Source organism: Triticum urartu, chromosome 1A, assembly GCF_056163025.1.
Source record: "Triticum urartu cultivar PI428250 chromosome 1A, HENAU_Tu73, whole genome shotgun sequence".
In the NCBI taxonomy this organism is placed as follows: Eukaryota; Viridiplantae; Streptophyta; class Magnoliopsida; order Poales; family Poaceae; genus Triticum; species Triticum urartu.
The window spans coordinates 190,400,588-190,472,676 of record NC_141873.1 but is presented as its reverse complement, the minus strand read 5'-3'; positions in this window follow the sequence as shown (position 1 = coordinate 190,472,676).

The window sequence follows — 72,089 nt, the reverse complement described above, 5'->3', positions numbered from 1 at the left end:
AACGGTCCCAAATGGGGACAAAAAGGCGCCTAACAACTACGGGCACAAAAGGCTTATGCCTGCCTACCTGATCAGGGTAGCGCGCGCACATAACCTTCCCTCGTTGGAGGCACCGGCGAGAGACACGACAATAGACCCAGTTAGGACCCTCCCATAAAGGCAATTGTGGTTGCACTGGTCAGCTCGATATGGTGGCACCATGACTCACCCAATAGTTGTTCAAGTTCAATTAAGTCCGATTAAACTTGAATGCAATGAGGTGAGTCATAATAAAATAACATGATGCAACTATAATGCATGAGCCTGAATCAACATAAACATGGATGTGTAACATGATCATCGAGCATAACCACACTGAAACATTAACCAAATGAGCATGGCAAACTGATTAGCATAATATTACACATGAGCATAGCATGACCACTAGCATCATAAAGAAATACAATGTAAGAACTTAACCAGAATACTACCAAGTAAGCCTATAACCAACTAGATGCAAAGTAACATGCATAGCTATGGCACTAGATAACAGATCATAAAAATGCATCAGAAAGAACACACTGTTACTACTATCAAACCTGACATACGACAGAGATACTAGCAACTCATACATGATAACTAGGTGCATAAAAACATAGCATGAAAGTGAGCACGAATGCATAAGCATCACCGAAACAACGATAACCGTATCAAAACATGCAAGCATTTATTAAATATTCGAGTTGAAAACCATGGCTACTGCATGGCTATCATGTAAGTGGCTATTGTGGCTTGCCTGGGGGTGACGGAGACTCCGGGAAGAAGTGAGATGAAGCCGCGGAACGAAACGCCGGACGATTCTCTCTTGGAGGGGGATGATTTGACGCAAGGACAAAATGGTTATTTTCACTCTGGGACCACCTAGTAAAAATGTTACCAAAATATAGAGCTCGATGAGACGAAGAAGTGAGCGTTGGTTTCGCCTTGCTCGGAGTTACGGTTGCGGAGTTATGAGGTGATGAAGATCAGGGACCTATATGTGAGAAAATCAGTAAACAGGCCCATGGAGGAAAAACTAAAAGCATCTTCGGGCCAAATACATTTTCTGAAAAGGAAAATGCATTTAGAGCCATAGTAGACGAGAATATGTTTTCGGAGCAATGAGACCGTATTTATCCCCGACGCAAAACAAAATTACGCTTTTGTTAAAAGAAAATGTACTTACCCGAAATACGTTTCCACTTAAATCCACGCGGGCCCGGGGCCAAGTCAATGAACAGAGGCTGACGGGCGGGGCCCAGGGGTAGGAGGGGGCCTATCGGGGATGTCTTCTTCCTCGCTCGCTCGACCCCGAGCGAGACAGGGGCGAGACGAGGCAGGGCGACGGCCGGCGATGGGTTGGGCTGCTCCGACCACCCCTAGCCAGGGCGCGGCCACCGGCGGGTGCGGGACGGCATGGCACGCCCATCTAGGGAGGAGGCGGACACCGAGGAGGAGTGGAGGACGCGGGGGCGGGAGGCTATAGGGAGGAGCTCCGACGGGTGAGAGGTGGTTGTTGGCGGCGATGCGGGCCGTCCCGGGTGAGGGAGAGAGGGTGGGGCGGTCCGCGGAGACGAGAGGAAGAGGGTGGAGGTGGTGGAACAGCGAGAGGGGGCTCGTGGTGCTCGGGAGCGGGGGATCTCCGGCGATGACCGTGGTGGCCGAAGAGAAGAGGAGGGATTCGGCGAGCTCCGGTGGTCAAGGAAGGCAAGAGAGAAGCTGGTGAGGTGTGAAAGGACTCGGGCTCACCTTATATAGCCGCGGAAGAACGCTCTAGAGCTCACGGACGAGCTCCAAACCAAGCTTTAATGGCGGGCAGAGGCTGGACGCGGCACGAACGTGGAGCTAGTGACGCATTTAAGGTGAACGGCGATGAGCCAGGGGCACAGGGCGACGCAGAGGCCCACGGGGAAGCTCATGGAGAAAGTGTGAGGTCGAGAGGAGGAGGGAGGAGACGAGCATAGCGGCCAAACCGTGCCAGAGCTTGCAATCTACCTGATACCATCTTGATCACCACGAGCACTGGCGCAAGGGCGTGCTTTGGCATGGCTAACCATGTCCAACAACTTGAGTGAGCTACAGAGGGGACCGTGAAGCAAAGCAAAGGGCACAGGAAGACCAAATGAGTCCATAGTTAGCAAGAAACCAAGAGCTCATCAATGTTTTTATAAGTTGCTATGGTTCACATGAGAGGAGTTGGACTCCTATATTTGGCACATCGTGATCAATCACTAAGATGATTCTGGTTACCAAAAATCAGACTAAGAGAAGAGGCTTAGATGAGGGTTGCTGTAGAAAGTGCAAAACTGGCCAGATTAGGACATTATGAAGTTGCACTCACATACTTGATTATCATGAGCTGCAATTTGGCATAGAGGTGGTTATATGATGATATGAAGCCACTGTAAAAGTTTCATATCATTTGGAAATACCAAAGTGGCACTTGCTTCACAAAGCTTCAACTTGGACAGAGACTTGGAAAACTTGCAAAGGGAAATTGGATTAATTAATTGATCTAAAACTGGGTGGAGAGAGTTGATATGGATGGGAGCATGTCCTGGTAAATTTTTAGCTTAATTGGAGCAATATAAAATATAGTTGCTTCACAAAGTGAAAATCTGACTAGAAACCAAGATTTGGAGCTGGGCTCACATAGAATGGTTATCTGACCTAAAATTTGGTGGAGTGTCATGATTTGATCATATGAAAGTTCTCGCAAAATTTCAACTCATTTGGATGTTCCTAGCTAGTACTTCTTTCACAATCACTCCCCTTAGACAGGAACTTTGAAAAATTGCTCAGGAATATTTACTAGGCAAATTGAGTTGAATTTTGGCATGGGGCAATGATATGGACAGGAAAAGATGTCCGAAAAGTTTGGAATCAATCAAGCAAAGATAAATGATGCTTCCTTCTCAAACCACCACTTAGGGCAAAATCAGAAAAGGAATATTTGTGAATTATCTTTGATGATGCCAAGGACGGATTTTGACATATTTGAGGAAGATATGACCCAAACAATTTATGAGAATTATTTGGGAATTTTGGGACTGACAAAAATATAGGTTGCTTCACAACCTAGGGGTTTAAAGGGTTATTCCTTTATCAGAAAAGGAATATTCCCAGCAAAAGAATACTGGGATTAGGTCAGGATGAAAATGATATGATCTTGGGTTGATGATGAGGATGACAAGCCACTATAAAACCTACAAAGACATGATCTTCCCAAGTTTCAGAACCACATAGCCACAGAAAATCAAATCGAATCAAGAAATCGGAGAAAATCAAAGGAAAAAATCCAGGGTGTTACAAACCTCCCCCTTAAAGAAATCTCGTCCTCGAGATTTGGTTGCTCAGGGATAAATAATTTTTTTGACTTGAAAAAACCGTTTCCATCTCGGGTTTCTTTTATTAATTCTCATATAATATTTTCACAGAATTGGATCTCACTGACCGTCTTGATCTCGGGTGGTTTGCTTCACCGTATCTGACATTCTGACAGGACTTACCCCATATGTTCCTGTTCATACTGACTCAAATTTTCTTTCATATCTGTTGGCTGAGCTGGGGTCCGAAAGATCATCTGTCATATGTGTCCTTCTCGATATTGATCCTTGATGGAGATGTTATTCTTGTATCGAGTACCGAGAATATTCCACGGAGTTGGGGAACACATCTTCCCGTGGAACAAAGAATCTCTTCTATCCAAACATCGAGTTCCTTGAATATATGCATGCCTTCTGGGTTCAAAACAGTGATGTGGATCATACCTGTTCTGCTAACGGATTCTGACATCTTGTAGGAGTTTATGACTTATCTTGACCGGCTTCATAGTCTTGAGTATCCAAGTTGTACCAAAGGTTTGACTGTCGCTTGTCGTGACTGATAGAAAAATGCACCATCTCCTGATGATAACATTTGCAGACTTACTGGCGGTAACCTTGGCAAACAATCCCATTCACACAGGCTATTCTTAAGTTGCTTCCCATATGCGAGAGATAACAATCCTCAAAGTATGTGTTCTCACACCGATTCTTCATTTTTGCCGGTATCTCCATGGGAATAATAGTCCGTGCGATGCTCCAGCGTGGGTGCTGAGGTAAATATATTGACCTGTCCTGGGTTTGGACTTGACAGACTCGGGCATTCAATGCTGACGATTTTGAGCATACTATGGACCGAGTTGATTGCCTTGCCATGAGGTCCTTACTAGAATGGAGTAGACCTCTTAGGCGTATCTTGATGGGGTTCGATATGGAATAAGTCTGTCTTGGGCATACATACCACATTGCTCACACAATAACCGGCATACCTGTATTGTTGGTCTTGCTCTTTCATTATTACTTTCTTCATCTGGATCCTTAACTAAAAGAGCGGGGCCTTATATATCCTTGATTATTTACGCGGCCCTGAATACTATCATGTGCAATATCTTGCAATCATACCTTGGTCTGATTCATGTCTTGAGCCTCGGTATATTTATCCGGCTCACGTGTGCTTATACAGATCTTAATACTGTTGCTGATTATACCGGACAGTGACAGGGTTAATAACATCATCTTGTCGGATGTGTGGGGCTGATCTCGATAATCACTGCCAAGACTATTGCCTCAATGTTGTCTTTCCTTCAAGACTTGTCAATTATTGCATCACCCACTGGTTTTTATGTATTGAATAACCAATGAGGTTGTCGGATGCATATCGTGAATTCTTCCTTGTGCGAGAGAATTGCTTGGACTTGACAACATACTCATGGTATGAAGAAATGTCTGATTCTCGAGGCATACCTTTGTTCTGACTCATTCTTGTTTCAGACCCAACTGTTGCAGATCTGCCACTTGGAAAACACTGTCATATGCTGAAAATTCATAGTTTAATGTCTTGTACTCATGTCGTACTGAAGAAGATTGGGCAGCTTGCATTTGGAAACCACCGGGATACCGTGCTGAGGAAGACTGGATGTCTTGCGCTCGAAGCTTTCGACATATAGCTTGCTGAGGAAGACCGGGTACCGTACCCCATAAGCTCCCCCCTTAGAGACGTGCTAGGGAAGACTCAGTACCTTATGCCAAAAGCTTTTGCAGTGTCTTACTGAAGAAGACTGGATATCTTGCATGGGAAATCATTCATACCTTACTGATGCAGACTGAGATATCTTGCCTTGTACGCTTTGCTGATAAATTGTGGAGAAGGAATGGATTGTTTTTCTTTGTGAACCAAATAATATATATATATATATATATTCTTGTCATTTCGGCTGCAGATTACTTGTATGACAAGAATTATCTGACCATCCTTCTTGGTGAATTCATTTCACATCTAGACTGACTTCGGGATGTGGCATATTTCAAATCCGACTCGTGGCAGAATCAGTCATTGGGTACGGACCATACTTCTGACTTGAAATGTATGTTGGACTTGGATGTAATTATGTTTTCCTGTTGTTTTAGTCATTGCTGCAATAACAGTGGATCTCTGACGGGTACTTGTTACTAAAAGTCTGATTAGAATACAATTTATATCCAGACGAATGTCTGCAATACAATGCTGTCAGCTGAAAACCTCATTGCTTTTAACTGAATTCCTTGGTGTATGTCTTTACTTCTCACAGCTTCTTCTGATCCGGTGTCGGTTGATGAGCAATTTTCCATAAGGGAGTAACACCGAGGATTCAAAACAAAGAAGCACGAGAAAACGATTACAACAAAGCACACAGCATACAAGCTACAAAGTTGCTCCACAGAGGAACACACAAGCATGATACTATAGCAGATGCACAAGCACTACACGAAGGACTACACCCTATGCTTGAGAAAACGCTCGTGAACTGACGAGGAAGCTAAGGGAGTAGTGAGTGGAACTGCTGACTCTGAAACTCCGGATAGCTAAGGCAGAGGGGTTGGAGAAGCTGGCGGAGACTGAGGTAGGAAAGCACCAAGCGATCTCCTGGCTCGAATGGCGTCTCGGACCAACTTGGAAATAAGAAGACACCCGACCATCATGTAACGGGACATGGCGAGGATAGCGGGTCATCTTGAGGATCGACAGACGGAAACTGGAGCCGCTTGGGATTCTCGGCGATGGCGGGATAGAACTGATAAGGACAATACTATTGCACCATGCTCTCTTGAAGACGAAGACCGGTGATTCCTGCCATTGCGGCAAGTTGAACGGCACGCTCAGGAGTAGCGTCGTAACCACCATGGAAACTGTAGGTGCGCTTACTAACAGGAATCGGGGCTAACAGATGGACATGAGCAACATACTCCAAGATTCTCCCTCCGACAGAAGACTGGAATACTTGATATTGGGGTGGATCTCTGAGTGGTTAATGCTACGCCACATGTCGCCAAGGAGGGTGGCAAAGCTAAGAGGTGCAGGAGTGGGACTGAGTGCAATAGCAACGGCACCTGGAGCTCTGGGGAGGGCATTGAACTCATGGAAATTGACCGCCATCTACGCATGAATTAGGGGTTAGGGGTAACCAAAATAAGACTATATGCAGCAAACAAATGCAACAACCAAATGTAGCAAGCAAGGGCAACAACCAGACCCTATACTACCATTTACCAACGTTCCAGCGGACTAGGACGCTCTACAGCCAGACCTGCTCTGATACCAAGCCTGTGGCACCCCGGCTCAGGAAATCGGAATGCCCTGTATTCCAGCCTAGAGATCGAGGTGAAGTATTTTGGGATACGACACTACTTACCATAGAACAAACCAGCTCTCTATTATAACACGAATATGAATACAAGGTCTCCAATATTACAATGAATAACATCAGCACAATGACACTACGCCAACCACGGTTGCTCTATACAAGCAGCATAACCACTCAAGGCAGCGGAAAAACGAACGGTGATGATGGACTCCAATCCGCAGGGACTCTGGCTGGAACGTTTATCCTAGCTCGTGAACACAGGAACCACACCAGACAAGCAAACAATCCAGGCAAGACCTGCAAACTGGCATGACACGCCAGGTCAGTACATTGAATGTACTTGGAAGAACACAATAACCAAAAGCAGTCAGGACAAACAACAACATGGCATTAGCAAGTTAAAGCAATCATGAGCACGATACTAAGAGAACAACATGGCATGCACAACTAAACATGATACAACTTTATCATGGCAAGAACATATGAACATGATGATACTACATGCAATATGATGACATGATCGTGCACCAACTAACTCTGCTCGGGTTACCTCATAACCATCACATACATCATCTTACCATCACAGACATCACACGATCATCTCAGGATTCGATCAAGCTTGGTATCACCATACCATCATAATCATTACATGACCACAAGGAGCTTGACCTTTACCCGTGATTATGGCGTAACACCACAATTATCCAACAACTCGGTATCCTTGATACCATGGTGATCCTCTCACGATTACATAAAGATCAACCAATTTCTCTCATCATCGAACCAGGGTTGTTATTAAGCGCATTATTATTATTACTATTGACCCATAGTGTGACCAACCAGGAACTAGGCCCTTATCCGCAGGCGAGGCTATCGATAGGTTTAATACGCACTCTGCAGAGGTAGCGCACTTTAGCCACAGCACGGAACCCATGGCCTCACACTCCCATTCAGGTGGACCAACAGCGTTCCGGCAAAACTGTCCTACCGCCATGACACTCTCCCGGCCACTCCGACAAACACCCCCTTAGGGTTCAGTCCTGGGTGGCCCCGTGCCTACCAAAGGCATCAACGACCACCGTCGTGGCAAAAACATAAACGGACCCAGATGGGGACAAAAAGGCGCCTAACAACTACGGGCACAAAAGGCTTATGTCCGGCTACCTAATCAGGGTAGCGCGCGCCCATAACCTTCCCTCGTTGGAGGCAACAGCGAGAGACACGACAATAGACCCAGTTAGGACCCTCCCATGAAGGCAAGTGTGGTTGCACTGGTCAGCTCGATATGGTGGCACCATGACTCAGCCAACCGTTGTTCAAGTTCAATTAAGTACGGTTAAACTTGAATGCAATGAGTTGAGTCATAATAAAATAACATTATGCAACTACAATGCATGAGCATGAATCAACATAAACATGGATGTACAACATAGTCATCGAGCATAACCACACTGAAACATTAACCAAATGAGCATGGCAAACTGACGAGCATAACATTACACATGAGCATAGCATGACCACTAGCATCATAAAGAAATACCATGTAAGAACTTAACCAGAATACTACCAAGTAAGCCTATAACCAACTGGATGCAAAGTAACATGCATAGCTATGGCACTAGATAACAGATCATAAACATGCATCAGAAAGAACACACTATTACTACTATCAAACCTGACATACTACAGAGATATTAGCAACTCATAAATGATAACCAGGTGCATAAAAACATAGCATGAAAGTGAGCACGAATGCATAAGCATCACCGGAACAATGATAACCGTATCAAAACAAGCAGGCATTTATTAAATATTCAAGTTGAAAACCATGGCTACTGCATGGCTATCATGCAAGTGGCTATTGTGGCTTTCCTGGGGGTGACGGAGACTCCGGGAAGAAGTGCGGTGAAGCCGTGGAACAAAATGCCGGACGGTTCTCTCTCAGAGGGGGCTGATTTGACGCAAGGACAAAATGGTCATTTTCACTATGGGACCACCTAGTGAAAATGTTACCAAAAGATAGAGCTCGATGAGATGAAGAAGTGAGCGCTGGTTTCACCTTGGTCAGAGTTACGGTTGTGGAGTTATGAGGTGATGAAGGTAAGGGACCTATATGTGAAAACATTTCAGCAAACAGGCCCCTGGTGGAAAAACTGAAAGCGTCTTCGGGCCGTATATGTTTTCTGAAAAGGAAAACACATATAGAATCGTAGTAGACAAGAATACGTTTTCGGAGCAACGAACGCATTTCACCCCGAAATAGAACAAAAGTACGCTTTCGTTAAAAATACATACTTACAGAAAATACGTTCCCACTTGAATCCACGCGGGCCCGGGGCCAAGTAAAACACCCGGAGGTTGACGGGCGGGGTCCAGGGGCAGGAGGGGGCCAATCGGGGTTGTCTTCTTCCTCGCTCGCTCGGCCCCGAACGAGACATGGGCGAGACGAGGCAGGGCGACGGTCGGAGATGGGTCGGGCCGCTCCGGCCACCCCTGGCCTGGGTGCGGCCACCGGCGGGTGCGAGACGGCGTGGTGCGCCCGTCCAGGGAGGAGGCGGCTACCAAGGAGGAGTGGAGGACACAGGGGCGTGAGGCTATAGGGAGGTGCTCCGGCGGGCAAGAAATGGTGGTTGGCGGCGATGCGGGCCGTCCCCGGCAAGGGAGAGGGGGTGGGGTGGTCCGCGGGGACGGGAGGAAGAGGGTGGAGGTGGTGGAATGGCGAGAGGGGGCTCGAGGTGCTCAGGAGCAGGGGATCTCCGGCGATGATCGTGGCGGCCGAAGAGAAGAAGAGGGATTCGGCAAGCTCCGGTGGTCGAGGAAGGCAAGATAGAGGCTGGTGAGGTGCGGAAACACTCGGGCTCGCCTTATATAGCCGCGGAGGAATGCTCTAGAGCTCACGGATGAGCTCCAGACCAAGCTTTCATGGCGGGCAGAGGCTAGACACGGCACCGGCATGGAGCTAGCGACGCATTTAAGGCGAACGGCGACGTTTCAGGGGCATAGGGCGATGCAGAGGCCCATGGCGAAGCTCATGGAGAAAGTCTGAGGTCGAGACGAGGAGGGAGGAGACGAGCACAGTGGCCGAACCGTGCCAGAGCTTGCAATCTACCTGGCACGAGCGTGATCACCGTGGGCACTGGCGCAAGCGGCATGCTTTGGCGTGGCCAACCATGTCGAGCAACTTGAGTGAGCTACAGAGGGGACCGTGAAGCAAAGAAACGGGCACAGGAAGACCGGATGAGTCCATAGTTAGCAAGAAACCAAGAGCTCATCAATGTGTTTGTAAGTTGCTGTGGTTCACATGAGAGGAGTTGGACTCAGATATTTGGCATATCGTGATAAATCACTAAGATGATTCTGGTTACGAAAAATCAGAATAAGAGGAGAGGTTTAGATGAGGGTTGCTGTAGAAAGTGCAAAACTAGCCAGATTAGGACATTATGTAGTTGCACTCACATAATTGATTATCATGAGCTGAAATTTGGCATAGAGGGGTTATATGATGATATAAAGCTGCTGTAAAAGTCTCATTCCATTTGGAAACACCAAAGGGGCACTTGCTTCACAAAGCTTCATCCTGGACAGAAACTTGGAAAATTTGCACAGGGCAATTGGATTAATTAATTGAGCTAAATTTGGTGGAGAAAGTTTACATGGATGGGAGCATGTCGTGGTAAATTTTCATCTTAATTGGAGCAATATAAAATATAGTTGGTTCACAAAATGAAAATCTGACCAGAAACCAGGATTTGGAGCTGGGCTCACATAGGTGGAGAGTCGTGATTTGATCATATGAAGGATCTTGCAAAATTTCAACTCATTTGGATATGCCTAGCTTGTACTTCCTTCACAACCACTTCCCTTAGATAGGAACTTTGAAAAATTGCTTAGGAATATTTCCTAGGAAAATTGAGTTGAATTTTGGCATGGGGCAATGATATGGACAGAAAAAGATGTCCAAAAAGTTTGGGATCAATCAAGCAAAGATAAATGGCGCTTCCTTCTCAAGCCACCACTTAGGGCAGAATCAGGAAAGGAATATTTGTGAATTATCTTTGATGATGCCAAGGAAGGATTTTGACATATTTGAGGAATATATGACCCAAACAATTTATGAGAATTATTTGAGAATTTTGGGAGTGAAAGAAATATAGGATGCTTCACAACCTAGGATTTAAATGGTTATTCCTTTATCAGAAAGGAATATTCCCAACAAGGGACAATTACACTTCTCCCACTAACTTGAGCCACCACCTGGGATTTGCCCCTAGTTTTCAGGTATGCTCAAAAATACCCCTCTTCCGTCTGTGGCCCTTATAGAAATCCCCCTCCGGGCCGTTTCCGTCGGGTCAATGGTCTTTGACCGGTAACTGGGTGTCTGTTGGACATTTTGTCCCCTGGTTCTTACATGTGGGCCCGTATCAAAATGTTATCCACTCGCTCACTCTGTTTGTTCTCCCTCGCGACGCACCTCTTCTCTCGTTCCCCTCTTGGCGACCGAAACCCTAAACCTAGGTCACCCTAAATCCCTCACCGTCGGTCCAGTAGCTGCGGCGGATCTGCAGGACTGCGGGCGTCGGGATGCGGTGGGAGTGGAGGTGATTATCCACCGTCTATTTCCCTCTGCTACGGTGCCAAAGGAGGCCGTGTTGACGATGGCGGCTGCCGGTGATTGTGGTGGTGCTAAAGAAGCATCCAGGCAGACGACGCAGATGACAGGGATGCAAATTCCAGCAGGGTAAGTTTCTTGTCCCAAGTTTCTTTGAATCTTGACCTGGATCTGTGTTCTGTTACTGTACATAGATTTACCCCGATTGAATGCGCTCTTAGTGGTTACTACATGCTTGTAATGTCATTCATATTGCAATTATCGTAGGATGAAACCAGAGAGAGCATTTCGTCTCAACTGTAGAATGGAGAACACTATCATAGGCAATGGTGGCACAAAAGGAGCCGATACAGGCTTCACATTTCCTTTTGTGGTGTACAAAACATCAACATTTGTCCAATTTAGAGGTGCTATAAGTGATAAATATCCATGAGGTATTTTTGATGCTGTAGAATTTAGATATTGGGACATGCAAAATACTGTATGGGTGCCAGTTCAAAATGATGATGAGTTAGGGGTTATGTTTGCCACAAATGCTGAGAGCAATTCAGTGCAGCTGGAAATTAATGTCATACAAAGGAAAAGAGGGGAAACAGAGAGCAGAGTAGCAAGATCTGCACCCAATCCTTCACAACCTAGAAGCAATCAAACTAGTAGAAGGAAAGCAGCAGCTAGTAGAAGGAAAGCAGCAACTACTAGTTCACAGTCTCAAAGGTGTGAATCTAGAGGAAGGAAATTAGCAGCTGCAACTTTAGAGCCTGATAGTAGTCAGGCTAGAAGAGGAAATGGAACTCACGGCACAGTACAACAACCAGGAACCCCAAGTGCCAACTTGCCTAGTCAACCATGTCCTGAGTATAGCAAAGCAACAACAGATCCAATCATAGAAGAAGAATTTCCTGATGAAGTGCCCACAGACGATGAGGATGAAAGAATGCACCCAGAGTTTGTTGTTAGGAAACCACCGAATGATGATGATGGGGAAGATTGCATTTCACCCCCACAATTTGAGGAGACAGACTCTGATGAAAGAGACATGGGATATTCTGAGACAGAGGATGAGAGTAGGCCTGATGTGAAGTATAACAGAGATGATCCTTCTTTAGCTGAAGGAACTATATTTTCAGATGTCATAGATTGTAGGAATGCACTTGCCACCTTTTCAATCAAGACCCAAAGTGAATTTATAATTGACAAGAGTGAGCCCAGTAGACTAACTGTTCACTGTGCTTACAAAAGGTGTAAGTGGAGGATGCATGCCTCCAGAATGAGAAATAGCACACTTTTTCAGGTAATACACTGTAGGACTAACATAGTTAGTGTAAATAATAACTGTGCATTCATAATTGTATGGACTGTTGCTAACTATTACTTGCTGCAGGTCAAAGTGAACAAGACAGCTCACATATGCCCAAGTGTTACAAGGAGGCAAAGGCTCAGGTCTGCAAAGAGTAGGTGGGTGGCAGATGCTGTGAAGAACTGGGTGAGGGAGAACTCAAATATTTCAGTGCCAACTCTGCAGACAGACTTGAAAAAGAAGTATGGGGTGCAACTCCCTTACATGAGAGTTTTTTATGGTAAGCCAATGGCACTGGATAACATCTATGGTAAATGGACTGATTCATTCCAACTCTTGTATACTTTCAAAGCTGAAGTAGAAAAGGCATATCCTGGTAGTGTGGTTAATATTGATAGACACACTGTAGAGTTTAAACTCAATGGACAAAAAAGGTACAAAGAGTGCTTTAGGAGAGTTTTTGTATCATTTAAGGCCTCTTGGCAAGGTTTTCTAGCTGGCTGTAGACCATATCTAGCAGTAGATGCAACAACACTAAATGGAAGGTTTAGAGGACAGCTTGTTAGTGCTTGTGCTGTAGATGCATGCAACTGGATCTTTCCAGTTGCATATGGAGTGCTAGAGATAGAGAACATTGAGAGTTGGACTTGGTTTTTCTAGAACTTGAAAGACCTAATAGGCCATCCAGAGGGATTGGTTATTCACACTGATGCCTGCAAGGGACATGAGTCAGCTGTAGAAGATGTTTTCCCAGGTGTAGAGCACAGGGAATGCATGAGGCATCTTGTAGCTAATTTTAGTAAAAAGTTTAGAGGAAAATTCTTTGATGAAAACTTGTGGCCTGTTCTTTGACCTACAGCTTGAAAAAGGACTAGTACCATCTCACTCAGTTGTATAGCAAGCAAGGTGTGCAAGAGTACATAGAGGAACACCACACTAAGTTATGGGCAAGGGCTCTTTTCAATGAAACTTGCAAGCTAGATTATGTTAACAATAATCTTGCAGAGTCTTTTAATTCAAAGATTAGAAAGTGGAAAGGGCTACACATTGTTGATCTGCTTGACAGATAAGACAATACATAATGGAGAAATTTTACATTAGGCAAAGCATTGCTGCAGCAACATATGTTGGTCATGTAATAATTCCAAAAGTTATGAAAATGTTGCTTGCAAAATCAAAGGGGTTGGACATGACTGTAGTGAAAAGAAGTACACATGAGGCAGAGGTCACTGCAGTTGACAGAGAAAAGAGGGAGTGGAGATATCCTGTAGACATGAAAGCTAGGACTTGTAGCTGCAGAAAGTGGCAAATTACAGGCCAACCTTGCATACATGCACTATACTTCATTACATCAATGAGACGTCCAGCCAGTGAGATTGACCAATATGTGCACCCATATTACTCAGTACAAATGTTCAATGCAACATATGCTGACAACTTGCCTGCAATGGAGGGGAAGCAACAGTGGGATGTAATTGATCCTGGGTTCAAACTGTGTGCTCCAGTTCAAAATAGGCCACCTGGTAGACCTAGAAAGACTAGGATTAGGGCAAAGTCAGAAGGAAAAGGACTTGGGGGCAGGAGAAAGAAATGCCCTAGATGTGGCAGACTTGGTCACCATGGCAATAAGTGCAAAGAGTCAATTGACCCGCCTTTTGGAGAAGAGGATGAGCACTGGGGTGCTGACAATGCACCTGAACACAATGATGTATTGTCTGATACAGATAAACCTGCAGCAACAAATGAGGATGATGAAGTAGAAGAAACAGAAGCACAAGCAGATCTTGAAGATGATGCACCAGTTCCTGGAAGTGATGCACCAACTGTAGCAAGTGCTGGAGGAATTACTGTGAGGTAACCTGCTATTATAACTACAACTAATTTATTTATCTATCAAATTACTTCATTATTAACTAATAAAAGCCTGTGTTGTAACTTTTCAGCCCAAGGAAAAATTACAAAAGGCCAGCAGAAAGAGGTGACAACCCTCTTTCACCAAAGAAGAAGTTGAAAGGCGATACGCTCACGACTGGTGGTTCTGTAACTGGAAGCAACCAGCTTAGCAGGTCTGCCTCTCCTAAGAAGGTGCCAACGGATGCTAGGAGCACTAGGAGAACTAGGAGCAAGTCCAGGCTCTCTTCTAATCCTGCATGCAACACTAGCAGCAAGAGGGGAAACTTGCTGTGAACACTGCGTGATCGTGTCATTTGAGTCATGTTTGAACTATGTAGCAGAAGCTTTGAACCATCTGTTTGTTTGAACTATTTAGTTGATGTTGCTGTGTGAACTATGTAATGGATCATGTTGTCTCATGTTGCTGTGTGAACCTATGTAATGGATCATGTTGTCTCATGTTACTGTTGTCATACCTTGTTGTCGATGTTGGCATTTTGTTGGTATTATTTGGAATTTATCCTGGTCATAACTTGCTTTTGTTCATCATTGATCATTGATCTTGAGTGACCACAATGATGCATTATCATTGATCATTGATGTTGTCGATCACTTCCTCCGGCATGTATTACTTGTTGCTCAAATGGACGTCGATCATGTTTCATTGGGACCATTTGATCGACGAGTAATATGGATTGGAGAGGTACAAACACAAACAATAAGACAGATCCAACTGATGCTTTTCAATTGCTTTGTCTCACAAGATCCAACTGATACACAACTCAGAAACTACTCGCATCATGAAAAAGTTCACAACATCAAGCTAATTTCTACTTAGTGCCAAACTAGCTTATTCTCACTGACTAATATGCATTCTTTGAACCAAACAAATTGCATATGCCAACAATTATCATCAGAAATGCCCATGTTTCCATCTGATCATGCTTCTTCTACAACTGTAACTTTAACTTCTTCTTTTTCTCTCTGAGATGTGTCACCCTCTTCTCTAAACGATGAGCTTTGAGCCAACTTGCTTCTAGTCCATCATGTAGTGTCTCAAATGCACGCCCAACAAGATCTGGAAAAGGAGGGTCAACCCACACAGTCCATTCACATTCATCAGGAAGCTGCAACATAAAAAATATCGTCAAAATGTGATCTTGGCACCAATTTGTTGCAAAGCAGATACAATCTACCAAATTACATCAAGTGGGCATCCAAGAAAACGTCTCCCCGTTCTTGCTCCTCTCCAGGCGACACGGCGAGTGGGAACGAGCCCGTGCCTCGGGCACCGATGCTTTGAAAGCTTCTCAAGGCCGCAATAACTCGGATCCAGCATGTAGAACTCGGAGGAGAACTGCACTATGCCGACTCCATCGACCTATGGGAGAGAAAATCCCCAATTTTAGCTCAAACCCTAACGATAAATGCGCGGGCGCACACAAATCAGAGAAGAATAACCTACCTCCATGGCGACAGAAGAGCTTGTGGACGACATGCGTGAGGTGCACATCCACACGGCCTCACTGCCTGAGCTCCAGAACGATGTCTATCGTGCACCGCCGGTGAATCACCTTGCTCCAGTCTGTGTGTGGTCGCGAGGGAGAAGAAACATAGTGACTGAGTGGATAACGTTTTGATACGGGCCCACATGTAAGAACCAGGGGCCAAAATGTCGAACAGACGCCCAGTTACCGGTTAAAGACCATTGACCCGATGGAAATGACCCGGGGGGGATTTCTGTAAGGGCCACAGACGGAAGAGGGGTATTTTTGAGCATACATGAAAACTAGGGGCAAATCCCAGGTGGTGGCTCAAGTTAGGGGAGAAATGGAATTGACCCTCCCAACAATATAATATTGGGATTAGGTCAAGGATGAAAATGACATGATCTTGGGTTGATGATGAGGATGACAAGCCACTATAAAACCTAGGAAGACATGATCTTCCCAAGTTTCAGAACCACATAGCTATAGAAAATCAAATCAAATCAAGAAATCCGAGAAAATCAAAGGAAAAAAGAAAAGGGCAAAATTCAGGTGGTTACACGGTGCCGGCAGCGGCTGCGACGCGTCCTCGCTGTTGTGACCCGGCCGCTTGGATGGCTCGTTGATGCGGTGAAGGCGCTTGAGGGCCAGCGATTCCATTGGGCATAGCGGTGGGGTCGACCCGCTCTTGGGGAGGTGCGCGCCCTGCAGCCGTGCCCGTGACGGGGACAGCCGGTGGGTGGCGATTCACCCTAGACCGACTACCACCACTGTGGTTGTGCCCTTTGGCAAGGAGAAGAGGTATGGACAAAACAACCCCTTCGTTCGTGCCTCGTGGAGCATGGCCACCGAGATGTTGTTGACGTTTCTCTCCTCTGGTGCCTGCCGCTCCTGCTTCGGCCATGGGGGAGGTGGTTACAACGCTGCCTGCACCGACCATGTCTCCCGCAGCGCCAGCATCCTCCTGCGCCCCCGCGCTCTCCGCGGCACCGGCAGCCGCGGTCGGCGGAGCCTTTGAGGTGGACGGTTGAGTGGCGACACTGGGCTTCTTCTTGGGCGCCATAGTCGATAGAGCTGTTGATGACGAAAGATGGCGATGAAGGTGCCGCACTGCTCACGCCTTCGGGTTCGCGCAAGTGATCCCCCTACCTGGCGCACCAAAGATGTCGCAGGAAACCATGGCCACCTATGGGGCAAATAGCCCCTTTCTGGTTCGGCGGGGCGATGGCACATTGCACAATGAGCAGAAAAGTGTGGAACAGCATGGCAGAGATCACACAAGCGATTTTACCCATGTTCGGGCCTCCGTGAGGTGTAAAACCCTACTCTTGCTTTGGTGGATTGATGGTGGAAAAATGATGGTCGACGCAACTTGCTTGCCGGGCAGGGTTGTCTTAGGGCAAGAGCGGCTACGCGCGTATGACCGTGTGGAGGTCTAAATCATCCAACCCCTTCTACGGTTGCCTTGGGCCTCCTTTTATAGATAGAAGGGGTCACCACAGTAGCAAATCAATCATTATGCACTGATTAGATAGCAAATAGTGCTATCATACCTAACTCTGCAGGCTGACAGAGCACATTAAATGCGCCACTCGATGTCACATCACACGTTGTCCAGCAAGGTGCTGCCGGACTATTTTGCCAGCTTCGCACCTGCTTGCTTGACACGTCGTAGGACTGGTGTCACTTGTAGGAGTTTTCTGTAGGAAGTGGCTCCCAAGTGGTGGATACCGGTCACTTAGTCACCTTGGAGCTTGACATCGCACTGATCGACAACTTGGGTCGTGATGAGGTGGTGCAGTGGGTTCGTTCTGCCTCCGTAAGTCCTGGCAGGCCTGCCGGGGCACCTCTAAAGCTTGCTTCCGAGGGAAACCCCGTCCTTGGTGGGCTTTCCTGCCCGGCAAGGGAGGCTTTTCCTTCGCGCGTCTTGCTTCTCTAGCTCCTCTTAGTCTTCTTGGTCCACATGTTGGGTCCTCCAAACGGCTGGTCTCTTGTGCTTCAACCTGATCTTCGGATTTGTGGTCTTGTTCCCGTGCATGTGCACAATCTGGTCAACAGACCCAGCCTATTTTGCACCGATAGAGTGCAAAGATGTGCCTCCGTCAATACACATAGCTTGGATTGCTTTCTGGAATTCTTGCTCGCTAGTTTCTTCTTCATCTTCTTCTTCACTCATATCATCTCCTTCTTTCTTCTCACGCCCCTAGCAGGTCTTTCCTTCCGCTGGGGGGCATTCCTGCCAACACCCTCTTGGCTTCTCTCCCTGTAACGGTTCTCGTACTCAGCTTTCTACTTTTTGACAAGTTGCTCAACTTGGTGACACTCTTGGAGATCATGGCCCTTGGAGCGGTGGATCCTGGATTATGGCATGTCAGACTGTCCGGCTTTCTCTGCTGCTGCGGCTTCCTAGCAATCAGCACACATGGTAGATCCCATGCTAGGGGCCTTAGTCTTCGTTTTTTTGCTGGTACCAAGATCGCTAGAGCTCTCAATGGCCAACAATGCCTTCTCCTTGCGCTTCCAATTGCGCCTCCAACTCTTCCCCTTCGGGTTGGCGGCACCGTCGTTGTCATCCGAATCAACCTCGATGACATCCTCCTCCTCGAGGAGTCGCCTTCCTTTTTCAGGGTGTGTAACTTATTGACGGTCTTGGGCAGCTGGACGTTCATTTTCGACCGTATCATTCTATTGCGCACATTCAAATGGAATGTGGCAATTGCAGCTGCTGGATGTATCTCTAGAATGTTGCCGTGCAGTCGACTGAACCTCTACATATACTTGCGCAAGGTCTCCCCTTCCTTCTATGGAAGGACTTGCAAGTCACTAGGCCGCCTGGGCTCTTGATGGCCACCCATAAAGGCGCCAACAAATTCATTGCACAAGTCAGCCCATGATGAAATGGAGTTCTTTGGAAGGTGCATCAGCCATGACCTCATATTTGGCTTGAGTGCCAAAGGGAAGTAGTTGGCGATCTTTGCCTCCAGTGGCTTGAACAACAATTGTATAAATGCTCAAAAACTTTGACCAGTTTATCTTTCAATCATATTTTTCTGGTAGTCCAGGCTTGAAGATGCGGGCAGATGGCCAGCGGACCTGCCGCAGCTCATGAGTGAAGGCTAGGCACCCAACCTCGAAGGGTAGGTACCCGCCAGCATCGGGCGCGGGGTCGTCATCGTCTGAGCCATTGCGCCTGTTGGATTGACGGCGTGCCTCTCAGCGTCGCTATATGGTGACGCGTTCATGTTCCTTCTGACGGTCTTCCAAAACTCGTTGCTGATCACGACGGCTTTGTGGCTCAGATGAAGTCATCGACGCCTCATCGGGCTTGTCCACTCGCTGGGCTCGCCGAGGCTGCCACTGGGTCTATTGTCGCGGAGGGGACTGTACAATTGGTGTAGCCCACTCAACGCGGCCAACGACTCGGGCCGCCATCGCTGTTTACCAGCCTCACGACGGCTCCGCATGCTGTGACTTTCCAGACTTAGCAAAGACAATCAAACTCTGGATAGTGGCCCTCCACTCATCCATCTTATCATCTGTTGGTGGGAAGCTCAACAGGAGCTGAGCTCACATCATGGCTTCTACGGCTATGCTTAGCATGGCTAGTGAGGGAGACCGGGATGTTGCTCTACTTCTGGAAGAACCAGCAGGAGCATCGCCATGTTCTCGCCGTCGTGGTCAAGTTGCCAAAGCAGTCTTGTGATGAGTGGGCCATGCTTGGAGGTTGGCGGCTCCATTCGACGCTCCGCCCTGCCCGTCCTGTTCTGGGCAAGGTGTGCACCTCATGGCTGCGCCCGTGGTGGGTGGAACTTGAGGATCCCGGTTCGCACTGGCGCGGGCATCACTGTGGCGATTGTGCCTGCTAGTGCGGTGGGGAGGTGGAGACTGGTCGTTCCCTCCTCCTGCGGCTTCTGGATCCAACTCGCCAGGATGTTGCTGGTGATGCCCGTCTCTGGCGTTTCCTGTCCCAGCTTCGGCCGCGGGGGACACAACGACAGTGCCACATGCACCGGTCGTGTCGCCCGCAGCACCCGCTTCACCCAACGCTACCGTGGTGCCTACGGCATTCGTGGCTGCATGCGAGGGGGCTTTAGAAGTGGAAGGATGTGCTGTCGCACCAGATTTCTTCTTGGGCATCATGGTTGGAGAAGATGATGACGAAGAGGGCGCTGATGAGACTACAAAAAACCACTTTCGTGATGATACGTGTTTTTCACAGTAGGTCACGTTTTCTGTCATGCATGTAGATGCATGACGATTTTATGACAGAATCAAGATAGTCATACCTGTGCTGTCGTAGAAGTGTTCCATGACAATACCAAAAATATCATCATGGAAGTGTTCACTTCCATGATGATAAATGGCGTGTCATGGAAGTTCTTCCGTTAAGGGTAACCGACACATGGCATCCACCATAACGGGTTGGCTTTAAGCTATCGGGTTCCGGTTTGGATTCGATAACCCGTTAATAGCCCAAACCAATGGGGATTTTACATGTGTAAAATCATCATTGGCCAGAGGAAACATGTGTCGGCTCCTCGGTGGGCCAGATGTCGTCCATCCAATGGAGGAGACGTGCGTATGATACGTCGACACGTGTCAGGGCCCAACAGAGGCCCATATATGTTAAAATGGCCGGCCCAGTCAAAGGCCCGTAGTATTTACTCAGGTACTAGTGGGACGGCCCACTAACGGCCCGCTTAAACATGGCCCATTTACGGCCCAAAGCCAGATCTATCTCGTTAATTGTTCACCGAGTATTTGGGCCCAATTATGGCCTACTGACATTTCGTCATGTTAGAGGCCTGATGTAGACATGAGCCCATTTGAGCCCGGTGTGTCTTTCGGCCTAGGAATGGCATGTGCTGCCCATGGGCCATATATGGTACGACGCGACATTCGGCCCACTAACGGCCCGTGATCAAGGTGGTAATAGTTCAGCCCAATGTGACTTTGGGCCTGTTAAAGGCCTGCCATATAATTTGGCCCATTGATGCCTCTACTAAGCTTTGAGCCTCTTAAAGGCCCATGATATTAGTGGGCCAACTAAGGCCCGAGATATGTTTCGGCCTGGTAATGGCCCATCATATAACTGGGCCAATAATGGCTCGGTCTACATTTAAGCCGGCTAAAGGCCCATGGACGACTATTGAAAATTGAGGCCCAACATGCATTTCGGCATGCTAAAGGCCCATGGTATCTTTTGGGCCGTAACAGGCCACCAGAATATTCAACCTGTTAATGGCCCGAAGCTACAAGGGCCCAACTAAGCGCTGGGTCCACTAAAGGCCCAACTAAACTTTGAGCCGACTGTAGGCCCGTGTAAGTTGTGGGCCTGGCGGAAAGTGTGAAGGCCCCAATAGCCTTTCAGGCCGAAGAAAGTTGTGGGTCAGCCCAATTGTGGCCCGCTAAAATACATGCCCATTAGAGGTGAATGTTTCGGCCCGGTCGAATACATCAGATTTTTGCATTTTTCCAGATAGCCAATGATGGCGTATATGGTAACTAGTAGGAATTAAGAACAAACCTACTCTATACAATAAAGAAATTATGACCTAGTAACTTAGAATAAACCTACACTATACAATAAAGGATTTATGGTATATTACATCCACTGGGCATCGAAGTTCACCACCAGTGATCATAAAGCGCAACAAAGAAGCAGATTACAAAAATTGGGCGCCACTGCAGCATAACAAAATAATAATGAACCAAGACCACTTCCAAGACAATTCAAGAAGGTTAGCCTTGCCTGGGAGTTGTTGCGCAAGCTGTTGAGCAAAGCTGTGAGACCGGCCTAGCATGTCAGTCATAGCTTCGAGGTGTAGCTATTTAGCAATGAGATTCTCATTGGTGTTCTCATTGATCTTCCTTGAGATAGGACTTCAAGTCAAAGTTGAGTTGCAGAATGCCTTTCTTCTTGAACTTGGGATTGAAGAAGTCAAACTGATTCAAATAGTGGATTCTGTGAGCTTGTCTGACTGCTAGTCTCAAGTAACTTGAACACTGCATCAAGAGATGACTTTGGGGTTGTCTTGCTATCTTCAAGATGTTTTGCCTTCTTTGCCGCAATAATGTTGGGTTTGTCTCACAGACTTCAACAGACATGTGCATGCCATCAAGCATATCACCCTGAAATAAGTAGAGAGATGACATGTTTTGCATGTGTATAAACAAAGATGGTAATTGTGCTGTCAATTCTATCCAATTTCAAATTACAAAATAAAGAATCAGTTCAAAATATCAATAGCATAATTTGTCATTGTTTATAATGCGGGGATCTTCACCGCACTACTACATTAACATGTCAACAAAACAAGCATAGATGAATGGAAAAGACAATCATTGTATCTATTTTTGTTAATGTAAATGACACGTTGTTCATATCATCAGCCACATCAGTAAGATAAAACAGGAGATAACAAGGTGCAAACGTGGGCTGCTTCACCACACACTGGATTATAGATCCACAAAAATAAGCATACATATAGGGAGTATTGAGTAATGTGCATGGTATGAATAAGTAATTTGGTTTTCAACTAAAACTTGGAACTTACAGTTGTTGCGAACATGCAGTTTCATAGAAACAGCAAACTACACTAGATTACAGATCCACAAAAACAAGCATACATATAGGGAGTATTGAGTAATATGCATGGTATGAATAAGGAATTTGGTTTTACAACTAAAACTTGGAACTTACAGTTGTTGTGGACATGCATTTTGATAGAAACAAGAAACTAAACAACAGTTGGCGATAAGGAGTATGAGAAAATCAAGCAGTTGTTGAGGATAAAGGCTTTAGAAGGACTGACTTACATTAACAGTTAACACCGGCTTTATAATGCCCTTCTCCATGTCAAGGGAAGGATAACTCAAGAATTTCGTCACAAAATCTTCTTCATAAGCATTGCATGTACTCTTCATTTTGTAGAGAGTAATTATAGATATGGTAATACTGGAAGGGATAGAGGATAATGATGATAAGATGCAGATTGATGCTACATTATCAACCGCCAACCCCTGTAAGTACAAGCGTTATATGCCAAAATGTATTGACAAAAGCAATGGGCTACACTTCTACACTGGCAATGTCTGTGTATTCAACTTTTTGGTAAGATTAAATATAGATCTGATATTTTTTTAGTAAATGGTGGGGGATGGAGATAAGATGCAGAATGCTACACAATGAACCAATCCCTCCTTCCCATAATATAAGAGTGTTTTGTACACTGGTGTACTATACAAAATGCTCTTATGTTATGGGACGGAGGGAGTAGCTGTTAATGTAAGTACAGTGATAGATGACATTTAGTCCTTACCAGAGGATTGCAGAGCTAAACCTCTTCAAAAGCATTGGGTTGATTCTACCAAATGGAGGATAACGAGGCTAACATGTGCAGCGATGCTACATAATCAACCAGCTATGAAAAGTAAGTATGGTCATACAAGACAAGAGCTACTCACAAGAGCAATGAAGTGTGCAGTATAGTTGCGAGATTCTGTGGTCCCTTGAGAATGAATGTTCTTCTACAAACCGTTTTCATATAACTGAGACGTTAAGGCACATGCAGAAATGTAGTTAACATTGTGATGTGATATCATAGACAATACCTTACACTGCAGACGAGACCAATGTGTAACAAGATTATTCCAGTCACTGTCTGATAAATGTAGCACCGGAGACTTTACAAAAGTTTCATTTAGAGGCTTGCCATCGAAGTGCTCTTGCGTCAGGTAGGAAAAATACTTCATCAAAGAATGCATGAAAAGCGCAACCAACCCTTGCTCTTTTTGACTATCCAGTTTGGTCCTCGCCTATTTAAAAGAATGAAATCGTGTGTCTTCTGTGAGCAAAAACATATGCAGTAATTACCATGAATAACATTAGTACATTACTTATGCGTAAGTTGAGGAGGAAGATTGGAAATTGTTCTTTGTCTGTGGTATAGTCTTTCCATGAAGGAAAGATGCGCCCAAAGTTCCTGACAACAATATAAGCTTCGTCTTCTAAACTAGGAAGAAGTGGAACAAGGTCCTATTTAGCGCAATTGGGGCTCTCTCTCATTCGAAAAGGGATTTGGCAACTGGATTTGCTGTACTCTTTGCTGGAATGGTGCTATGTCAACTGGCATCATCATAATGTTTGCTGAAGTCGGGGTCTGCTGAGTTGGGGCATCAGAGATGGCCAGTGTAGTAGGGCTAGAGTCTGCTAGAGTTGTGGTCGTGTTTTCTGGGTCTGGTAATGTTGCAACTACACCTAATGGGCTATTTGATTTGTCAGGTGTCACTACCTTTTCCAAATACTTTGTTCATGATCCTCCATGATCAATAATCGCCCTCTTCCTTCCGAACGTTTGATAGACAAAAACAACATTTGAATGGATAAATATGGTATGATGACAGATGGAATATGTACTGAAAATGGATAGGCAGGGCATATTCACATACACGATGTGTAAACTAAGCTAATGGCAGTGAAACAAAGTAGAAGCAATGCAAAGCATCAGTTGCAAGATATGTGCGACCAATATAACCTTGGAAAGTTAGAGCAAGCACCTTGATTGATGAGGACATGACTACCTTGGATATGACCCAAAATATTGCATACATGTATATTTGTGAGGTGATTTATAATGCAAACTATGCAATAATTTATTTATGGCATCCAGGACAAAAATACTTCACAAACATTTGTGCCATGTCTAATTGCAGGTGTATGAGACATTTGTACAATCCACATATGAAGATAAGGGAAAAAGACAAGTTTAGGTGCTGTTCCAAAAGTCCTCTCACGTCACTTTTGGGCCAAGAGAAGATAGAGTCCAAGTCTCTCACGTTCTGGATTCTGATTCGGACTGCACAGACATACCTGACTCAAAACGCCAATAACTTTTTCATACGGACTCCGAATTGGGTGATTTTTTTTAAAGTAGATTTCATGCTCTTTCCAACACAATTGGATTCACTTTCAAATTAGTCCGGAACGTTCAGTTATGGATGAAACAATCTGACGTTGCAGCAGAATCCGAGTCAAACTTCAAGCCCAAAGGTGTTGCATCACCTCCACTTGGGCCCATGGGCCTTGTACGACCTAGGGTTAGTTTTAGGCTGCCTTGGGACATCCTCCCACCTCCTTGGCCACCACCCCTTGCTCCTATATAAGTAGATCCATGTAGTAGCTTTTTCCTGGGGATTTGTTTAGTTAAAAGTTAGCCATTGCAACTTCGTGTACTTCGTTTGTGTCCAACGACCATACCAAGACCGCTTACGGATCCCCACCATTATCAATAGTTCATATATAATTGCAATATTCAGATTGCTTTATCATATTCTTGCTCGTCCTTTGATTGCTTGCAGGAATAAACCTTCGTGGTCAGGCTGACCGTGCTGCCGGCATCATCAGTAACCTCAGGAAATTGGTTAGCGATTGCTAAGGCGCAACGTCGTGCACGTTTGTAGTCGGATCGTCAAAGTCATCTCCACCAAATTGATAGTTATTATCTCATCGAAATATCGGGACACCCTTGCCTCTTTCATTGATGGGTGAATAAGATAGGGCATCCCCCTCTGACCCCTCGTGAATTGCTTCGCAAATTTGAACAATTTAAACAAGGCAACAAGAATGTTCATGCTTACTACCAAGAGTTCAAATCTTATATGCATCATTGTGACATAGAAGAATCTGAGGATGATACAATGAATAGATTTTTGGGTGGTTTGAACCATGATATTCAGGAAAGATTTCAGTATATTCCTCGTTGAATTACTGGTATGTATGTTTGTGCTTGTACCTTTGAGAGACAGATACAAGAGGATGCATTGGGTGACTACAACAACTACTATTCTAGTTCATGCTCACCACCACCGGTTGTTTCCTCCACCGTTGCACCTACTAGAGCAGCCCCACCTCGAATTGTGAGCACGACATCATCTCAAGAGTATGGTACATTGTCAATGTCCGTACCTACATCAACTATGTCTTTGCGGCAAGGTAACAGTAAATGTATTAATGATATAACTTCACATAAGAATGATGCATGCCTAGTTAACTTGAATGCCTCATGTGTTGAGTTACCTCTTGATTTGAGCACACCACCTATTTTAAATAATCTTGTTACTGTCATGAATGCATCATGTGATCAAAGAACTGAAATAGCAACAATTTTGACTGCACCCATCGAATTAATTGTTGATGCAAAAGAACCAATGTTTAATCATTTTGATATGACCTCTAATCTTGGTGATGATTCTGTGTCAAATGACTTATTGCATGTTTGCTTATTTAAGCATGTTGTAGCATGTGAATTTGATGCAAGTAAGGTTTATTCACCAATGTTGGGATGGTTTAATGATAAACATTGTCAATCCTTTCATATGAATAAGAGCTTCACTTATATGTGCAAACTGAGTTGCAATATTTTCATGCCTTCTGCTTCTTGTGATAATATTTCAGCTTCAGATTTTATGAACTATGAAAATTACTCATGTATACATGTGTCATTCGTGCAAAAACCAAGGGAAGTAAAAATGGATGACATATACATATACAACATCTACACCTTGTCTCTTTTGTTAGCCACATTTCAGATTAAGCAACGCCGATGACGGCTTTGTTTTCAACAAGGGGAGGATGATGGGGACATGACTACCTTGAATACCACCAAAATTATTGCATACATGTAGAGGTGATTTCTAATGCAAACTATGCAATAATTTATTTATGTCATCCAGGACAAAAATACTTCACAAACATCTGTGCCATGTCTAATTGCAGGTGTATGGGACATTTGTACAATCCACATATGAAGATAAGGGAAAAAGACAAGTTTAGGTGCTGTTCAAAAAGTCCTCTCACGTCACTTTTGGGCCAAGAGAAGATAGAGTCCAAGTCTCTCACGTTCTACATTCAGATTTGGACTGCACAGACATACCTGACTCAAAACGCCAACAACTTTTTCATACGAACTCCAAATTGCGTGATTCTTTTTTTGTTTGAAAGTAAATTCCGTGCTCTTTCCATCACAATTGGTTGACCATCAAATTCGTCTGGAGCATTGAGTTATGGATGAAACAGTCTGACGTTGCAGCAGAATCCGAGTTTAACTACAAGCCCAAAGGTGTTGCATCACCTCCACTTGGGCCCATGAGCCTTGTACGACCTAGGGTTAGTTTTAGGCTGCCTTGGGACGTCCTCCCACCTCCTTTGCCGCCACCCCTTGCTCCTATATAAGTAGATCCATCTAGTAGCTTTTTCCTGGGGATTTGTTTAGTTAAAAGTTAGCCATTGCAACTTCGTGTACTTCGTTTGTGTCCAACGACCAGACCAAGACCGCTTACGGATCCCCACCATTATCAATACTTCATATATATTTGCAATATTCAGATTGCTTTATCATATTCTTGATTGTCCTTCGATTGCTTGCAGGAATAGACTTTCATGGTCAGGCTGACCGTGCTGACGGCATCGTCAGTAACATCAGGAAATTGGTTTAGCGATTGCTAAGGCGCAACGTCATGCACGTTTGTAGTCGGATCGTCAAAGTCATCTCCACCAAATCGATAGTTATCATCTCATGGAAAGATCGGGACACCCTCGCCTCTATCATTAATGGGTGAATAAGATAGGGCATCCCCCTCTGACTCCTCCACTAGGGAGCTACATTGACTTAGCTCTCCCTCTAGCTTAGAATCATTGTTAGGATCATATTCTGAGCATGATTCTGTAGGTGGAGAGGGTTTGCATTGCATTGCATCGAGACTTGATTTCAGTCCCTTAATGCCAACTTCGACGGCCATGGCATTGTTCAGCTTTATTATTTTCATGCGCGCAAGCTCATAATCATTATGATGTTGTTCAGTATCTGAGATTCATGAAAACATAAAAAGTAGTCATATTATCTATGGAATGCATTGCGGATTCAACTCGAAGTGTGTCTCCCTACAAACCCCTGCGTATACAAAGTTCACCCCCCAACCGTGCTAACCAAACCACACGCAGAAATACAAATCTCTTATGTCTCTATAATAGGCAGACACACATTTCAAAACTGAAGTAGGAACATTAGAATCATATCAAATTCATATTTGAACAAACATACTAAGGAATTATGAGTGGCATAATGTTTAGCTTCAAGGGTGGATTGCTGGTAGTGTGACACAAAGCAAGTAGGCAGATTGTATTCCATGTAAAAGATCGTAGTCTATGTAAAAGGTGGACATGACGCTTCCTTTCTATACAATGCAGTGTTCATTGCCCACACATGATGGAAGAGATTACATAGAGAAATACTATTTACTCATGTCTGCGGTTCCAGTATTTTGAAACAGGGTGGTCCACCCTAAAAGAATATTGACAACAAGTATGACTAGGCAAGCATAGAGGTAGTGAATCAATCATTACTTGTGAGCTTACTAGGACAAGTATGAAGAATTGTAACTGCAGTAAGAGACCGCCCAAAATCTGAATCAAGAAGTTGGTCTAGCACTTATTGTTTACAACTAATCGACGCGAATAATTGGATATCATATCAAATGAGTAAGAAAGACAAGTAAAATTGTCAACAACCCTGGCTTGTAGTAGTAATCTGGGTCAATGTCACTATGACCAACAATCCAACATGACTAGTGTTTGTTCCTAGGTCCGGAATTTTGAAACCTTGTGAACTTTACAGGTACTAAAGATTACTGAAATATCTGAACCATTAAGTGTAGGTAGCACTCAGTACACAACAAACCCCAATGACAGTCCTACCTAATGACTAATGAATCAATTAGAAAATGGGTGATGAGGAGTGGCTGCTGAGTGTTGAGGACGCATCTTAGGATAAATCGGGTTGGCTTAGTGGCTGCTGCATGCCTGAGCCTTGAACGGATTAGGAAGGTAGCCACAGCGGCGCGCCCGGGCAGCGGTGACGCTGTTGGGCTGTAGCGACCAGACCTCAAACAGTCTGATCTCTGTGCTCCGGTGTCATCCCTGGATCAGTAATGCTGACACCACACAATACTCGAAGGATTTATAGCAGAGTAGCAATCACACACTTATTACATCGAGTGTCTCAAAAGAGAACTTATTACAATAATATGGCTTAAGGCCATCTAATAACGATAAAAGCAGAAGGCTTGGAAGGTAAGTGAGTCCATCAACTCCAACGGCATCACTGAGTATAGAACCACGACCTAAAACTCCTTAATCGTCGTCTGAAAAGTCTGCAACATTAACGTTGCAGCCCGAAAACGGGTCAGCACATGGAATATGCTGGCAAGGTAACACATAGAGAGTAATGGAATGAAACAGCTATACTATATGCATATTTGGCTGGTGGAAAGCTCTATGGTTACAGTTTTTGCGTAAAGCCAATTTTTCCCTACTTCAAAGGAATAAAATTAATTACTATCATGGTGGTTGTTAAACATTGAGAATGGTTGACAACATTCTCAATCCCAATTAAGTATCATCATTAAAACCCAACAAAATTAACTTTAGAGTAACATGTTGAGATTCACTTGATAATCCAGGTACTAGATACTCAAAATGTCCATAACCGGGGACACGGCTAATCATGATTAGTTTATACACTCTGCAGAGGTTTGCGCACTTTTCCCCACAAGACTCGATCGCCTCCGTTGGATTTCTCGCAGTACATGGTGTTTGAGAAACGGATGACCGAGACACAGTCTTTCAGAAGCGCTAGCACCTTACGATGGATAGACCGGTACACCTACTTTCCCCTACATCTGCTAGTCTACCCTGTAAGAGTTCGCACGACTTACTCAACTATGCCAGAGCCCATAATGGCTTGTGGCTGCACACGGAAGTTTCTAGTATGAATAATCTCATGATCCCTTTGAGCCTGGGTGGCGGTCCAAAATAAAAACAGGCAAGTCCTGGAATACCCAGGTGCCTCAATCCACCCAGATGTGTGTTAGGTTGCCACCTTAGATAAACCATTAATTAACAATCTCACATGTGTCATGGATATCACTCACCCAATCCACGTCTACTAGCATAGCATGGCATAAAGCAAACGCAGATGTAACTCCCAAAGGTTTGATAATAAACAGGTAATAGGTACTACCTCATCTACTTCCCATCCCACAATTTAATTAGATCCTAATCATGCAATGTGTGAGGATGGATCTAATGCAATAAAACTGGGTTGTAGAAAAGGTATGATCAAAGTGTTACTTGCCTTGCTGATGATCCGCGAAACCTACAGATTCGAAGTAAGAGGCGGTGCACTCCGGGTATTCTATCGCAGAAAAAAAACAAGCATACAATAAGTACTCATCTAATGCACAGGTAAAACTCAAATAGAAGATCTAACCAGAAAGTTCAACTTAAGAACCCTGGTTTGCAAAAAGAATCAAATCGAACGAAGCAAAAGAAGTCAAACGGCGAAAGAAAACAACTTTGTTCTAGTAATCTGGATCTAGGGAAAATTTTACAGTAGCAAAAACATGTTTAAGTTGATTATTCGGAAAGAGGGTTTTGAGACGAAACTTCAGGCGCTTGAATCGCCTGATTCCGATAAACGAGCGAAAAGTTATACTAAAACGAAAATCGGATCAGAGATCGCGATCAGAAAATAATCGCGGAAAATCCGACGAAAAAGAAAAAAACGACGAACAGATTTTTTTTTAAACGGCACGGAAGTCGAGGCGGCGGCGAACCTTGGGCGGCGTGCAACTCCGGCGAGTCGGCGGCGGGTCCGGCGACGGCGGCGGCGGCGGCGGCGGCTATGGGCTAGGGTTTCGGCGCAGGCGCGGCTATGGGCCTGGGGCTCGGGCGCTTCGCTATATAAAGGCACCCCCAGGCGGAGTCCCGCTCGGGTACGGCCCATAGTCGGTTTCGTTTTTTTAAATAATTACGCTCGGAAGAAAAATAAAAAGAAATACTAAACGGACTCCAAAAATCACGAAATAAATTTTCCCGGGTTTCTAAAATCAAGCCCGGTAAAGTGAAAATTTATCTGGGCCCAAACTACAACTTTGAAAAACGCGCATTTTTCCTAAATTCAATTAAAAATACCGAAAAACTCCGAAATAAATCTTATTTGATTTTTTATTAAATCCTCAATATTTCTATATTTTGGGAAAGTCATTTTATTCCCTCTCTCATACTTTTGTAATAGAAATAATTGATGATGAAATAAATAAAATCAAATGATCCTGTTTACATAATTTGAGAAAACTCAAATATGTAAATAACGAAATCCCCAACTCTCTCCGTGGGTCCTTGAGTTTCTTAGGATTTTCTAGGATCAAAACCAAAAGCAAAAATAAAATATGATATGCATGATGACCTAATGTATAACATTCCAAATTGAAAATTTGGGATGTTACATGGGCGAGCGACTCCTGACCTCCTGTTATTCCGGCGTCTCCTCCTAGAGTCATGCCATCCATGGACGGCAAGTCACTGGTGAGCCAGGCGGTTGGGGGTGAGTAGAGAACAAAAGTGCAGCAGAACAGAGGGGAATCAGGGTTTGGGCTGACCCAAAATCCAGGGTGGGCAGGGGCCCACCATGGGCACCCTGTAGATCGACACCCGAGCGGTGTACATGCATTTTCGAAACTAAATTCGGAACATTTAGCTGACCAATTAAACGACTCTATTTTAATAATATCAGATTCGTACTTGAACGACTAAGCTTGTTTAGCTTGATGAGTGGAGCAGTGCTATTATGACATGAAGCATGTATGCTGATCGTACAGTAATCATAAAAGGGGGGAAACCCTAAGCATGATCAATTAAACCGTATTATGAATGTGCCATGGCAGATTTGAAGTTGCATACTGTAGAAATGCTATTTAGAAACCATTGTTTGCTTCGAACTAAGAACTAACTTCTAAGAGCTAAAAAAAGTATAGTAACCAAGTTACGATCTATTTTCTGGTTGAGATCAAAAAGTTTAGCAGATATGAAGTAGTACCACCTCTCTTGCGGCGATGTGTAGGCATCGGGGCTGCGATGGATGTTAGTGGTGTTGAAGCAGATCTGTGATGGTAGACGGGTGCATCGGGGGATAAGTCCCATTGCGGTGGACAAGAAGGTTGTGGGAGCGGCCCCGACAAGGAGGACGACGACGCCGATGAAGCGAGAGGACGCGACGCAAGGCTCCTGGTCTGTTGACATGGATGAGAAACGTCCATCTCTAGAAGTGGATGACGCGTTCTTGGTAGACGCTCTGGCATGGTGGAGGACGACAGTGATGGATGGGGTGGAGGATGGCGGTGATGGATGGTGTGGAGGACGGCGGCGATGGACGGGGTGGCAAATGGAGGAGGCTAGTGTGGGGATGGTGTTCTAGCACAGAGGGTGTATGAATGGGAAAATGGAGGGAGAGGTACGGGGAACCATATTTTTGGGACGCGTCTGTCCGAAATATGGGAAAGTTACAAACTTAGCCCCCGTTTAAAATTTGGATGCCTCATCGGTTGGGGATAGGACGGTAATCTCGCATCTCCCCAATTTTTCCCCAGAGCGATTTCGGGCGAGGAGAGGGTGTTTTGGCGCCCACGGTTGGCGCCCACGGTGTATGAATGGGGCTGAAAGGTAGGGTGGTTGTGTCACGTCTGAGTGAAGTACAAACCTGCCCCTATTCAAAATATTTGCATACATTGATTTCAGCCGAGTCGAGTTTGTTTTGCCGCCCACCATGTATGAATGGGGAAATGGAGGGAGAGACAGAGGTCTTTTGGACGAGCTTGAATGAAATGTGTTTTGCCTCCCACGTTTGGCGCCCACCATGTGTGAATGGGCTCAGAGGCGGTCGTGTCACGTCTAATTGAAGTTACTAACCTACCCCTATTGAGAGTAGTGGAAATCGGGCCGGTGGATTGTCTGTGTAAGGGGTAGACAGTAATTTCCATCTCACAATCACTGGCTTCGGGTAGCCAACGTGGGATTGGATATTTTGCCGCTTCTTCCAAATTTTGGGAGAATAAGCATCCATGTTTTCCCTGGCAACTAATTCAAATCCATTTTCTATTCTTATATGAATCTTTATAACTCATTCTATGTTTTTATATATCTTCAAATGCACAACAAAGATGTATTCCACTGTCATATATGAATATGATTTACAAATATTGATACTCGAATTCAGAAGCTAGAATCCAGTTTAAGGTGAATGCGAATATTTGAAACCAATTTATGTCCAACTCAAGTGTAACATGTATGACACACGCAACATATAATGTACTCCCATTTAGATATGTACACAAGCGATGTCTCAAGATTCAAAATACTGAGCCAATAAACCAATAATGTACAAAACTAACAGACATATAAACACTTATAGAGTATGTGGATCAACAATATCAACTAAAAATCATAAGCTAGGCCGTTGTACTTTTTTTGCTAGAAGAGCATCATTTTTTAGCAAAGCTAGTACTGATGGGGAACGTAGTAATTTCAAAAAATTTCCTACGCACACGCAAGATCATGATGATGCATAGCAATGAGGGGAGAGTGTGATCTACGTACCCTTGTAGATCGACAACGGAAGCGTTTGGTTGATGTAGTCGTACGTCTTCACGGCCCGACCGATCAAGCACCGAAACTACGGCACCTCCGAGTTTTAGCACACGTTCAGCTCGATGACGATCCCCGGACTCCGATCCAGCAAAGTGTCGGGGAAGAGTTCCGTCAGCACGACAGCGTGGTGACGATCTTGATATACTACTGCTGCAGGGCTTCGCCTAAGCACCGCTACAATATTATCGAGGACTATTGCGGCTGGGGGCGCCGCACACGGCTAAGAGTAAGATCACGTGGATCAACTTGTGTGTTTCTGGGGTGCCCCTGCCTCCGTATATAAAGGACTAGAGGGGGGTGCGGCCGGCCTAGGAGAGGCGCGCCAGGAGAGTCCTACTCCCTCTGGGAGTAGGATTCCCCCCCCCCCCCAATCCTAGTTGGAATAGGATTCGCGGAGGGGGGAAAAGAGAGAGGGTGGCCGGCCCCCTCTCCTTGTCCTATTCGGACCAAGGGAGGGGAGGGGGCGCGGCCCATCTTGGGCTGCCTCTTCTCTTTTCCACTAAGGCCCACTATGGCCCATATAGCTCCCGGGGGTTTCCGGTAACCTCCCGGTACTCCGGTAAAATCCCGAATTCATCCGGAACACTTCCGATATCCAAACATAGGCTTCCAATATATCAATCTTTACGTCTCGACCATTTCGAGACTCCTCGTCATGTCCGTGATCACATCCGGGACTCCGAACAAACTTCAGTACATCAAAATGCATAAACTCGTCATATAACTGTCATCGTAACCTTAAGCGTGCGGACCCTACGGGTTCGAGAACAATGTAGACATGACCGAGACATGTCTCCGGTCAATAACCAATAGCGGAACCTGGATGCTCATATTGGCTCCTACATATTCTACGAAGATCTTTATCGGTCAGACCGCATAACAACATACGTTGTTCCCTTTGTCATCGGTATGTTACTTGCCCGAGATTCTATCGTCGGTATTCCAATACCTAGTTCAATCTCGTTACCGGCAAGTCTCTTTACTCGTTCTGTAATACATCATCCACAACTAACTCATTAGTTGCAATGCTTGCAAGGCTTAAGTGATGTGCATTACCGAGAGGGCCCAGAGATACCTCTCCGACAATCGGAGTGACAAATCCTAATCTCGAAATACGCCAACCCAACATATACCTTTGGATACACCTGTAGAGCTCCTTTATAATCACCCAGTTACGTTGTGACGTTTGGTAGCACACAAAGTGTTCCTCTGGTAAACGGGAGTTGCATAATCTCATAGTCATAGGAACATGTATAAGTTATGAAGAAAGCAATAGCAACTTACTAAACGATCGGGTGCTAAGCTAATGGAATGGGTCATGTCAATCAGATCATTCACTTAATGATGTGATCCCGTTAATCAAATAACAACTCTTTGTTTATGGTTAGGAAACATAACCATCTTTGATTAACGAGCTAGTCAAGTAGAGGCATACTAGTGACACTTTGTTTGTCTATGTATTCACACATGTATTATGTTTCCGGTTAATACAATTATAGCACGAATAATAAACATTTATCATGATATAAGGAAATAAATAATAACTTTATTATTGCCTCTAGGGAATATTTCCTTCAGTCTCCCACTTGCACTAGAGTCAATAATCTAGATTACACAGTAATGATTCTAACACCCATGGAGCCTTGGTGCTGATCATGTTTTGCTCGTGGAAGAGGCTTAGTCAACGGGTCTGCAACATTCAGATCCGTATGTATCTTACAAATCTCTATGTCTCCCACCTGGACTAGATCCCGGATGGAATTGAAGCGTCTCTTGATGTGCTTGGTTCTCTTGTGAAATCTGGATTCCTTTGCCAAGGCAATTGCACCAGTATTGTCACAAAAGATTTTCATTGGACCCGATGCACTAGGTATGACACCTAGATCGGATATGAACTCCTTCATCGAGACTCCTTCATTTGCTGCTTCCGAAGCAGCTATGTACTCCGCTTCACATGTAGATCCCGCTACAACGCTTTGTTTAGAACTGCACCAACTGACAGCTCCACCGTTTAATGTAAACACGTATCCGGTTTGCGATTTAGAATCATCCGGATCAGTGTCAAAGCTTGCATCAACGTAACCTTTTATGATGAGCTCTTTGTCACCTCCATATATGAGAAACATATCCTTAGTCCTTTTCAGGTATTTCAGGATGTTCTTGACCGCTGTCCAGTGATCCACTCCTGGATTACTTTGGTACCTCCCTGCTAGACTTATAGCAAGGCACACATCAGGTCTGGTACACAGCATTGCATACATGATAGAGCCTATGGCTGAAGCATAGGGAACATCTTTCATTTTCTCTCTATCTTCTGTAGTGGTCGGGCATTGAGTCTTACTCAACTTCACACCTTGTAACACAGGCAAGAACCCTTTCTTTGCTTGATCCATTTTGAACTTCTTCAAAACTTAAGGTATGTGCTTTGTGAAAGTCCAATTAAGCGTCTTGATCTATCTCTATAGATCTTAATGCCTAATATGTAAGCAGCTTCACCGAGGTCTTTCATTGAAAAACTCTTATTCAAGTATCCCTTTATGCTATCCAGAAATTCTACATCATTTCCAATTAGTAATATGTCATCTACATATAATATCAGAAATGCTACAGAGCTCCCACTCACTTTCTTGTAAATACAGGCTTCTCCAAAAGTCTGTATAAAACCAAATGCTTTGATCACACTATAAAAACGTTTATTCCAACTCTAAGAGGCTTGCACCAGTCCATAAATGGATCGCTGGAGCTTGCACACTTTGTTAGCTCCCTTTGGATCGACAAAACCTTCTGGTTGCATCACATACAACTCTTCTTCCAGAAATCCATTCAGGAATGCAATTTTGACATCCATCTGCCAAATTTCATAATCATAAAACGCGGCAATTGCTAACATGATTCGGACAGACTTAAGCATCGCTACGGGTGAGAAGGTCTCATCGTAGTCAACCCCTTGAACTTGTCGAAAACCTTTTGCGACAAGTCGAGCTTTGTAGATAGTAATATTACCGTCAGCGTCAGTCTTCTTCTTGAAGATCCATTTATTCTCAATTGCTTGCCGATCATCGGGCAAGTCAACCAAAGTCCATACTTTGTTCTCATACATGGATCCCATCTCAGATTTCGTGGCTTCAAGTCACTTTGCGGAATCTGGGCTCACCATCGCTTCTTCATAGTTCGTAGGTTCATCATGATCTAGTAGCATGACTTCCAGAACGGGATTACCGTACCACTCTGGCGCGGATCTTACTCTGGTTGATCTACGAGGTTCAGTAGTATCTTGTTCTGAAGTTTCATGATCATCATCATTAGCTTCCTCACTAACTGGTGTAGGTGTCACAGAAACAGTTTTCTGTGATGTACTACTATCCAATAAGGGAGCAGGTATAGTTACCTCGTCAAGTTCTACTTTCCTCCCACTCACTTCTTTCGAGAGAAACTCCTTCTCCAGAAAGTTTCCAAATTTAGCAACAAAAGTTTTGCCTTCGGATCTGTGATAGAAGGTGTATCCAATAGTCTCCTTTGGATATCCTATGAAGACACATTTCTCCAATTTGGGTTCGAGCTTATCAGGTTGAAGTTTTTTCACATAAGCATCGCAGCCCCAAACTTTCAGAAACGACAACTTTGGTTTCTTGCCAAACCACAGTTCATAAGGCGTCATCTCAACGGATTTTGATGGTGCCCTATTTAACATGAATGCGGCCGTCTCTAGAGCGTATCCCCAAAACGATAGCGGTAAATCAGTAAGAGACATCATAGATCGCACCATATCTAGTAAAGTACGATTACGACGTTCGGACACACCATTACACTGTGGTGTTCCGGGTGGCGTGAGTTGCGAAACTATTCCACAATTTTTCAAATGTACACCAAACTCGTAACTCAAATATTCTCCTCCACGATCAGATCGTAGAAACTTTATTTTCTTGTTACGATGATTTTCAACTTCACTCTGAAATTCTTTGAACTTTTCAAACGTTTCAGACTTATGTTTCATTAAGTAGATATACCCATATCTGCTTAAGTCATCTGTGAAGGTGAGAAAATAATGATATCCGGCACGAGCCTCAATATTCATCGGACCACATACATCTGTATGTATGATTTCCAACAAATCTGTTGCTCTCTCCATAGTACCGGAGAATGGTGTTTTGGTCATCTTGCCCATGAGGCACGGTTCGCAAGTACCAAGTGATTCATAATCAAGTGGTTCCAAAAGTCCATCAGTATGGAGTTTCTTCATGCGCTTTACACCGATATGACCTAAACGGCAGTGCCACAAATATGTTGCACTATCATTATCAACTCTGCATCTTTTGGCTTCAACATTATGAATATGTGTGTTACTACTATCGAGATTCAACAAGAATAGACCACTCTTCAAGGGTGCATGACCATAAAAGATATTACTCATATAAATAGAACAACCATTATTCTCTGATTTAAATGAATAACCGTCTCGCATCAAACAAGATCCAGATATAATGTTCATGCTTAACGCTGGCACCAAATAACAATTATTTAGGTCTAATATTAATCCCGAAGGTAGATGTAGAGGTAGCGTGCCGACTGCGATCACATCGACTTTGGAACCGTTTCCCACGCGCATCGTCACCTCGTCCTTAGCAAATCTTCGCTTAATCCGTAGTCCCTGTTTTGAGTTGCAAATATTAGCAAAAGAACCAATATGAAATACCCAGGTGCTACTGCGAGCATTAGTAAGGTACACATCAATAACATGTATATCACATATACCTTTGTTCACCTTGCCATCCTTCTTATCCGCCAAATACTTGGGGCAGTTCCGCTTCCAGTGACTAGTCTGCTTGCAATAGAAGCACTCAGTTTCAGGCTTAGGTCCAGGTTTGGGTTTCTTCTCTTGAGTAGCAACTTGATTGCCGTTCTTTTTGAAGTTCCCCTTCTTCTTCCCTTTGCCCTTTTTCTTGAAACTAGTGGTCTTGTTGACCATCAACACTTGATGCTCCTTCTTGATTTCTACCTCCGCAGCTTTCAGCATTGCGAAGAGCTCGGGAATAGTCTTATTCATCCCTTGCATATTATAGTTCATCATGAAGCTCTTGTAGCTTGGTGGCAGTGATTGGAGAATTCTGTCAATGACGCAATCATTTGGAAGATTAACTCCCAATTGAATCAAGTGATTATTATACCCAGACATTTTGAGTAGATGCTCACTAACAGAACTATTCTCCTCCATCTTGCAGCTATAGAACTTATTGGAGACTTCATATCTCTCAATCCGGGCATTTGCTTGAAATATTAACTTCAACTCCTGGAACATCTCATATGTTCCATGACGTTCAAAACGTCGTTGAAGTCCCGATTCTAAGCCGTAAAGCATGGCACACTGAACTATTGAGTAGTCATCAGCTTTGCTCTGCCAGACGTTCATAACATCTGGCGTCGCTCCTGCAGCAGGCCTGGCACCCAGCGGTGCTTCCAGGACGTAATTCTTCTGTGCAGCAATGAGGATAATCCTCAAGTTACGGACCCAGTCCGTGTAATTGCTACCATCATCTTTCAACTTTGCTTTCTCAAGGAATGCATTAAAATTCAATGGAACAACAGCACGAGCCATCTATCTACAATCAAACATAAACAAGCAAGATACTTATCAGGTACTAAGTTTCATGATAAATTTAAGTTCAGTTAATTTGCTTAAAGAACTCCCACTTAGATAGACATCCCTCTAATCCTCTAAGTCATTACGTGATCCAAATCAACTAAACCATGTCCGATCATCACATGAGATGGAGTAGTTTCATTGGTGAACATCACTATGTTGATCATATCTACTATATGATTCACGCTCGACCTTTCGGTCTCCGTGTTCCGAGGCCATATCTGTATATGCTTGGCTCGTCAAGTATAACCTGAGTATTCCGCGTGTGCAACTGTTTTGCACCCGTTGTATTTGAACGTAGAGCCTATCACACCCGATCATCACGTGGTGTCTCAGCATGAAGAACTTTCGCAATGGTGCATACTTAGGGAGAACACTACTTGATAATTAGTGAGAGATCATCTTATAATGCTACCGTCAATCAAAGCAAGATAAGATGCATAAAGATAAACATCACATGCAATCAATATAAGTGATATGATATGGCCATCATCATCTTGTGCTTGTGATCTCCATCTTCGAAGCACCGTCGTGATCACCATCGTCACCGGCGCGACACCTTGATCTCCATCGTAGCATCGTTGTCGTCTCGCCAAGCTTGTGCTTCCACGACTATCGCTACCGTTTAGTGATAAAGTAAAGCATTACAGCGCGATTGCATTGCATACAATAAAGCGACAACCATATGGCTCCTGCCAGTTGCCGATAACTCGGTTACAAAACATGATCATCTCATACAATAAAATTTAGCATCATGTCTTGACCATATCACATCACAACATGCCCTGCAAAAACAAGTTAGACGTCCTCTACTTTGTTGTTGCAAGTTTTACGTGGCTGCTACGGGCTTAAGCAAGAACCAATCTTACCTATGCATCAAAACCACAACGATAGTTTGTCAAGTTGGTGCTGTTTTAACCTTCGCAAGGACCGGGCGTAGCCACACTCGATTCAACTAAAGTTGGAGAAACTGTCACCCGCAAGCCACCTATGTGCAAAGCACGTCGGGAGAACCGGTCTCGCGTAAGCATACGCGTAATGTCGGTCCGGGCCGCTTCGCCCAACAATACCGCCGAACCAAAGTATGACATGCTGGTAAGCAGTATGACTTATATCGACCACAACTCACTTGTGTTCTACTCGTGCATATAACATCAACATATAAAACCTAGGCTCGGATGCCATTGATGGCGAACGTAGTAATTTCAAAAAAATTCCAACGCACACGCAAGATCATGATGATGCATAGCAACGAGGGGAGAGTGTGATCTACGTACCCTTGTAGATCGACAATGGAAGCGTTTGGTTGATGTAGTCGTACGTCTTCATGGCCCGACCGATCAAGCACCGAAACTACGGCACCTCCGAGTTTTAGCACACGTTCAGCTTGATGACGATCCCCGGACTCCGATCCAGCAAAGTGTCGGGGAAGAGTTCCGTCAGCACAACGGCGTGGTGACGATCTTGATGTACTACTGCCGCAGGGCTTCGCCTAAGCACCGCTACAATATTATCAAGGACTATGGTGGCTGGGGGCGCCGCACACGGCTAAGAGTAAGATCACGTGGATCAACTTGTGTGTTTCTGGGGTGCCCCTGCCTCCGTATATAAAGGACTAGAGGGGGGGTGCGGCCGGCCTAGGAGAGGCGCGCCAGGAGAGTCCTACTCCCTCTAGGAGTAGGATTCCCCCCCCCAATCCTAGTTGGAATAGGATTCGCGGAGGGGGGAAAAGAGAGAGGGTGGCCGGCCCCCTCTCCTTGTCCTATTCAGACCAAGGGAGGGGAGGGGTGCGCGGCCCATCTTGGTCTGCCTCTTCTCTTTTCCACTAAGGCCCACTATGGCCCATACAGCTCCCGGGGGTTTCCGATAACCTCCCGGTACTCCGGTAAAATCCCGAATTCATCCGGAACACTTCTGATATCCAAACATAGGCTTCCAATATATCAATCTTTACGTCTCGACCATTTCGAGACTCCTCGTCATGTCCGTGATCACATCCGGGACTCCGAACAAACTTCGGTACATCAAAATGCATAAACTCATAATATAACTGTCATCGTAACCTTAAGCGTGCGGACCTACGGGTTCAAGAACAATGTAGACATGACCGAGACATGTCTCCGGTCAATAACCAATAGCGGAACCTGGATGCTCATATTGGCTCCTACATATTCTACGAAGATCTTTATCGGTCAGACCGCATAACAACATACGTTGTTCCCTTTGTCATCGGTATGTTACTTGCCCGAGATTCGATCGTCGGTATTCCAATACCTAGTTCAATCTCATTACCGGCAAGTTTCTTTACTCGTTCTGTAATACATCATCCTGCAACTAACTCATTAGTTGCAATGCTTGCAAGGCTTAAGTGATGTGCATTACCGAGAGGGCCCAGAGATACCTCTCCGACAATCGGAGTGACAAATCCTAATCTCGAAATACGCCAACCCAACATATACCTTTGGAGACACCTGTAGAGCTCCTTTATAATCACCCAGTTACGTTGTGACGTTTGGTAGCACACAAAGTGTTCCTCTGGTAAACGGGAGTTGCATAATCTCATAGTCATAGGAACATGTATAAGTTATGAAGAAAGCAATAGCAACTTACTAAACGATCGGGTGCTAAGCTAATGGAATGGGTCATGTCAATCAGATAATTCACTTAATGATGTGATCCCGTTAATCAAATAACAACTCTTTGTTTATGGTTAGGAAACATAACCATCTTTGATTAACGAGCTAGTCAAGTAGAGGCATACTAGTGACACTTTGTTTGTCCATGTATTCACACATGTATTATGTTTCCGGTTAATACAATTCTAGCATGAATAATAAACATTTATCATGATATAAGGAAATAAATAATAACTTTATTATTGCCTCTAGGGCATATTTCCTTCAAGTACAACAACTTGGCCCTTTCAGATGCATGCCACATAAGGACCATCTATACTACTATTATTGTTGAATGCACATTCAGCCCGATTGGCATATTTGTAGGTCTGGCACAACAATCAAAATGAAATGTCTCAGAGTCTTATCAATTAATACAGATTCATGCTCAAAAAATTACAAACCAAAAGACAAAAAATAATTATTACATTATCTCTCAAACAAATGGTTTGATCGATTAGATGAACAAACAACACAAAGGTTATTCAACGATGGAAAAAACATTTCACCTATGATTTACCAAGTGGGAATTTAATTTCCTTTTTCCCTTGAGGACCTTAACAATGCGGTCAGTCTTAGCTTGCTTCGTTTTGAAATACACCAAATATTTAATGGTTGTCTTGAATACTGCTTGTGATTGTGTTGTTTGCTTCCTCAACATGTCAACTTCATCTCTAAGTGTGGAAGCAGAATCTCTTTTGACCAATAGTTTAGCCTTTAGAGCATCAGTAGTTGACAATTCATGATGCATGATTGGGCCGGTGCCACTGTTGTGGGATGATACAATGTCCGTGGGGACCTCACTCTTTGATCTTGGGATAACCTGTTTTTCCATTAAAGTTCTGATTGGATTCCGAAAAGTTGAAGTTAGAAAAACGTCTCCACTGGGAGTTAGAATAATAAACCAGTTAAACAAACAAGGAATTAAAGAGTTTTGATTGATGCTGAAAAGTAGTTAATAACATCATTGTAACCGATTGCAGCAGCAAAGCAGTTAAACAAACACATTTTGCAAAAGGTACCAGTTGTGGCATTGGAATTTCTCTTAGATCCTAAAAAGTTGAGTAGCTAGTAACATGATTAGAGCAAGCGGTTGCAGCATCAAAGTAGTTAAACACTGCATCTAGAAATGACTTTGGGGTTGTCTTGCTATCTTCAAGATGTTTTGCCTTGTTTGCCGCAATGATGTTGGGTTTGTCTCACAGCCTTCAACAGACTTGTGCATGCCATCAGGCATATCACCCTGAAATAAGTAGAGATATGACAGGTTTTGCACGTGTATAAACCAAGATGGTAATTGTGCTATCAATTCCATCCAATTTCAAATTAGAAAATAAAGAGTCACTTCAAAAAGCATAATTTGGCATTATTTATAATGCGGGGATCTTCACCACATTACTAGATTACCATGTCAACAAAATAAGCATAGATGAAGGGAAAAGACAATCATTGTATGTATTTTGGTTAATGTGCATGGCATGTTGTTCATATCATCAGCCACATCAGTAAGATAAAACAGGAGATGACAAGGTGCAAACGTGGGCTGCTTCACCACACACTGAATTATAGATCCACAAAAACAAGCGTAAGGGAGTATTGAGTAATGTGCATGGTATGAATAAGTAATTTAGTTTACAACTAAAACTTGGAACTTACAGTTGTTGCGAACATGCATTTTGATAGAAACAACAAACTACACTAGATTATAGATCCACAAAAACAAGCATACATATAGGGAGTATTGAGTAATATGCATGGTATGAATAAGGAATTTGGTTTTACAACTAAAACATGGAACTTACAGTTGTTGCGAACATGCATTTTGATAGAAACAACAAACTAAACAATAGTTGGTGATAGGTAGTATGAGAAAATTAAATAGTTGTTGAGGATAAAGGCTTTAGAAGGACTGACTTACATTAACAGTTAACACCGGCTTTATAATGCCCTTCTCCATCTCAAGGGAAGGATAACTCAAGAATTTCAGCACAGAATCTTCTCCATAAGCATTGCATGTACTCTACATTTTGTAGAGAGTAATTATAGATATGCTAATACAGGAAGGGGTAGAGGATAATGATGATAAGATGCAGATTGATGCTACATAATGAACTACCAATCCCTGTAAGTACAAGCATTATAGGTCAAAATGTATTGAATAAAGCAATGGGCTACACTTCTACACTGGCAATGTCTGTGTATTCAACTTTTTGGTAAGATTAAATATAGATCTGATATTTTTTTAGTAAATGGTGGGGGATGGCGATAAGATGCAGAATGCTACACAATGAACCAATCCCTCCTTCCCATAATATAAGAGTGTTTTGTACACTGTTGTACTATACAAAATGCTCCTATGTTATGGGACGGAGGGAGTAGCTGTTAATGTAAGTATAGTGATAGATGACATTTAGTCCTTACCAGAGGATTGCAGAGCTAAACCTCTTCAAAAGCATTGGGTTGATTCTACCAAGTGGAGGATAACGAGGCTAACATGTGCAGCGATGCTACATAATCAACCAGCTATGAAAAGTAAGTATGGTCATACAAGGCAAGAGCTACTCACAAGAGCAATGAAGTGTGCAGTATAGTTGTGAGATTCTGTGGTCCCTTGAGAATGAATGCTCTTCTACAAACCGTTTTCATATAACTGAGACGTTAAGGCACATGCAGAAATGTAGTTAACATTGTGATGTGATATCATAGACAATACCTTACACTGCAGACGAGACCAATGTGTAACAAGATTATTCCAGTCACTTTCTGATAAATGTAGCACCGGAGACTTTACAGAAGTTTCATTTAGAGGCTTGCCATCGAAGTGCTCTTGCATCAGGTAGGAACAATACTTCATCAAAGAATGCATGAAAAGCGCAACCAACCCTTGCTCTTGTTGACTATCCAGTTTGTTCCTCGCCTATTTAAAAGAATGAAATCTTGTATCTTCTGTGAGCAGAAACATATGCAGTAATTACCATGAATAACATTAGTACATTACTTATGCGTAAGTTGCGGAGGAAGATTGGAAATTGTTCTTTGTCTATGGTATAGTCTTTCCATGAAGGAAAGATGCGCCCAAAGTTCCTGACAACATATAAGCTTCGTCTTCTAAACTAGGAAGAAGTGGAATAGGGTCCTATTTTCCGCAATTGGGGCTCTCTCTCGTTCGAAAAGGGATTTGGCAACTGGATTTGGTGTACTCTTTGCTGGAATGGTGCTATGTCCACTGGCATCATCTTACTGTTTGTTGTAGTCAAGGTTTGCTGAGTTGGGGCATCAGAGATGGCCAGTGTAGTAGGGCTAGAGTCTGCTAGAGTTGTGGTTGTGTTTTCTGGCTCTGGTGATGTTGCAACTACACCTAATGGGCTATTTGATTTATCAGGTATCACTACCTTTTTCCAAATACTTTGTTCGTGCTCCTCCATGATCAACAATCGCCCTCTTCCTTTTGAACGTCTGATAGACAAGAACAACATTTGAATGCATAAATATGGTATGATGACAGATGGAATATGTACTGAAAATGGATAGGCAGGGTGTATTCACATACACGATGTGTAAACTAAGATAATGGCAGTGCAACAAAGTAGAAGCAATGCAAAGCATCAGTTGCAAGATATGTGCGACCAATATAACCTTGGAAAGTTAGAGCAAGCACCTTGATGGGTAAATAAGATAGGGCATCCCCCTCTAACTCCTCCACTAGGGAGCTACATTGACTTAGGTCTCCCTCTAGCTTAGAATCATTGTTAGGATCATATTCTGAGCATGAATCTGAAGCTGGAGAGCGTTTGCATTGCATTGCATTGAGACTTGATTTCAGTCCCTTAATGGCAAGTTTGACGGCCATGGCATTGTTCTGCTTTATTCTTTTCATGCATGCAAGCTCATAATCATTATTATGCTGTCCAGTATCTGAGATTCATGAAAACATAAAAAGTAGTCAGATTATCTATGGAATGCATTACAGATTCAACTCGAAGTGTGTCTCCCAACAAACCGCTGCTTATACAAAGTTCACCCCCAACCGTGCTGACCAAACCACACACAGAAATACAAATCTCTTATGTCTCTATAATAGGCAGACACATATTTCAAAACTGAAGTAGGAACATTAGAATAATATCAAATTCATATTTGAACAAACATACTAAGGAATTATGAGTGGCATAATGTTTAGCTTCAAGGGTGGAGTGCTGGTAGTGCGACACAAAGCAAGTAGGAAGATTGTATTCCATGTAAAAGATTGTAGTCTATGTAAAAGGTGGACATCACACTTCCTTTCTACACAATGCAGTGTTCATTGCCCACACGTGATGGAAGAGATCACATAGAGAAATACTATTTACTCATGTCGGTGGTTCTAGTATTTTGAAACAGGGTGGTCCACCCTAAAAGAATATTGACAACAAATATGACAAGGCAAGCATAGAGGTAGTGAATCAATCATTACTTGTGAGCTTACTAGGACAAGTATGCAGAATTGTAACTGCAGTAAGAGACCGCCCAAAATCTGAATCAAGAAGTTGGTCTAGCACTTATTGTTTGCAAGTAATTGACGTGAATAATTGGATATCATATCGAATGAGTAAGAAAAACAAGTAAAATTGTCAACAAACCTGGCCTGTAGTAGTAATCTGGGTCAATGTCAGTATGACCAACAATCCAACATGACTAGTGTTTGTTCCTAGGTCCGGAATTTTGAAACCTTGTGAACTTTACAAGTTCTAAAGATTACTGAAATATCTAAACCATTAAGTGTAGGTAACACTCAATACACAACAAACCCCAATGACAGTCCTGCCTAATGAGTAATGAATCAATTAGAAAATGGGTGATGAGGAGTGGCTGCTGAGTGTTGAGGACGCATCTTAGGATAAATCGGGTTGGCTTAGTGGCTGTGATGTCTACTACACAACCTTCTTCTTGCAGACGTTGTTGGGCCTCCAAGTGCAGAGGTTTGTAGGATAGTAGCAAATTTCCCTCAAGTGGATGACCTAAGGTTTATCAATCCGTGGGAGGCATAGGATGAAGATGGTATCTCTCAAACAACCCTGCAACCAAATAACAAAGAGTTTCTTGTGTCCCCAACACACCCAATACAATGGTAAATTGTATAGGTGCACTAGTTAGGTGAATAGATGGTGATACAAGTGCAATATGGATAGTAGATAATAGTTTTTGTAATCTGAAAATATAAAAACAGCAAGATAACTAATGATAAAAGTGCGCACAAATGGTATTGCAATGTTAGGAAATAAGGCCTAGGGTTCATACTTTCACTAGTGCAAGTCCTCTCAACAATAATAACATAATTGGATAACTATCCCTCAACACGCAACAAAGATTCACTCCAATGTCACTAATAGCGGAGAACAAATGAAGAGATTATGGTAGGGTACGAAACCACCTCAAAGCTATCCTTTCTGATCAATCTATTCAAGAGTCCGTACTAAAATAACATGAAGCTATTCTTTTCATTCGATCTATCATAGAGTTCGTACTAGAATAACACCTTAAGATACAAATCAACCAAAACCCTAATGTCACCTAGATACTCCAATGTCACCTCAAGTATCTGTGGGTATGATTATACGATATGCATCACACAATCTCAGATTCATCTATTCAACCAACACAAAGAACATCAAAGAGTGCCCTAAAGTTTCTACCAGAGAGTCAAGACGAAAACGTGTGCCAGCCCCTATGCATAAGTTCACGAGGTCACGGAACTCACAAGTTGATCACCAAAACATACATCAAGTGGATCACATGATATCCCATTGTCACCACAGATAAGCACATGGAAGACACACATCAAGTGTTCTCAAATCCTTAAAGACTCAATCTGATAAGATAGCTTCAAAGGGAAAACTCAATCCATTACAAGAGAGTATAGGAGGAGTAACATCATAAGATCCAACTATAATAGCAAAGCTGGCGATACTTCAAGATCGTACCACCTCAAGAACATGAGAGAGAGAGAGAGAGAGATCAAACACATAGCTACTGGTACATAACCTCAGCCTCGAGGGTGAACTACTCCCTCCTCGTCATGGAGAGCGTGAGGATGATGAAGATGGCCACCGGAGAGGGATTCCCCCCTCCGGCAGGGTGCCGGAACGGCTCTAGATTGGTTTTCGGTGGCTATGGAGGCTTCTAGCGGCGGAACTCCCGATCTATTCTGTTCTCGGATGTTTTTAGGGTATATGGATATATATAGGCGAAAGAAGTCGGTCAGGGGAGCCACGAGGGGCCCACAAGGGTGGGGGCGCCTAGGGGGTAGGGCGCGCCTCCCTGCCTCGTGGCTTCCTCGAAGCTTCCTTGACGTCTACTCCAAGTCTCCTGGATTGCTTCTGTTCGAAAAATAACTCTCCCGAAGGTTTCATTCCATTTGGACTCCGTTTGATATTCCTTTTCTTAGAAACACTGAAATAGGCAAGAAAACAACAATTTGGGTTGGGTCTCCGGTTAATAGGTTAGTACCAAAAATAATATAAAAGTGTATAATAAAGCCCATAAACATCCAAAATGGGTAATATAATAGCATGGAACAATCAAAAATTATAGATACGTTGGAGATGTATCAAGCATCCCCAAGCTTAATTCCTGCTCGTCCTCGAGTAGGTAAATGATAAAAATAGAATTTTTGATGTGGAATGCTACCTAACTTATTTATCAACATAATCTTCTTTATTGGGGCAAGAATATTCAGATCCATAGATTCAAGACAAAAGTTTAATATTGACATAAAAATAATAATACTTCATGCATACTAACAAAGCAATTATGTCTTCTCAAAATAACATGGCCAAAGAAAGTTATCCCTACAAAATCATATAGTCTGGCTATGCTCTATCTTCATCACACAAAATATTTAAATCATGCACAACCCTGATGACAAGCCAAGCAATTGTTTCATACTTTTGATGTTCTCCAACTTTTTCAATCTTCACGCAATACATGAGTGTGAGCCATGGACATAGCACTATAGGTGGAATAGAATGGTGGTTGTGGAGAAGACAAAAAGGAGAGGATAGTCTCACATCAACTAGGTGTATCAACGAGATATGGAGATGCCCATCAATAGATATCAACGTGAGTGAGCAGGGATTGCCATGCAACGGATGCACTAGAGCTATAAGTGTAGGAAAGCTCAACAAAAGAAACTAAGTGGGTGTGCATCCAACTCGCTTGTTCATGAAGACCTAGGGCATTTTGAGGAAGCCCATCATTGGAATATACAAGCCAAGTTCTATAATGAAAGATTCCCACTAGTATATGGAAGTGACAACGTAGGAGACTCTCTATCATGAAGATCATGGTGCTACTTTGAAGCACAAGTGTGGTAAAAGGATAGTAGCATTGCCCCTTCTCTCTTTTTCTCTCATTTTTTGATTTTTTGCGGGGCCTTCTCTTTTTTTATGGCCTCTTTTTTCTCTTTTTTATTTTTCGTCCAGAGTATCATCCCGAATTGTGGGGGAATCATAGCCTCCATCATCCTTTCCTCACATGGGACAATGCTCTAATAATGATGACCATCACACTTCTATTTACTTACAACTCAAGAATTACAACTCGATACTTAGAACAAAATATGACTCTATATGAATGCCTCCGACGGTGTGCCGGGATGTGCAATGACTCATGAGTGACATGTATGAAAGAATTATGAACGGTGGCTTTGCCACAAATACGATGTCAACTACATGATCATGCAATGCAATATGACAATGATGGAGCGTGCCACAATAAACGGAATGGTGGAAAGTTGCATGGCAATATATCTCAGAATGTCTACGGAAATGCCATAATAGGTAGGTATGGTGGCTGTTTTGAGGAAGGTAAATGGTGGGTTTATGGTACCGGCGAAAGTTGCACGGTACTAGAGAGGCTAGCAATGGTGGAAGGGTGAGAGTGCGTATAATCCATGGAATCAACATTAGTCATAAAGAACTCACATACTTATTGCAAAAATCTATTAGTTATCGAAACAAAGTACTACACGCATGCTCCTAGGGGGATAGATTGGTAGGAAAAGACCATCGCTCGTCCCCGACCGCCACTCAGAAGGAAGACAATCAATAAATAAATCATGCTCCGACTTCATCACATAACGGTTCACCATACGTGCATGCTACGGGAATCAAAAACTTCAACACAAGTATTTCTAAAATTCACAACTACTCAACTAGCATGACTCTAATATCACCATCTCCATATCTCAAAACAATTATCAAGTATCAAACTTCTCATAGTATTCAATGCACTTATATGAAAGTTTTTATTATACCCATCTTGGGTGCCCATCATATTAGGACTAGTTTCATAACCAAAGAAAATTACCATGCTGTTCTAAAAGACTCTCAAAATAATATACGTGAAGCATGAGAGTTCATCTATTTCTATAAAATAAAACCACCACTGTGCTCTAAAAGGATATAAGTGAAGCACTAGAGCAAATGACAAACTACTCCAAAAGATATAAGTGAAGATCAATGAGTAGTCAAATAATTATGCAACTATGTGAAGACTCTCTAACATTTAATAATTTAAGATCTTGGTATATTATTCAAACAGAAATAAAAACTAAATAAAATAAAATTACGCTCCAAGCAAAACACATATCATGTGGCAAGTAAAAATATAGCTCCAAGTAAAGTTACCGATAGACGAAGGAGAAAGAGGGGATGCCTTCCGGGGCATCCCCAAGCTTAGGCTCTTGGTTGTCCTTTAATATTACCTTGGGGTGCCTTGGGCATCCCCAAGATTAGGCTCTTGCCACTCCTTGTTCCATAATCCATCGAATCTTTACCCAAAACTTGAAAACTTCACAACACAAAACTTAACAGAAAATTTGTAAGCTCTGTTAGTATAAGGAAATAAATCACCACTTAAGTACTATTGTGAACTCATTCTAAATTCATATTGGTGTAATATCTACTGTATTCCAACTTCTCTATGGTTCATACCCTCTGATACTACTCATAGATTCATCAAAATAAGCAAACAACACATAGAGAACAGAATCTGTCAAAAACAGAACAGTCTGTAGTAATCTGTAGGTTTCGAATACTTCTGTAACTCCAAAAATCCTGAGAAATTAGGAAGTACTAGGAAATTTGTTTATTAATCTACTGCAAGTGGAATTGGTATTTTATCACTCTCTGGTAAGAAATGAAATTTATTCTCGTGAGTGCATACTTTCTGTTTTTTACAGCAAGATCAAATAACAATCACCCAAGAAGATCCTAAAGGCTTTACTTGTCACAAACACTAATTAAAACATAAAAAACACAATAATAATAGATGATAGATTATTAATTTATTACTAAATAGGAACAAAAATCAAGGAGCTAAAATAAAATTGGGTTGCCTCCCAACAAGCGCTAATGTTTAACGCCCCTAGCTAGGCATGATGAGTTCAATGATGCTCACATAAAAGATAAGAATTGAAATATAAAGAGAGAATCATGAAGAATATGACTAGCACATTTAAGTCTAACCCACTTCCTATGCATAGGGATTTTGTGAGCAAACAATTTATGGGAACAATAATCAATTAGCATAGGAAAGCAAAACAAGCATAACTTCAAGATTTTAAGTGCATAGAGAGGAAACTTGATGTTATTGCAATTCCTACAAGCATATGTTCCTCCCTCATAATAATTTTCAGTAGCATCATGAATGAATTCAACAATATAACCATCACATAAAGCATTATTTTCATGATCTACAAGTATGCAAAGTTGACACTCTTCCAAAATAGTGGGATTAACATTAACTAAAGTCATGACCTCTCCAAACCCACTTTCGTAATTATCACAATAAGATTCAAGACCCTCCAAAATAGTGGGATCATTACTTCCTAAAGTTGACACTCTTCCAAACCCACTTTCATCAATATAATCATCATAAATAGGAGGCATGCTATCATCAAAATAAATTTGCTCATCAAAACTTGGGGGACAAAAAATATCATCTTCATCAAACATAGCATCCCCAAGCTTGTGGCTTTGCATATCATTAGAATCATGGATATTCAAAGAATTCATACTAACAACATTTCAATCATGCTCATCATCCAAAAATTTAGTGCCAAACATTCTAATGCATTCTTCTTCTAGCACTTTGGCACAATTATCGGAATCCTTATTTTCATGAAAGACATTAAAAAGATGAAGCATATGAGGTATCCTCAATTCCATTTTTTGTAGTTTTCTTTTATAGACTAAACTAGTGATAAAACCAGAAACAAAAAGATTTGATTGCAAGATCTAAAGATATACCTTCAAGCGCTAACCTCCCCGGCAACAGCGCCATAAAAGAGCTTGATGTCTACTACACAACCTTCTTCTTGTAGATGTTGTTGGGCCTCCAAGTGCAGAGGTGTGTAGGATAGTAGCAAATTTCCCTCAAGTGGATGACCTAAGGTGATGTAGGGTGGAACCCTAATCGGCCGATGTTTCACGAAAGGAGCATATCCCGCAAAGAACACGAGGAACACGAGGGGGAAACGGGGGAAAACACAAGGGAAAACACGGGAGGAAACACTAAACCAACAAGAAATAGTCACACATATGCTAGATCCTCGAGTACATGGAACGATACACGGTACATGATCAACTAGGGACGATACACGGTAACTAGTCTTCTCCGTGAGGAGGTCTTGATGTTCTTCCCTAAAGAGTGGTCTTGAATCCGCTTGGGGGATCTTCTCCAGTGGAGGCTCGAATCTCCATGGAGAAGGTAACCAAGTGGATGAGCAAAGCTCTCACATAATCATGAGCTAAACCTTTGCTAACCCTAGAAAGTTGGGTGAGGTGGAGTATATATAGTCTAGGGGGAGAAGGGATACACGGGCCTCGGCCCTTCACTGTGCGCAGACAGGGGTGGCCGGATGTCCGGGCTGGTCGAGCCGGATGTCCGGGCTTTCAAGCGACGCCGGATGTTCGGGCTGGGGAGGCCGGATGTCCGGGCTGGAGTGGTGGCATTTGTTGCTCTCGGGTTCGGAGGGGCCGGATTTCCGGGCTGGCGGCCGGATGTCCGGGGGCTCAGGAGAGGCCGGATGTCCGGGGCCTGTAGCTTCTGGCGGCTGTGCTGCTGTAGTGGATGACGCTCCAGGGGCCGGATGTCCGGGGTCATGGCCGGATGTCCGGGGCCTGGGAGATGTTCTTGGCTCCTTCCGTTGGTTCTCCTCATCCGTGGACTTGGGGACTTGTACATCTTCATGCGCATCTTCGAGAGGGCCCTCTTGGTACCTAATCATGCACAACACCTCGGACTTAGGTAGTAGCCATGTCTCATGCATAGAAAGTGGAAGTTCGGAGAGGAGTGAGTCACCTTATCTTCGATAGACTTGGCTCGGGCTTGTGTCATTGGTCCAAGTGGTGTCGTTGGAGGTGTAGGTGCGTCCATGGGGATGATCTTGGGATGCTCCACATCATCTCCCCTCCCTTGGGGAAGATCCATCCTCGGATCGAAATCCTCATCACCATGGTAGGGCGAGAGATCTTTGATGTTGAAGATGTCGCTCACGGAGTACTTGTCACGAGGGATGTCGATCTTGTATGTGTTGTTGTTGTAGCGTGTAAGCACCTTAAATGGTCCATCCGCGCGTGGTTGAAGTTTGGACTTGCGTTCTTGGGGAAAGCGGTCCTTGTGAAGGTGTAGCCACACGAGGTCTCCAATGTTGAATATCATAGGGTGCTTGTTGACGTTGAGCTTGGTCGCAAGGCGTTGTACTTGGCGCTCGATGGTGTTTCTTGTATCTGCATGCACCTTCTTGAGATGGGTCGCTCATGCACTTGCGTCCAAATTGATGGGCTCTTGGAGTGGTATAGGGAGAATATCCAATGGTGACAAAGGGTTGAATCCATAGACGACCTCGAATGGGGACTTGCCGGTTGTTGAGTGTCTTGCGCAGTTGTAGGCGAACTCGGCGATAGGTAGGCACTCCTCCCACTCTTTGATGTTCTTCTTGATGAGTACTCGAAGTAGAGTGGAGAGTTTGCGGTTGGTAACTTCCGTTTGGCCGCCGGTTTGAGGATGGTAAGCCGTGGGGAAGAGTAGCTTGATTCCGAGCTTGGCGCATATGGAATTCCAAAAGTAGCTAAGGAACTTGACGTCGCGGTCCGAGACGATAGTCTTTGGCACTCCATGTAGACGCAATATTTCCCTACAAAAGAGATTAGCCACATGTGAAGCATTGTCTATCTTGTTGCAAGGAATAAAATGTGCCATTTTTGAGAAACGGTCCACAATTACAAATATTGAATCTTTCCCATTTCGAGTCCTAGGCAAACCAAGTACAAAGTCCATGCTAATGTCTTCCCATGGTTGGTATGGAATTGGTAGAGGCATATAGAGGCCATGAGATTGAGCTTTGGACTTAGCTTTGCGACATGTAGAGTATCGGTTGGTGAAATGATTGACGTCCCGAAACATCTTGGGCCAAAAGTAGTTCTTCAAGAGCGTGGCGAACGTCTTGTCGCGTCCAAAATGTCCCATTAAGCCTCCTCCATGAGATTCCTGCAAAAGCAACAAACGAAGAGAAAACTCAGGAGATGCAAAGTTTGTTAGCTCGCATAAGATATCCATCTTTGATGTAATAGCGTTCCCAAGATGTATGCGATAAGCACTTGGCATAATGAGTAGCAAAAGTTGCATCATGCTCATACAAGTCTTTGGTATGCTCCAAGCCAATGCCATCTAACTCAAGTTGTGTAACAAGCATGCATATGCAGGAAAGAGCATCCGCTATGATGTTTTTTTACCCTTGATGTACTTGATGACATAAGGAAAAGACTCAATAAATTCACTCCATTTAGCATGATGCTTGTTCAACTTGGTTTGATCCTTAAGATACTTGAGAGTCTCATGATCGGTGTGAATGATAAACTCATGGGGACGAAGGTAATGTTCCCATTCATGCAAAACGCGGACTAAAGCATATAGCTCCTTGTCATAGATGGGGTAATTGAGTTGCGCTCCGGAACGTTTCTCACTAAATAAGCTATGGGGCGCTTTTATTGCGTTAACACACCTCCTATGCCATTACCACTATCATCGCAATGAATCTCAAAAGGCTTGTCGAAGTTGGGTAAAGCAAGCACAGGAGCATGAGTAAGCAAATTCTTAAGCTCATTGAATGCGGTATCTTGGGATGGTCCCCAAACAAAAGGCGCATTCTTCTTGCTCAAAGCATGTAAAGGCGAAGCAATGGTGCTAAAATCCTTCACAAAGCGACGATAGAAACCCGCAAGGCCAAGAAAACTACGCACTTGATGCAAGTTGGTTGGTTGTGGCCAAGTCTTAATAGCATTGATCTTGGACTCATCAACATGAACACCCTTGGAGGAAACAACAAAACCCAAGAAAACGAGCTTATCAACACCAAAAGTCATTTCTCCATATTAGCATAGAGGCGCTCTTTTCTAAGAGTTTGCAAAACAGTGCGGACATGGGTGACATGCTCTTTGATAGATTTGCTAAACACAAGAATGTCATCGAAGTAAACCACAACAAATATACCAATGTAAGAGCGAAATACACGATTCATAAGGCGCATAAAAGTGCCCGGTGCTTCCGAAAGACCCATAGGCATGAATAGCCACTCATACAAGCCAAACTTTGTTTTGAAAGCGGTTTTCCATTCATCACCCTCTTGTATGCGGTTTTGATAGTAACCACTCTTAAGATCAATTTTAGAAAAGATAGTGGCACCGCTAAGCTCATCAAGCATATCGTCTAGGCGTGGAATGGGGTACCTATATCGAACGGTGATAGCATTGATAGGTCTATAATCGGAGCACATGCAAAAGCTACCGTCACGTTTTGGCACAAGAATGACCGGGACGGCACAAGGACTCAAACTTTCATGCACATGTCCATGGTCTATGAGATGCTTTACTTGCCTTTGTATTTCTTTGGTTTCTTCGGTATTGACGCGGTAGGGAGCTTTGTTCGGAAGCGGTGCTCCGGGGATGAGGTCAATGCGGTGCTCAATGCCTCGTAGTGGAGGTAGTCCCGGAGGTAGCTCGTTGGGGAAAACATCTTGAAATTCCTGCAAACGAGAAGACAACACTAGAGGAAGAGTGTGAGAAGTGTTAGTTTGTGGTGCATTGTCCTTGCACACGAGGACGTAGTGTAGGACACTAGATGGGTTCTCACACACTCCTCTTATCTCACTTTTGGTGGCAAATAGGACTAGGTTCTTCTTTTCGCTCATCGTGGAGGTGTTTGATTTGGGCTTGTGGCGCTCACTCTCATTTTGGTGGCTCGCTCTCTCACTATGATCTCCACGATGGGTGGCTTGCTTGTCGGCGATCACTTGACTTGGCGACATTGGACGGAGGACGTACTCCTTGCCCTTCATCATGAAGAGGTAGTGGTTCGTTCGGCCATTGCGGACGACTCCTCTATCGAATTGCCATGGCCGTCCAAGGAGAAGATGACAAACGGTCATGGGAACGATGTCGCACTCCAAGGTGTCTTCATAGGAGCCAATTTTGAAGGAGACTTGTACTCAGTGCTCAACTTGGATGGTGCCAGAGTCACTAAGCAATTGCACTTTGTATGGATGTGGATGCTTCGTCTTGGGCAATTGGAGCTTGGATCAAAGTTCTTCTCTTGCGACATTATGACACCTCCCTTCATCAATGATGACCTTGACGGATCGTCCATTGATGCCGACCTTGGTGTGGAATATGTGGCATCGTTGGTCTTCTTCTTGGTGATGTTGGAGATTCAAAACCTTGGAGACAACAAGGGCGGGACTTGAATCTTCATCGCAAAAGACTTGTTCTTCTTCATTATTCACTTGGTGGTGCATGACGACTTTCTCAAGGGCTTCCATTTCGACGTCACTCATGGAGTCATAAGTGCCATCGTCGTTGAAGACCATGGTTCGCTTGTTGGTGCACTCGTAGGACTTGTGGCCTCGTCCTCCGCAAGTGAAACACTTGAAGGAACTCGTCTTGACGGTCTCATCAGTTGGGGTTGATCATGATGAAGCTCTCGGCTCGAAGTTTCTCGTACTAGGATGGCTTGTAGTTGATGAAGCTTTCTTGGAACTCGACTTGTCGATGTTGGTAGTAGAAGGCTTTGTAGTCGGTGTTGGAGTCGTTGACGCTTGGGTGTTGGAGAAGCCGTAGGACTTGGATGAGAACTTGGCATACTTGAAATCATCTTGCACTTGGCGTTCCGCTTTAGTAGCTTGGTGCACTAGCTCGATGAGATTTGAGTATGGTTGGAAGTCGACGATCTTCTTGATGGGATGATTGAGTCCATTCAAGAAAAGTGCCATTGTTTGCTCATCATCTTCCGTGACATTGGCTCATATCATTGCAACCTCCATCTCCTTGTAGTACTCTTCAACGCTCTTTGTTCCTTTCTTGAGTTGTTGGAGTTTCTTGAAGAGGCCGCTGTTGTAGTAGGTAGGTACGAAGCGTGCTCTCATGACATCCTTCATTTGCGCCCAAGTAGTGATGGGTGGTTCACCTCGTGTCTCTTGGCACTCGATAACTTGTTCCCACCAAATGAGGACATAGTCTTGGAACTCAAGGGATGCCATCACGATCTTCTTCTCTTCTTCATAATTGTGCAAACGGAAGATCTTGTCAACTTTTAATGCCCATGAAAAGTACTCTTCGAGATCGTTGCTTCCGTTGAACTTGGGCATGGTGAACTTGAGCTTGCCATAGCGTTGCTCTTCATTGTGTTGGGGTCGGGGATGATGACGCCCATGTTGTTGATGATTGTTCAACTCGTGGTGCTCTTGGCGTGGAGGGTTGTCATCCTCATGTTGTCTTCATGATCTTGAGGAACTTGTTGCTCTTGACGTGCTTGTGGAGGAGCCTGTCGAGCTCGAGGAGGGACTTGACGGTGCACGCGAGCTTGATAAATCCTCTCGCGGACTTCTTCGCGAAGTGCTTCGGCATGTTCACGAGCTTGTCGGCCTCGTCGGCTAGGGCTCAACTTGAATCGCGTAGAGCTTGTTCTGCCTCAAGTGCTTGAGCGTCACAAAGTTGTTGTTCTTGACGTTGTGCCTCGGTATCTTGAGCATTTTGGTGTAGACGTGCTCGCTCTTCCTCTTCATGTTGTCGTTGTCGTTGCCATTCTCGTGCTAGCGTAAAGGCCTCTTGAGTTTGACGTTGACGGTGCTCTTGAGAGTCAGTGTCGTGTAGGGGATTGAGGCTTGCTGGACGATCATTGTGTGTGGCTCGGCGAAGAGTGTTCGATGTCGGTGTACTTGAGCCGGAGAGGGTGAAGTTGGAGTGGCGGCTTGGACGGCTCCTTCTTGAAGTGGAAGAAGAGCGGTTGAGTAGCAAAGCGCGAATCTCGTCCATCCTTGCGTCATTCTCTTGCTTGTGATCGTCGAGCTTGTGGTCGAAGTAGTCCCTTGTATGTTGCTCGGAAGTCGCAAGTCGGCGGCAAGGTTGTCGATGTGTTCACTCATGGCTTGTTGCTCTTGATGCAAAGCACGTTGTGCACCAAAGAGGTGACTCTTGGTGACGAAGGAGTTCATGTCGTCGTCTTGCTCCATGAAGAGTGGGTTGGTAGAAGTACTTGGCCTATCCATCATTCCAAGACAAATGTGAGTGGTAGAAAGAGAAGAACGAGTACCAAAGGTACCTTGACCGAAGTTGAAAGTGGATCGAGGATCACTCCAATGTAGGACAAGGAAATAGCACAATTGGTACTAGCTCTTGTCGGTTTCTCACACCTACACAAGTAAAAGCTTTTGGTGGAGCTTGGTTAGATGGTGGCACAAAATTTGATGCAATTGTAAGTGAGCTTCAATAATGTTGGAAAAGATTCGCAAGATGCAATGTAACAAGTAGACCAAGCATATAAGGTACACAGAAACACACACGCAAAAAGATAAGTGGGGTCGTGCAACCAAGGGTGAGCCAAAATGTGGAATCCACAAAAATGCTCCTGTTGCACAACACTAGAGAGACGCTAGCACGATTGCACAATAGGCGGATACAAGAACTTGTGCACAACCTACTTAGCAAAAATGCAACGACTTCTATCCCAAGTATGCTCTATGCAAGGTGTTGCTATGATATGATCCAAGATGATCGAGTATGACAATCTTAATGTTGTATGATGCTATGGTTCTTGCTTAAAAGCTATGTGCTTATCTTTCCTCTTTGCTTAAAAGCTTGTTTGGCTCTTTGAAGTTTGAGCTCTTTTCTCATGCAATGCTTGACAAACCGATATATCAAGTGAGTATGCGATGACAACTTTGTGACACAAGAGATGATACCAATATATGCAACAATGATATATGGATGATATGAGAAGTATGATCACTTATGTGCACAAGTCTCGTTGCCAGCAATACTCAATGGCTAGTCTCAATGGGTAAGCAACGCAAAGGAGTAAGGCTATAATGGCTATCAATGTAATGGCAAGAGTGATATGTCCAATACTAAGATGTGGTTACTGGTCTTGCTTCCGGTATGGTGTCGAAATGGTGGCACGAATACCAAGGTGTAGTCGAGGTGGTCGTTGTTGATGACGATGTAGGACGGCGGTGATGATGTAGGACGCGTCCGTGGCGAAGATGAGCGGCGGTGATGTCGATGTCGAACCGTACCTAGATAGCCGAAACACAAAAGGATACGGTACCGCAACTCAAATTCTCAAACCTCGAAGTAGAAAATGTGTTGGAGAGCGAAACGGTCCAAAAATAGTTGGGTTATGCGGAAGTGGTGGAGGTATGCGGAAGTATATATGGTATATGGTGGGCACCGGAAACAAAATTTGGTGAAAAATGGACGAAAAACGGGGCGGTGGATGGAGATGTTGCTGCAAGGGGTCGAATGTCCGGGTGGAAGGCCGGATGTCTGGGCTTGACGGGCCGGATGTCCGGGCTCTTGATCCGGGGACGAACGGGATGAACACCGCGTGGAGAGGTCAAATCCGGGCGAAATTCAGAGGAATTTGTGGATGGAAATTGGGGGAAAATGGATGGGAAGTTAGATCCACTCAAACCAAAGCAAATCCACGGATCCAAACCAACAAAATCTCAACACTCCAACAAATCACAAAAAAATAATTTGGGGCTATTTTTGGTGGGGAATTTTCGAATTAGGATGAAAAACAACAAAACAAGGCTAGAAACACAACGGGGAGGCACCAAAATCGTGATCAACGTGGCTCTTGATACCAAGATGATGTAGGGTGGAACCCTAATCGGCCGATCTTTCATGAAAGGAGTGGATCCTGTGAAGAACACGAGGGACACGAGGGGGAAACGGGGGAAAAACACAAGGGAAAACACGGGAGGAAACACTAAACCAACAAGAAATAGTCACACATACGCTAGATCCTCAAGTACATGGAACGATACACGGTACACGATCAACTAGGGACGATACACGCTAACCGGTCTTCTCTGTGAGGAGGTCTTGATGTTCTTCCCTAAAGAGGGGTCTTGAATCCGCTTGGGTGATCTTCTCCAGTGGAGGCTCGAATCTCCGTGGAGAAGGTAACCAAGTTGATGAGCAAAGCTCTCACACAATCATGAGCTAAACCTTCGCTAATCCTAGAAAGTTGGGCGAGGTGGAGTATATATAGTCTAGGGGGGAGAAGGGATACACGGGCCTCGACCCTTCACTGTGCGCAGACAGGGGAGGCCGAATGTCTGGCTGGTCGGGCCAGATGTCCGGGCTGGTCGGGCTGGATGTCCGGGCTTTCACGCGACGTCGGATGTCCCGGCTGGGGACGCCGGATGTCCGGGCTGGAGTGGTGGCATTTGTTGCTCTCGGGTTCGGAGGGGTCGGATTTCCGGGTTGGCGGCCGGATGTCCGGGGGCTCGGGAGAGGCCGGATGTCTGGGCTGTCGCGGCCGGATGTCCGGGGCTTGTAGCTTATGGCGGTTGTGCTGCTGTAGTGGACGACGCTCCAGGGGCCGGATGTCCGGGGTCATGGCCGGATGTCCAGGGCCTGGGAGATGTTCTTGGCTCCTTCCGTTGGTTCTCCTCATCCGTGGACTTGGGGACATCTTCGGGAGGGCCCTCTTGGTGCCTAATCATGCACAACACCTCAGACTTAAGTAGTCGTGAAAGCACAAGTGCTCCCTAGGTGGTTTTGATAATTGATGACAACATATCTCTTGTTGGACTAACATTTCTATCTAGCATGTTTCAGATAAGTTCAACAATGGAGTGGCATGGATTAAAGGTTGTGGGAACTCCTTCAAGATGCTAAGGACAAAGGATTGGCTAAATCTTCAAGCTCAAGATTCTTCATTTTACATTTTAGTGATCCAAGATCGCATTGAGTCCATAGGAAAAGCCAATACTATCAAGGAGGGATGAGGTGTTGCTTAATGAGCCTCTTGCTTCATGTGCTTAGTGATATGCTCCAAAACCCTCAACTACTTTCCCACTTCCACATATGACCTAAACTCCACTTAAACTGAAAAAGCTTAAAAATTGCAACTTTGGCATTAAGTGTCTAATCACGCCCCTCTAGACACATCTACTTCTAGATCCTAAAAGTGGTATTAGAGCTTTGGTCTCCATTGCCTTGGTTTAATCACCATTGGAGGAACATGGATGTGTCTACATTAGGGAGTCTTAGACATAGAGTGCCTATTCTTGATGGAGAGTATTTCCATGAGTGGAAAAATGAGATGCTTGTAATCTTCAATCAATATCATTTGAACAAGTATATTGCTAACCCTTGTGCACCTCATATTGATCCTTTGCATCCTACCCTAGATGAAGATATTGACATGATTCGCAATCTTAGAACTATTGAGCTCATCATTAGAGGATTGCCCAAAAAATTTGATTGCTAGTTTGCCTTCTCACAATTGTGCCTATACCATATGGAAATTTCTTGAGGAACAATTTCCCGATTATTCCTTGAAAACTTTGGATGAAATTCTCCATAAATCTATTGCCTTGAGTAAGATGAACTCTAGTGATCCTAGTTTTGGTAAATGTCTTTTTGAACTTGCCAATCTTAAGCATGCTAAAGGAGATGTTGGAATCATTAATGATATCATATTCAAAGCTATAAGAATTCATAAAAGTAACCACCTTGATGGTCGTTTATCTAATGAATTACCCTCTCTAGGAAATGATGAGTCACAAGATCATGATGAACACGAATATTATGATGATGATGATAGTGACTTCGATCTTGATGATGCAATGAGACACTTTGGTCTTATGGAAAATCTTCGGGGATATGAATCAGGAGGAAAGGAATGGGTTCTTGATAGTGGATGTACTGATCATATGACCGGAGATGAAGAGATGTTTCGTGAGCTTGCTGAAAATGACGGCCCTCGAAAATATGTCACCTTTGGTGATAATTCAAAGGGTAAAGTGGTTGGCCTTGGTAAGGTGGCCATCTCACATGATAGTTCCATTCAAAATGTCATGCTCATTGAATCTCTTGGCTACAACTTACTTTTAGTATCTAGACTTGCTGATTTCGGTTTGACTGTCCTATTTACTGAGGTAGATTGCCAAGTATTTCGTCGAGACAATCATAAAATGGTCTTTACGGGTATGCGTAGAGGTGATCTTTACATTGTCGATTTCTCTAAAAAGGCACAACCTAAAACTTGCTTTGTTGCTAAATCCTCAAAAGGTTGGTTGTGGCATAGACGACTAGGTCACGTTGGCATGAGAAACCTTGACAAGCTTATTAAAGGAAATCATATCCTTGGAGTTAACGATGTCATATTTGATAAGGATAGACTTTGCAGTGCTTGTCAAGCAGGTAAACAGGTTGGAGGAAGACATCCCGTGAAGAACATCATGACCACAAGGAGGCCACTCGAACTACTTCACATGGATCTTTTTGGTCCCAACGCCTACAAGAGTCTGGGTGGAATTTTGGTCTAGTTATAGTTGATGACTTTTCAAGATTTATGTGGGTGTTCTTTCTTAATGACATGTCGCAGGTCCAGAAGATCTTCAAAAACTTCGCTAGGAAGGCCCAAAATCAGTTTGATGTGAAGATCAAGAAGGTTCGGAGTGACAACGGAACGGAGTTCAAGAACGCAAATGTGGACACCTTTCTTGACGAAGAAGGGATTTCACACGAGTTCTCGGCTACGTACACGCCTCAACAAAATGGAGTTGTTGAGAGGAAGAACCGGACGCTCATCGAAATGGCAAGAACGATGCTTGATGAATACAAGACGCCAAAACACTTTTGGGCAGAAGCGGTTGAGACAGCTTGTCACGCAACAAATCGCTTATATCTTCACAAGCTACTCGGCAAGACGGCATACGAGCTCCTCACTGGTAACAAGCCTCAAGTTGGATACTTTCGAGGATTCGGCTCAAAGTGCTACATTCTTGATAAGCATCGTCGTTCAAAGTTTGCTCCTAAATCTCATGAAGGTTTTCTACTTGGTTATGGCTCAAACTCTCACACTTACCGTGTCTACAACAATTTCACCCGAAAGGTTGAAGAGACGGTAGATGTGAAGTTTGATGAATCTAATGGCTCGCAAGTAGAGCAATTGCCAATTGATGTAGGAGAAAAAGACCCCTCAGAAGCAATTCAAGACTTGTCCATTGGCAAAATTCGTCCAACGGAGGTGAAGGAGAGTACTTCATCCGTCCAAGTGGAAGCTTCTACTTCACGACAAGGTGAACCAAGAATCGACACGGAAGCATCCACAAGTGGGACACACCAAGATGAAGAAAACGAGGAAGTACGTCAAGATGAACATCAACAACCTCCTTCTCCACCACGACAAGAGAACGACGACGTCAACAATGAAGAAGGCCAAGAAGAAGAACAAGATGAAGAAGATGTTCAACGAAGATCCAAGAAAAAGCTCTCAAGAGTTCGAGCAAGAATTGCCAAAGATCATCCCGTCGAGCAAATCCTCAATGATATACAAACCGGGAGAATCACTCGCTCAAAAACTCGTTTAGCTAACTTTTGTGAAAACTATTCATTCATCTCTAGCATTGAACCAATGAAGGTTGAAGAAGCATTGGAAGATCCGGATTGGATAAACGCTATGCATGAAGAGCTACATAATTTTGAGAGAAACCAAGTTTGGACATTGGTTGAGAAGCCCGACAACAACCACAACATCATTGGTACCAAATGGGTGTTTCGCAACAAGCAAGATGAAGATGGACAAGTGGTTCGCAACAAAGCATGTCTCGTCGCCCAAGGGTACACACAAGTCGAAGGTATGGACTATGGTGAGACATATGCTCCCGTTGCTAGACTTGAGTCCATTCGCATCTTACTTGCCTATGCTAATCACCATATATCACCTTGTACCAAATGGACATTAAAAGTGCTTTTCTAAATGGTGAAATAGAGGAGGAAGTTTATGTCAAACAACCTCCCGGCTTTATCAATCCTAAGAAACCAAATCATGTTTACAAACTTCACAAAGCTCTCTATGGTCTTAAACAAGCTCCTAGAGCATGGTACAAATGCTTGACCAAGTTCCTTACTACAAGTGGTTTTGAAATTGGTAAAATTGATTCTACTCTTTTTACTAAAAGGGTTAATGGAGAACTATTTGTATGCCAAATTTATGTTGATGATATCATATTTGGTTCAACTAACCCTCTCTTTAGTGAAAAGTTTGGAAAGCTAATGTCAGAGAAGTTTGAGATGTCTATGATGAGTGAACTCAAATTCTTTCTCGGGTTGCAAATCAAGCAAACTAAGGAAGGAACATTTGTCTCTCAAACAAAGTACACCAAGGACTTATTCAAGAAGTTCAATATGCAAGAATGCAAAGGTATGTCTACACCCATGCCCACTAGTGGACATAATGATTTGACCAAAGATGGTGAACCTGTTGATCAAAAGGTTTATCGCTCTATGATTGGTTCATTGTTGTACCTATGTGTTTCACGTCCCAATATTATGCTAAGTGTGTGCATGTGTGCACGATATCAAGCTGCTCCTAAAGATTGTCATCTTAAGGCTGTGAAAAGGATAGTGAGATATTTAATCCATACACCAAATTTTGGCATTTGGTATCCTAAGAGGTCTTCTTTTGATCTTGTTGGCTATTCTGACTCAGATTATGCCAGAGACAAGGTTGACAGAAAGTCCACTTCGGGTACTTGTGAATTTCTTGGTAGATCTCTTGTGTCTTGGTCTTCCAAGAAACAAAACTCGGTATCCTTATCCACCGCCGAAGCGAAATACATTGCCGCTGGTTCATGTTGTGCTCAATTACTTTGGATGACCCAAACTCTTAAAGATTATGGGATTTATGTGAAACATGTTCCACTGCTTTGTGACAATGAAAGTGCTATCAAAATTGGTCATAATCCTGTACAACATTCTCGAACTAAGCATATTGAAGTTCGTCATCATTTCATTCGAGATCATGTTGCTAAGGGTGACATCAACCTTAAGCATGTTCGCACCGATAAGCAATTAGCGGATATATTCACTAAACCGCTTGATGAGAAAGTGTTTTGCAGGTTGAGAGGAGAATTGAACATCATTGATGCTTCGAACTTGGATTAGAAACTCCATTGGATACATGCAAGACATGAGCTTATGACTAATCCATGATATATCTCTTATGATAACTATTTTATGTCTTGGATATATTTGCACCTTGCATGTTGTCTAACCCATGTAGGTGCTTGGTTGAATCTAATTCCATGAGATTGCGACTCACTCACATCTTGAGCAATCTCTACATCACCAAGACTCTACACAATGGTGGTTGAAGACAAGGAAGCACAAAATCATTCAAACATATCCTTTGACAAATTCTATGTTAAGCTTCATGATTATCATTTTTGGATACACAAGTGCTCTTCCTTGCAAGAACTAACCTATGTAGGTAGATGAACTCAAACTCCAAGTGGTGCTCCCAACTCTTGATGAGCTACATTAACCTTGAGCACTCACACAAGTTCAACTACATGAGCAAGAACCACACCACCACCCAAGGTATGTTATTCCATCTTAGAGAAGCTTTACTCCAAGACATGAGTCAAAGCAACTCAACAAGATGTGAATACATCAAGATGCTTAAACGAAAAATGGTAACCCCATTTTGAGCTTAAACGATGAGTATGACCTATGATCAAGTGCTCTCACTTGACTCCTAAGTCAATATACTCTAACATAGGTGACTATGTCACCGCCCAATTCTAGATGAAGTTATCTTGTGTTCTTTTCTGAGTTATTGCATTTGTCCCTTGCATATTTGTTTCCTTCTCTTTCAAACAAAAAAAAACTTCATCTAGAAACTTTCACTCTTTTCTTTTTGGTTTTTGTTCTGCATATTTCTACATCAAATTCCTTGCAAATCTTTCAGCTAATTCATTGCAAATCTTTGTGAGATCTTACTTGACTAGTGAGCTGAGGTGACAAGTGTTTTTCTCTGTGATGAACTCGTTTCACCGAATTGTCATTTTCGGTCCAACCGAATCCCTTCGGTACTACCGAAACATGCCACTCGGTGCCACCGATTTCGCAACAGGAAAAACGGTTTGCCACATATTCTATATTTCTTCTGATCCAGCTCCACTCAATGAATCTTGTCCTCTATAAGCATCACAGTTTTATTCCCTGCTTTGTACTGCATCTCAAGGACCAACCCTATTCGACGGATTCCAGAAAAAACCTTCTTGGAAATTGATGTCAAAGGGGGAGAGAGAGATCACATCAAAGCTTATCATCAGGGAGAGAGAGATCACATCAAAAGCTTATCACCTACAAAGGAGAAAGTACTAAGGGGGAGAGAATACTCAAAGATCCCATATATTAAGGGGGAGAAAGAAATCTCCAAGGGGGAGAGAATACTCAAGGATCTCAGATGCTCGATGTTCAAGAGGAGAGATGCCACATGTCTTTTTGGGGGAAAGACATGTTCGTATGAACTCATTTGAATTAAGTTCTATTCATATCTTTCAGCTCTGATTTTCTGTTTCCTATCTTCTCCCAATATCCCATGTACGATTCAGGGGGAGCAAGACACCTAAGGGAAAGAAATCAGTCAAATTCATTGCATATCCTTATTCTTGGGGACATGTTGAATCCAATGTGGTACCTTGTACTCACTCTCTACATGTCATCCCAGTCTTGGTACTCTTGTGGTTTCCTTTGTTTGCTCTGGCTAGTGGACGTACCTGCGTTATCTAACCTTGTTTGTGCAGGTTCATTCCATCCTAAGCCAACTCAAGACCACAAGGTAAGTATATGCATCAAAATCATGAGTATGAGGAGTTCTTGTTTATGTACATACTGTTTGCAAGAAGGACTCATGAGCATGAAGGTATTTTCCTTGATAATCTTTTGCTCTGATGCATATGGCCAAGATGCATGTAACACATTGCCTACTCTGTCATGGTTATGCTCTCACATGTCTCTATATTTCATATTTACATGAGTGCATACATGTAAGGGGAGCCTATGCTTGTTACATGTCCTTCCAAAGCTTTACTTGTTGTTCTTTATATCTTTATCTAAAGCTTTGATGTATGTTGCCATCAATTACCAAAAAGGGGGAGATTGAAAGCACAAGTGCTCCCTAGGTGGTTTTGATAATTGATGACAACATATCACTTGTTGGACTAACATTTCTATCTAGCATGTTTCAGATAAGTTCAACAATGGAGTGGCATGGATTAAAGGTTGTGGGAACTCCTTCAAGATGCTAAGGACAAAGGATTGGCTAAAGCTTCAAGCTCAAGACTCTTCATTTTACATTTTAGTGATCCAAGATCACATTGAGTCCATAGGAAAAGCCAATACTATCAAGGAGGGATGAGGTGTTGCTTAATGAGCCTCTTGCTTCATGTGCTTAGTGATATGCTCCAAAACCCTCAACTACTTTCCCACTTCCACATATGACCTAAACTCCACTTAAACCAAAAAAGCTTAAAAATTGCAACTTTGGCATTAAGTGTCTAATCACCCCCCTCTAGACACGTCTACTTCTAGATCCTACAAGTAGCCATGTCTCATGCATAGAAAGTGGAAGTTCGGAGAGGAGTGAGTTCACCTTATCTTTGATAGCCTTGGCTCGGGCTCGTGCCATTGGTCTAAGTGGTGTCATTGGACGTGTAGGTGCGTCCATGGGGATGATCTTGGGATGCTCCGCATCATAAGGTTTATCAATCCGTGGGAGGCGTAGGATGAAGATGGTCTCTCTGAAACAACCCCGCAACCAAATAACAAAGAGTCTCTTGTGTCCCCAACACACCCAATACAATGGTAAATTGTATAGGTGCACTAGTTCGGCGAAGAGATGGTGATACAAGTGCAATATGGATAGTAGATAATAGTTTTTGTAATCTGAAAATATAAAAACAGCAAGGTAACTAATGATAAAAGTGAGCACAAACGGTATTGCAATGTTAGGAAACAAGGCCTAGGGTTCATACTTTCACTAGTGCAAGTCCTCTTAACAATAATAACATAATTGGATCATATAACTATCCCTCAACATGCAACAAAGAGTCACTCCAATGTCACTAATAGCGGAGAACAAACGAAGAGATTATGGTAGGGTACGAAACCACCTCAAAGCTATCCTTTCTGATCAATCTATTCAAGAGTCCGTACTAAAATAACATGAAGCTATTCTTTTCATTCGATCTATCATAGAGTTCGTACTAGAATAACACCTTAAGATACAAATCAACCAAAACCCTAATGTCACCTAGATACTCCAATGTCACCTCAAGTATCCGTGGGTATGATTATACGATATGCATCACACAATCTCAGATTCATCTATTCAACCAACACAAAGAACATCAAAGAGTGCCCTAAAGTTTCTACCGGAGAGTCAAGACGAAAACGTGTGCCAGCCCCTATGCATAAGTTCACGAGGTCACGGAACTCGCAAGTTGATCACCAAAACATACATCAAGTGGATCACGTGATATCCCATTGTCACCACAGATAAGCACATGCAAGACATACATCAAGTGTTCTCAAATCCTTAAAGACTCAATCCGATAAGATAACTTCAAAGGGAAAATTCAATCCATTATAAGAGAGTAGAGGGGGAGAAACATCATAAGATCCAACTATAATAGCAAAGTTCACGATACATCAAGATCGTACCACCTCAAGAACACAAGAGAGAGAGAGATCAAACACATAGCTACTGGTACATACCCTCAGCCCCTAGGGTGAACTACTCCCTCCTCGTCATGGAGAGCGTCGGGATGATGAAGATGGCCACCGGAGAGGGATTCCCCCCCTCCGGCAGGGTGCCAGAACAGGTCTAGATTGGTTTTTGGTGGCTACGGAGGCTTCTGGCGGCGGAACTCCCGATCTATTCTGTTCGCGGATGTTTTTAGGGTATATGGATATATATTGGCAAAAGAAGTCGATCAGGAGAGCCACGAGGGGCCCACGAGGGTGGGGGCGCGCCTCCCTGCCTCGTGGCTTCCTTGAAGCTTCCCTCACGTCTACTCCAAGTCTCCTGGATTGCTTCCGTTCCAAAAATAACTCTCCCGAAGGTTTCATTCCGTTTGGACTCCGTTTGATATTCCTTTTCTTCGAAACACTGAAATAGGCAAGAAAACAACAATTTGGGCTGGGCCTCCGGTTATTAGGTTAGTCCCAAAAATAATATAAAAGTGTATAATAAATCCCATAAACATCCAAAACGGGTCATATAATTTCATGGAACAATCAAAAATTATAGATACATTTTAGACATATCAGGCTGCTGCATGCCTGAGCCTTGAGCAGACTGGGAAAGTAGCCACGGTGGTGCGCCTGGGCAGCGCTGACGCTGTTGGGCGAGCGACTCCTGACCTCCTATTATTCTGGCATCTCCTACTAGAGTCATGCCATCCGTGGACGGCAAGTCGCTGGTGAGGCAGGCTGCTGGGGGTGAGTAGAGATCGAAAGTGCAGCAGAACAGAGGGGAATTGGGTTTGGGCCAACCCAAAATCCCAGGGTGGGTCGGGGCCCACCATGCGCACCCTGTAGATCAACACCCGAGCGGTGTACATGCATTTTCGAAACTAAATTAGGAACATTTAGCTGACCAATTAAATGACTCTGTTTTAATAATATCAAATTCGTACTTGAATAACTAAGCTTGTTTAGCTTGATGGGTGGAGCAGTGCTATTATGACATGAAGCATGTATGTTGATCGTACAGTAATCATAAAAGGGGGGAAACCCAAAGCATGATCAATTAAACCCTATTATGAATGTGCCATGGCAGATTTGAAGCTGCATACTGCAGAAATGCTATTTAGCAACCATTGTTTGCTTAGAACTAAGAACTAAATTCTAAGAGATAAAAAAGTACAGTAACCAAGTTACGATCTATTTCTGATTGAGATCAAAAAGTTGAGCAGATATGAAGTAGTACCACCTCTCTTACGACGCTGTGTAGGCATCGGGGGTGCGATGGCTATCAGTGGTGTTGCCAGATCTACGACAGTAGACGGGTGCATCAGGGGATAAGTCCCATTGCGATGGACGAGAAGGTCATGGGAGCGGCCCCGGCAAGGAGGACGAATACGCAGATGAAGTGAGAGGATGCGACACAAGGCTCCTGGTCCATTGCCATGGATGAGAAACGTCCATCTCTAGAAGTGGACGACACGGTATTGGTAGGCGCTCTAGCATGGTGGAGGACGGCGGTGATGGATGGGGTGGAGGACGGCGGCGATGGATGGCGTGGAGGACGGCGGCGATGGACGGGGTGGCGAACGGAGGAGGCTGGTGTGGGGATGGTGTTCTAGCGGAGAGGGTGTATGAATGGGAAAATGGAGGGAGAGGTACAGGGAACCATATTTTTGGGACGCGTCTATCCGAAATATGGGAAAGTTACAAACTTAGCCCCCGTTTCAAATTTGGATGTCTTGTCGGTTGGGGATAGGACGGTAATCTCGCATCTCCCCAATATTTTCCTAGAGCGATTTCGGGCGAGGAGACGGTGTTTTGACGCCCACGGTTGGCTCCCACGGTGTATGAACGGGGCTGATAGGTAGGGCGGTTGTGTCACGTCTGAGTGAAGTACAAACCTGCCCCTATTCAAAGTATTTGCATACATCAATTTCAGCCGAGTCGAGTTTGTTTTGCCGCCCACTGTGTATGAGTGGGGAAAATGGAGGGAGAGATAGAGGTCTTTTGGATGAGCTTGAAAGAAATGTGTTTTGCCTCCCACGTTTGGCACCCACCATGTGTGAATGGGCTCAGAGGTGGTCGTGTCACGTCTAATTGAAGTTAGTAACCTACCCCTGTTGAGAGTAGTGGAAATCGGGCCGATGGATTGTCTATGTAAGGGGTAGACAGTAATTTCCATCTCGCAAACACTGGCTTTGGGTAGCCGACGTGGGATTGGATATTTTGCCGCTTCTTCCAAATTTTTGGAGAATAAGCATCCACGTTTACCCTGGCAACTAAATTCAAATCCATTTTCTATTCTTATATGAATCTTTATAAATCATTCTATGTTTTTTATATATGTTCAAAAGCACAACAAAGGTGTATTCCACTGTCATATATGAATATGATTTACAAAATTCGATACTTGAATTCAGAAGTTAGAATCTAGTTTAAGGTGAATGCGAATATTTGAAACCACTTTATGTCCAACTCAAGTGTAACATGTATGACACACCCAACATATAGTGTTACAGAGTCAATCAACCAATAATGTACAAAACTAACAGACATATAAACACTTATAGAGTATGTGGATCAACAATATCAACTAACAAACATAAGCCAGGCCACTGTACTTTTATTGCTAGAAGAGCATCATTTTTTAGCAAAGCTAGTACAACAACTTGGCCCTTTCAGATGTGTGCCACATAAGGACCATCTATACTACTATTATTGTTGAATGCACATTCAGCCCGATTGGCATATTTGTAGGTCTGGCACAACAATCAAAATGAAATGTCTCAGAGTCTTATCAATTAATACAGATTCATGCTCAAAAAAAATTACAAAACAAAAAAATAATAATTATTACATGATCTCTAAAACAAGTGGTTTGATCGACTACATGAACAAACAACACAAAGGTTATTCAACGAAGGAGAAAACATTTCACCTCTAATTTACCAAGTGGGAATTTAATTTCCTTTTCCCTTCAGGACCTTAACAATGCGGTCAGTCTTAGCTTGCTTTGTTTTGAAATCCACCAAATATTTAATGGTTGTCTTGAGTACTGCTTGTGATTGTGTTGTTTGCTTCCTCGACAAGTCAATTTCATCTCTAAGTGCAGAAGCAGAATCTCTTTTGACCAATAGTTTAGCCTTTAGAGCATCAGTAGTTGACAATTCATGA